This window comes from Aedes albopictus, chromosome 1, assembly GCF_035046485.1.
Source record: "Aedes albopictus strain Foshan chromosome 1, AalbF5, whole genome shotgun sequence".
Classification (NCBI taxonomy): domain Eukaryota; kingdom Metazoa; phylum Arthropoda; class Insecta; order Diptera; family Culicidae; genus Aedes; species Aedes albopictus.
The window spans coordinates 179,584,920-179,657,008 of NC_085136.1; the positions used below are offsets into that span (position 1 = coordinate 179,584,920).

A 72,089-nucleotide genomic window follows, 5' to 3' on the forward strand; every position below is an offset into this window, starting at 1 on the left:
ACATTTCCTCCGGGTGAAGCCATCATCATCTCGGCTAAACGTTTCACGCTCGGCCGTCCAAAGTCGGTCTGTTTGGATTGAAGAAAGGGCGCATCCACGCGCCCGAAACCCCACCAGGTAGGCCTGTTTTCCCGATTCCGGCCTCCCCGGCTGCATTTCCTCGAGTTTGGACTGCTCCCCGCCGCTGCCACCGCCACTGCTCACAGCTGCCACCGTCGTTGCCACGCCGCTCACCACCGTAGATTCCACCCCGCCACTGAAGCCACGCCACCACCGAAATTTATGGACGGGAGCAGGACAAATTGCAAGTTTTCAGGCTGGAAGAATAATATTAATTATAAGAATAAAAGAAATCAATAAACTTGTTTTACCTGTACCGATTATTAAAAAACTTATTTTTTTGCTAGAATAATGAAGTTCCGAATTGTTCCTGTTTATTTTCCGTTGGCAAGGGAAAAAGTGTTTATCAAAGGTTGCTATGGATGAAATAAGTCGTCGCGTTATCTGGGGCACAGATACTGTCAAATTATTTTATAGCATCCGCCATTATGGCGAGCGTGGAAAGCTGGATAGCAGTTAATCACTTCACTCTTGATTGTCCAGTCTTCGCTTTACTTAACTTTTTCCAACTTTTCTTGCGGTGTGTGTTTTTGTCTCCAAGCCAGCCACTCCACTCAATCACGCCCAGTCGCGATGCGTTCCAGCCAGCAGCGATGATGAACCAAACCATCCGGCTCGAAGGACCAAAACATTTTGCGACGTGTTGCAGTGGACTGTAAAACTGCTTTTCTTCTCCAGGCTGCCTTGATTGCAGCGCGCCCGCCGGTCTCACCGATTTCCCAAGTGGATTCGGTGTATGGAAACTGCCATGCGCAGGCGACTGCCGGACCAAGGGAATTTCCGGCTCAGAGACAAACGACACACACACACTGGTTTTTGCTCTAGTTCATTTTAATTTACTAATTACACTATGTACATAACTTTTCTTTCGGCCGTCGTCGGCCCACACTTTTCTTCTGCCGGGCTTGGCTCGCCGGCTTGACTTCTATGCTGTTGCTTCTGATCACTACGAGATGCGTAATAATACTGATGCTCGCGCCACCAAGTAGCGCTTCTTCTGCTCTCGTCCTCGACGGCCGTCGTCGACGACGACGATGGTTTTTTCCTCCTTCTCAGCGTGGCGATTGGCTCCCTTTTGGGGGGTTTCCTTCATGTAAAGATTGCGTGCTTCTACCTCGGTTTGCTTGCTCTTTCTTCACGTGAACGATACGTGCTCCTTCTTCAGTTCGCAGCCTTGCGGACTGTACAGTTCTCTTAGAACAAAATGAAAGCTACAACGTTCTAGTAGAATGCTAGTGTATTTTATTTTTATTTGACTTTGAGGAAGGCAAGTAACACAAAAATTGCACGTAAAGAAATCCTTACTTTTATAATTATATTTGTTGGCTTTCTCACATGAGATTATGAACTATGAATATTGCAATCTTTGGAATGCTTGAACATTTTATGGCAATTTCGTTTCTCAAGATCATGTTAGTAAAGCAAGTGAAAAAGTGTGAGTAGTTATGAATAAATCCTTTTTGCTTTTCGCACAAATCAATACCACTTGTATTCGATCCACAGCCCTGAGTAACGGAAGCAACATATTTTGACTTATTAGATAAAGTGCTACTCAATGAATTACTTATCCATTTGTTGATCAATTCAAAATGTTTTGGTGGTTAACAAAAGATACAATATTGCAAAATTTCATTTTAATGAATCATCTCTGGTTAAAACTTTATTTTTCGCGCCTTTCGGTTATTGCCTTTACGGATGGCCATGTGATGAAATTAGAATTGTTGATGTCACAGCTTGATTTATGGATTGTATTAACTGATATCAGTAGATATTTATTAAATAATTGGATGACAAAAATTAAATACGATGAAACACGACTGGAAAATAGTTCGGTAGTTCTCTTGTAATTGATATTGCGCGCAAACCCCAAAATTTTATTCCCACCTTTGGGTTTCCGCGCCGAAGACCCAGCGCCAGATTCGGCGACAAAGAAAACTGACAGCAGTCGCCGGACAGTTGGCAAACCTGATATTTGACGGTGGCCGCCCGGTAGTCATGGGAGTGGATTGTTGTCACGCTAATAGAATTTTTCGCTGAAAATGCATGTGTATTGAGTTATTGTCGACAGATTTTCTGCAGTGTTAGTGTGAAATTCAGCGATTTTCTGTATCGCGTAAGCCTTCGCTGGAAGAAAACGTCATGTTGTTCAGCGAAGCAAGGAAAATTTTCAGTGAAAAAAGCAATAATGGATTTTTCACTTCCGTGGAATAAGTAACCATCACAAAATTAATCCACCATTAAAAATGTTGGTATTGAAAGTGAATTACTATAAACTCATGGTAAACATCAGCCATAATTATATGAAATAGTGCTTCCCACAGTTCCTAAAAAATGGCATTTCCTAGGTATTCCCAACGGAATAGATTCTTCCGGGAGTCGCCAGACAGGCTCGAGAGAGAGAGAGAGAGTATGAGGAAGAGGAATTAAGAGGCATTCGCATGCGTCTACAACCGGGTCGGGTTGATAAGCCACTAGGCAATAACAACAACAACTACTACCGGAACACTAACAACACCAACAACAACAATTACAACCATAACAACAACAATTACAACCGCAACAACAACAATTACAACCACAACAACTACAACCAAAACGATAACAATTACAACCACAGAAAGATGAACGAAGAGGAAAATGGCCTTAGACTGGAAGTAGAGAAATACAAAAAGTTATGGAAAGATACAGAAGAAAAAATGCTTTTGATTGCAAACACTGCTTACCAACGGGAAGTAAAATTACTATTAAAACAAAATAGCGATGCTGTTAACAATAATAAGGCAGCAATGGAAGCAGAGAAATACAAGGAATTATGGGGCAATCAGAAGAATCAAAAGCCCGATTAGAAAAACTGTATCAACGTGATATAGAAGAACTTTATGAAGATAGGCGGGATGCTGGAAACAATATGGCTGCAAAAGAAAAGAAATTTGATAACAAGTTGAAAGCTTAAGAAGCTAAGCTGAGCGATGAGAAAATATTGAATGAAGCATTGAGCCAGGAAGTCACTATGCTGAAGATGCGAGAGGAAGAGCTTGCTTTATCGGTTGCTGAGAACAAAACAGCAATTGATTCCGAATTGGGAAGTAAAGGAGCAACTCGGAAGCAATAAGAAGAATATGGAAGAAGTTTTGATAAATAGGGATATCTTAAGGAATGAAGTCAACGATCTGAAAAACAAGCTGGCGACCACTGAGGAAAAAGTGAAGATTCTTAACAGTACGATATCCTTGACGGTAACTACTTGCAATAAACAAAAGAACGAGTTGGAGTCGAAATTTATGGAATTCGAGCAAAAGACTTTGGATTTGGAAAAGGAGAACCATAATATGAAAACAGTTATTATTAGTTTAGAGCAAGAGAAAAGTGACGTTTCTTCAAAGTTTGTGGGATTCGAACGAAAGATTTTGGATCTGGAAATGGAGAACCTTCGTATGAAGACGGTTATTATCAATTTAGAGCTAGAGAAGAATGACCAATCTTCAAAGTTTATGGATTTCGATCGAAAAATTGTGGATCTGGAAAAAGAAAACCATCGTATGAAAACGGTTATCGTCAAGCTGGAGCAACAGAAGAACGATCTTAATAAAAACTTGGCAGAATGTATTGATAAATCTGAAAAGCGACTCAATGAAAAGAATACGTTATCAAGGATTGTGCGATATTTGCCAGAAAACCGTTCGCCAGAATGACAAACGCCAGAAAACCATTTGCCATTATGTACTATTTGCCCGAATACTATTTGCCCGAAAGTACCATTTGCCAGAATGTACCAATCCCCAGAATTTAATATTAAATATTAAATTCTGGGGAATGGTATATTCTGGCAAATGGTACTTTTGGGCAAATAAAAATTTTCTCCATATTCTAAGAATTAATTGAAACTAAAAATGTGATTGTGAGAATGTGGTGGATATATTTCAGTCCATTAACATAAAAAAAGTCGTCAGTTACAATCTTTTACAAAAATTCAATATGATCACTGCTAGGATGATCTCTTGGTTTGTTTCGATAAAGGACGACTAGGGCTAGAACCACTTAAACCACTGGAAATGATTCACCGGTAGTTATTGAGCAAAGAGAAAATCGATGAAGATAAATCGAACATTGCAGATTCTAAGCGTGAGACTTCGATGTAACTAGGCTATAAGTGCATAGGTCCACAAACATCTAGTATGGTGAAAATACTGCTGACCGAAGTTCATCAGGCTGAATGGTCAATGGGTAGAATGATGAACAAGAATCGCAATTCAGTGATTATGGAACAGGAACCGGAACGGTTTCTTAAATTTGTACGGCTTTCCCATAATTAGCTGATACTTCTACAATATTATTATTGCTTTATTGTTTTACCCCAATCAACAATTAATGTCAAAATCTAGTCTTACTAACTAAGAAGAACAGCCTATGCTTAAAAGAAGACAAAATTCACTAGTTGAACATCAACGGTTTCGGTGCAAACAACTATTTTTCATCAACGAAGCTATTCTCTCTAGTTCAAATAGTGAATTTTTCCTTCTTCTAAACACAGGCTGTTCTTTCTAGTTTTATTGTCAGACTGGTTTTGGCAAACATTGTTGATTCTGTTTAAACCATAAAGCAATATTGGTATTGAGGAACCAATAGTTGAATTATTTTAAAAAAATTAACAGATCTTAAACCCGTTTATTGGTCCTATATTTAAAAGAAGGAATGATTCATGCAGTAGCTCCAACTTCCAACAATTATTTTAACAGCATAAAAAAAAATCGAAAAAAATATGGTAATTCGGCAAAATTACTTTTTGACTTAATGAACTTCGACCAAATGACATTCGACCCAACGGCCTTCAGCCGAATGTCCTTTAGCCATTGATATTAAGTTTGTATAACAGTAGCCGGAACGCCATTAGCCATAGTACCATAAGCCCACATATGCTAAGGACAGACTTGTTAGAATCCCAAAATGGCTGCCATAATATCTGACATCGGCACCTATTCACGATTTCGAGCGCACTGATCTATTCGTAAACAAAACCAGCGCACCTGAGCTTTTTATTTTAAGCTTATTACAAGTGAGCAAGAACAAAATAATAAAATGTACTGTTGTTTGAAGCTTGCTTCTTGAGATTTATGCATCTGAAGATCTGATTCACTGTTGAAACGAGATGTCAAGAAGTTTGTCCTTCAGCTCACATGTTTCAATCACCGTGATAAGGGAATAAATTGGTTAGAAATGGCTGTAGGATCGTAGCAATCCATTATATTGCTAACTAGATAGGTTCTTGAATAAACTGTCATTCTTATGTAAACCACTAAACAATGTAGTTGCGTGTCTACAAATGGCGACGAGGAGTAAAGAAAAAGGAAGTCTGAGACGCTGAGATAGTCAAAAGATCAAAAAGAACAATAACAAAGACTTCTGAGTTTATTGCCGTTGAGGAAATTCGATGTCCTGTAGCTGTAGAATTTCCGGAATTGACAAGAGCTGGGGACTTGCTGTCAATCAATATCCCAGAAGCAGCAACAAATTTCAAACCGACTGCGTGAAGCGATCCGAGGCAGACTGGAAATATAATTGCAAGCTAACTGTCCTTTTCTGGAATCAGCATATATAGAGGAGATCCTGAATACCAAAATTGAAATCACAATCGCAGCAGAGTCGACCTGCAAGTAAGTGAAGATTGTCTAGGCTGCTGGGAGCACCGTCGTAGCTCGGAATTACGTAACCAATAAAAATGAGTACTACATTGAGATAAGTATCGGATTTTTTTTTCTATGAGAATTAATGAAACAATTGCATTTAAATTGGAGTAGGAGAAGGACTTATCTAACAAATAGACAGTCGAGAATTGGATCAATCAAATAATAAAGATAGATCAATTAAATTATGTGATACATAAAGTGATCGAGCAAGGGCAGGCAGAATATGCTCGATACGCGGTATTTCTTCCCCGAAGCGGGTGAATAAGTTCATAAACTGTTCACATATTTATTATAAACTTGGCACTATAGACACTATTCTACGTTATGACAATGAATGACTGAATAATACATAGATATACATTTGCTGTAGTTGTGATGGAAGAGATATATCACTAAACTGGTAAATTGAGATACAAAATATGAAGAAAGATAACCGAAATAAAAAAAACTATGGCGATCCCTGAGATTTTGGCAGAACTAGAAACTATGATAATCAATAATGCCAGACCACCTGGAGGCGATCCTCAGGTGTAACAGATGACACCCGTTGGTGATCCTCGGGCACTAATCAAAAATCCTGGAGGCGATCCTCAGGTGTAATCTAGAGGCGATCCTTCTTCTTCTTCTTCTTCTTGGCGTAACGTCCTCACTGGGACAAAGCCTACTTCTCAGCTTCAATGAGCACTTCCACAGTTATTAACTGAGAGCTTCCTCTGCCAATGACCATTTTGCATGTGTATATCGTGTGGCAGGCACGAAGATACTCTATGCCCAAGGAAGTCAAGGATATTTTCTTTTTACGAAAAAATCCTGGACCGACCGGGAATCGAACCCGTCACCCTCAGCATGGTCATGCTGAATACCCGTGCGTTTACCGCATCGGCTATATGGGCGATCCTCTGGTTATCAAAAATCCTGGAGGCGATTTTCAAGTGTAACCTAGAGGCGATCCACTGGTTATCAAAAATCCTGGAGGCGATCCTCAGGTGTAACCTAGAGGCGATCCTCTGGTTATCGAAAATCCTGGAGGCGATCCTCAAGTGTAACCTAGAGGCGATCCTCTGGTTATCAAAAATCCTGGAGGCGATCCTCAGGTACATAGAAACACCAAGAGGCGATCCTCTGAAACTAGCGTAGCCTAGAAGCAATCCTTGCAGGGTGAAGTTAATCAAAATAGGGTATGCTGAAAAACTCAGAGGTATTGCTCAGGTCATAGTTGACATGAACCTTCTGGCGATTCTCAGGTTATCGAAGGCGATCCTTTGGAATAGGCAGTGACGGTGGAAAACCTGTGAATTTTTTTTTGAAGAGATAATAGTGTTAAGTGCGCCACAACGATAACCCAAGCAGAGGTATCTGAACCCCTCGATACGCCACTGCGCGATGCCCTAGCGAATAAAGGATGTCAATCGAACGCATCTGACAACAAAACTTCTACACAATTGGTTGTAATTCGACAGTGCCAAAATAAACAACGGTGAAATAGTTACGAGGAAAATTGAAGATCGAACACTAGAAGTAAGAACATATAAATATTTGTTTGTTATTAGTTATAAGTAACATGGATTGTATTTTCATAGGAATTTAATAATTATATTCACACTGGAGTAAATTATCAAATTTCGTTCGACTCTTCTATTCTACATTCCCGCAACAATTTATTAAATTCTTCTAACCATCATGGAGAAGTCGAATTATGTGCGAGGCTGTGCGAGTTCTACCCGTAGTGAAAGTAGAAGGCTGATGGAGCTAGAGATGGACAGACTACAGGAAGAATTCCAGATGGAAAAGCGGTTTCTTGAGAAGAAGTACGAACTCCTTAAGGAATATGCGAGTGAAACATCGTCAGTAGCCGAGAATGATGAAGAGAATGATGGAGACGATCTATCGAAGGTTGAGGATTGGTTGGCTGGAACCGATCGACAAGGCGGAGCTATAAATACTGGATTAGCAGAGGGAGCAAAGCAGCAAATACCGAACAACTCGGACAAGCTGGATGGGAACCAAATCCCTAATGTTCAACTCACCGAAAATCCAATATCTTCCCAGGAAAATCAAATCGGTCAACGATCCCAAGATGATCTACTGATACCATCGTCGCGTCACATCATAAACAAATGCTCTGACCCATCGTCGAATGCTAATGAACGAGTTAATTACGTCAACAACTCGCTACCGCGGTCTACCAATGCTGTCACACAGCGCTCACGCCTCAGTTAGAAAACTTTCCGAGGCAAACCATTCGCAAACAGTTAGGTCGTAATCTAAGAGTAACTCACGCAGACGCACAAAGCGGAGTGCAGAATTTGCACGTCGCTCAGAGACAAAGTTATTCTCATGCGCCAATTAGGTCAACATTCAGCCCCTCAATGAACCGAAGACCTCTCAACGATTTCACACCCGGTCAGCGTTCGTCACCGGCACGAATAACTCAAAAATCTTATCCAGTAATAAGCAACAATGAACCAGTCGGCATCCTGAGTCGAAGCCAACTAGCAGCACGACAGGCGGTATCCCAAGACCTACCCGAATTCGATGGAACCCTGGAGGACTGGCCACTTTTCTATGCGATGTTCAATTCATCTACCCAAATGTGTGGGTACACAAACGAGGAGGACATGCTACGGCTGCGTAAATGCCTAAAAGGGAGAGCGTTGAATGCTGTAAGATGTGAGCTTCTCCATCCGTCGAATGTAGCAGATATTTTGTCAACTTTGAAGATGTTGTACGGGAGGGCTGATGCGCTCATTCAGTCAATCGTGAAGAAGATCAGAACCTACCTCCTCCGAACACGGACAACCTCGAAACTATTGTTAACTTTGCGCTGACAGTGAAAAATATGGTTGCAACGATTCGGGCTTGTGAGATAAATGACTTTATGTTTAATGCTTCCCTGCGTTACGAATTAGTAGAGTGTTTACCGTCATCATTGAAGCTAGATTGGGCGAGACACACTCGTAACTTGCCCGACGCAAACCTTTCTGATTTCAGTTTGTGGCTGTATACTATAGCTGAGGATGCCAGTTCGGTAATGGTGACATCGAATCGCGAACCGTGCGGTTCTACGTGTAACAGGAACGACTCTTCAAATTACGATTCAGACGCGGATTCGAGCAGCGAGGTTTTGATTGAACTTGGCAGTAAATCGAATGTGGAAGGAGTAAAGAAATCTTTCAATGAACGTTGTGTGGTGTGTAAGGGAACTTGTTCAACGGTTGCCAAGTGTGTTCGATTTAAAGAATTCAACCTTGACTCAAGATGGGCGGTTGTGAAAGAGTGCAAACTGTGCCGCCAATGCTTGCGCAAGCACAATGGATGTTGTAAATTACAGAAAACGTGCAGTAAGGACGGATGTACATCTATGCACCATCCACTACTCCACAAATCAGAGTATAAGGGCGTCAAGGTCCATTCGATGAAACCGCCGCCTAATTCACCAGAACCGACCCAATCTGAACCAAGCTGCAACGTCCATCAAAGCCAGTCGGAGGTGTTGTTTCGCATTTTGCCCGTTACGTTCTACGGACCAAAGAAAACAGTTAATACCTTTGCATTTAATGATGACGGATCCGAGGTAACTCTGATGGAGCAAAGCCTCGCTGATGAGCTAGGTTTAGAAGGACCCACAAATCCATTATGTTTGAAATGGACAGGCGGAACGCAAAAGGTGGAAAGTCAATCGAAACTTGTCAATTTACAAATCTCTGGAGTTCAAAGTTCGAACAAATATGGTCTTCTTGACATCAACACCATACCTGCCCTTCATATTCGTTCACAAACAATGGTGCCATCCGAGCTGCAGGAACTCTTCCCACATTTGTCCGGTCTGCCACTTGCAGAATATCGAGATGTTAGTCCGCGGATCTTGATCGGCTTGGATTATGCAGATCTCGGATACGCAATTAAAAGTCGAGAAGGAATGCGAAATGAGCCGATCGCGATTGAAACTCGTTCAGGATGGATGGTCTATGGAAAATGTACTGGGCAAAGACAATCTGCAGTACATGTAAACTATCACGTTCGAAGGCCATCATATGATACAAGCACCATCAGTTCAAACGAACTACAGCCTCTGATGGATATTCAACGAGCTTCCGCCATCCAGAGGAATCCCGAAACGCTGAGTGAAAAACTAAAGCGAGAAACTGCTTGGATTCATCGACGTAGGCGTTGGGATGAATACACCTTCGGAAGAACCTTCGTGCATTCCGGGGGGACTGTTAAGTGCGCCACAACGATAACCCAAGCAGAGGTATCTGAACCCCTCGATACGCCACTGCGCGATGCCCTAGCGAATAAAGGATGTCAATCGAACGCATCTGACAACAAAACTTCTACACAATTGGTTGTAATTCGACAGTGCCAAAATAAACAACGGTGAAATAGTTACGAGGAAAATTGAAGATCGAACACTAGAAGTAAGAACATATAAATATTTGTTTGTTATTAGTTATAAGTAACATGGATTGTATTTTAATAGGAATTTAATAATTATATTCACACTGGAGTAAATTATCAAATTTCGTTCGACTCTTCTATTCTACATTCCCGCAACAAATAGTATACCACTGTGAGAATTATATGTCGATTCAATTAGGATGATTCCCTAATACTTGACAATCAAATTTACAGTTATGCATTTTACAGCCCAAAGAAGCATCGTGGGAAAAATGAAGCAATGAAAAAATGGAACGGAGAAATGAGTGAAAGCTAAGGAGAAATTGGAACTATCATGGCACACAGATGACAAAGGGAATCTTCAAAGCAACCGGATGGAAATAGGATGGAAAAGCACTAACAACAAAAGAACTATTCCTTATATTTCATTTTTATGTTTAAGAAAATTTACGTGCTACTATTTTCAGATAAACGATGATAATCTCAGCTATCGTGAGTACAATGGGACATCTTATTGAAGTGACTTATTTTGCCATTCATGGATTGACACACAAAGCCCTTGGATATATTAATAAGTTGGAGGCGACCAACTTTAGTAAATGTTAAGTGCATACACTAGAAACATGAACATACTAAAATGATCTAACATGTTTTGTAATTATAAAAGAAGGGAGGGATGTAGGATCGTAGCAATCCATTATATTGCTAACTAGATAGGTTCTTGAATAAACTGTCATTCTTATGTAAACCACTAAAAAAAGTAGTTGCGTGTCTACAATGGCGCAAATAAGCTAAGAAGCTCATCGAGAAAGAACTGCAGATGATTAAAAAAAGAAAAAAAAAAACTTTGCTGGAATTATTACCATTTATTTCCTCAAGAACAATTTTTTGTAGCATTTGATCAAGTGATATTGGGCCTAATGGTATATTCAAGCTTGTGATATTGGGGGTACTGGCTATCGGGCAGTGATAGTCAGGCTAATGGTATAGAGGTAATCACGTTCAAATGTATGCGTGCCTTTTTTGTAGATGTAGTTGTGAAACTGCGAGGAAAATATTTGCACTCTTGCCCCGGACGTTAGTTTTATCATTATTTACCCGTTTTACCCAATTCGATTGGGTAATATTTGCATATGCAATCTGAATAGCCTTTCAATCGGCGTGCACTTTTGTGTGAGGAAAAATTTGCGCTAGTGTTCGTGTGTTGAAATGTCACTTATCTCTATAGGTAAAACCGTCACTTAAGTTATTGTTTTTAGTGTATTTTACTCGTTGCTTCCAAAAGGTTTTTGTTTATGGTATTCGATTGGCTTAAATGTGATCAACCATTCCAAGTAATTTTGATGTTTGGCACAACAATTATTATTTAAAGTGATCATGTTATTGTTATTGTCAAAAATGAGCTTCAAAAAATACTTTCAATTGAAAGAAGGGAATCTTTGAAAAAATAAGTAAAGCCAAAAATTCCATATCAGTAAAAGCTGGAATGATGAGTATTGATCAAATTTCGTTAAAATAATATTTGATCAATTGGGTCCACATCATGATCAACTTGTCCACCAGACAAATTTTTGGAAATGTTCTTATTGAAAAAATAAGCTGTTGTGCGTAATAAAATAATTAAATAACATAAAAGATTAAATGTATTGTGAAGTTTGAAAGGTTTGAGTTCACATCATTTTTTTGTTTCAGAGTGATTTGCCCTTCTTCAAACTATAGGCTTTTCTTTCAAAGTTACTCTAAAACCATTTCTTGTTTGCTCTTACATCAATTCCAATAATTTATTTAACTTTCGCATATAAATTTGAACCAAATAAAGTTTTATATTTATACAATCGTTATCGTGGGCTAATCGATCCCAAACAAATAAAAAAACGCGTTTTATTTTTCAATAAGAATGTTTTTAATTATCATCAGACTGGAACACTTCTGGATTGAGAACTTTCTGGGAAATGGTACTTTCTGGGGAATGGTACATTCTGGCAAATGGTTTTCTGGGAAATAGTTCTTTCTGGCAAACGGTTTTCTGGGAAACGGTATTTTCTGGCAAATGTCTTTTTGGCCAATGGCATTCTGGCGAATGGATTTCTGGCAAATATCGCACAATCGTCCAAGTGATAATTTTTGCGCAATTAAAGAGAAAACGCAGAACAAATTGACTGAAACACTGAAACAGTTAAAGAAAGCCCATGCGGAGAAAGCTATGAGCGAAAACTGCAATACTAAAACTCGGTTGAAATTGCAACAGCTACAAGAAACTATCTTTGATAAAGAGAACTTTTTTCAAGAACCCCAAAGCCAAATCAAACAACAAGAATCTGCTCATACCAAAGAGGAAGCAACTATTTCGAGTCTCGCAAAACGGAATTACTTCGAACCACTCGACAATCTTTTAAACGAGATAGATTCACTACTCGATTCTGTCTTTTCGGAAAACTATGAATGCCTAACGGAATTCCTGTGGGATGACCACGGTTGAATGGTTGGTAATTTGAAGTCAAAATATCTTGTTTTTTTGTATATTTATGAAGAATGAAGCTCTTGGCACACTGCATTATGAAATTATTTATAATATTTAATATTTATGCTCTACAGATGACTATTGCATATATAATGATTTGAAAAACCCTTGATATTGAATAAATAAAATTCCACACCCAGCAAACAGTAAATAGGTTAATTAGTCGGGTTAATGTAACAAAAAAAATGATTTCTTTGAATTATTATCAGTGTATGTAGAGTAAGAAAACATTTTTAAAAAATTTAAAAAACATTTTAAAAATAGATATCATTACGCATTCAAAGTTAATATTGAATCGGTTTTTAGCTCTAATAAAGTTTTATTGGATTGGCTGGAAGACCAAATTGTTTAGAGAAAAAAAAAACAGTTATTTTTGAATATACACTTAATTTTATCTTTGATGGCAAATTCAATAAGAATCTACGGAACAAATTTGTCAGAGAGGATTTTGTTAGAGTATAGCGTAGTAAGCCATGACTTTTATTCAAATAAAATTTTCACTTTCTGTTCACAAGTCAAACGAACAAGTCGTTTCTTTTCTTATCTGAAGATACAATAGGTTATGGGCCTATCGTTTTTCAAGCCGAAGCTCTGAAGATTCAGGATGAATACCGGAAGTCCAGCGGGATCAAGCGGCAGTTCCGTGCAAGGAATTTCAAGCCTGCCAGGTATTGAGCGGTTATCCGGACGAGAGAACTGGGCTACGTGGAAGTTTGCCGTTCAAACGTACCTCGAGCTGGAAGATCTCTGGGGAGCCGTCAAGCCGGAGCAGAATCCGGACGGAAGCTACGAAGCTGTGGACCCTGCGAAGGACCGGAAAGCAAGAGCCAAGGTAATTCTTCTCCTTGAACCGGTGAACTATGTCCACGTCAAGGAGGCGAAAACGGCGCAGGAAGTGTGGGAGAACCTAGAGAAGGCGTTCGAAGATTCCGGCCTCACCCGGCGGATCGGTCTCCTTCACAAGCTGGTGAAAACCGATCTGATGAGCTGTTCGTCAATGTCCGAGTACGTAAATCGGATAATCTCCACGGCCCACCAACTCAACGGAATTGGATTCAACATTTCGGAGGAATGGATTGGTGCCCTGCTGCTCTGTGGTCTCCCGGAGGAATACAGGCCAATGATCATGGCCCTGGAAAATTCCGGAACTAGGATTACCGGAGACGCAATAAAAACGAAGCTGCTGCAAGAGGTGCAAATTCCATCGTCGGATGTGGCGTTGTTGTCGAAAGGTAAGCGTAGCCATGGCAACCAGTGGCACGGCAACCACAGCAGCAACGGCAACCAAAATCGAGGCAGTCAATCGAAGCAATCCAATCAACCGAAAGGACCGAAGTGCAAAAAGTGTCAAAACTACGGACACATTGCGAGGGACTGCAGAAGCTCGAAAAAAGGAGATGCTTTCTGCACCGTCCTGTCAACGTTCGAGGCCGCCAGTGATGCTGACTGGTACTTCGATTCAGGCGCGACCAATCATATGACCCGAAGCAAGGTTCTGCTGCAGGACCTGAAGCCATCCAGTGGCACCGTAGTGGCTGCGAACAAGGGGCCGCTATGAAGATTGAAGCTACTGGAACCGCTGCACTCAAGCCCGTTTGCCAGGAGGACGGAAGCGAAATTTCCGTGAGCGATGTCCACTATATTCCGCAGCTGTCCGTCAACCTCCTATCCGTCAACAAAATCGTAAGTAGAGGCTACTCGATGGTGTTTGACAACGCTGGCTGCAAGGTGATCAACTCGAGCGGCGGCATGGTGGCAACAGGGAGCCACGAAAACGGACTTTTTAAACTGGAGCAGCGCGAGCCATGTGGATCCGGCAAGGCATTGGCTGTTCCGCCGGAAGATTCCATGGAAGTTTGGCATCGGCGCATGGGGCATCTCAGCACGGCGAACCTGAAAAAGCTAGCGAGCGGTCTGGTGAGTGGCATAAATTTAAATACTAATAGTATAAGTGATTGCAGCGTGTGCGCCAAGGGGAAACAGTCACGAATGCCATTCGGCAAGAAGGGTTCCCGAGCCAAGGAACTACTGGAGGTCGTTCACTCGGATATTTGCGGCCCGATGGAGGTACCGTCGCTAGGGGATAGCAGGTACTATATCGTGTTCGTAGACGACAAATCCCGCCGCATGGTCGTCTATTTCCTACGAACAAAATCCGAGGACGAAGTCTTGAGGGCGTTTCAAGCTTTCCACGTGATGGCGGAGCGGCAGACCGGTTCGAAAATCAAGACCATTCGAACGGACAACGGGCTCGAGTATACCAACAGGAAATTCCAAAGCTACCTGGAGAAGTTTGGTATCCGTCATCAGCGAACGAACGACTACACCCCCCAACAGAACGGTATGGCAGAGAGGGCAAACCGGACGATCGTCGAGCGTGCAAGGTGCATGCTGTTTGAGGCCAACCTATCAAAACCGTTTTGGGCGGAAGCTGTTTCGACGGCGGTGTACCTCATCAATCGATCGCCGACCCGTGGTCATGGTATGACACCCGAAGAGTGCTGGAGCGGAAAGAAGCCAGATTTGTCGAACGTTCGGATCTTTGGGACCAATGTGATGGTGCACGTCCCAAAACAAAAGCGGCGTAAGTGGGATGCAAAGGCCCACGAATGCCGGTTGGTCGGATTCGACGAGGACACGAAAGGCTACCGTGTATACGACCCAGTGACGAAGATAGTTTCGAGAAGCCGAGACGTCACGTTCATCAACGAGGGCGACGTTGGTACCCCGGCGGCGGCAGTCAAGAGCAGCAAGCCCGCGAAGCCAACGGTTATCAAGCTAGACGTTGAAGAAGCGGTATCACTATCTCCGGACACCGAAGAAGCGCTCGGCGGCCATCCGAATCTCGAGGATGACGCAACTGGCCGAGTTGAAGTCGAGGAAAGCGATTGGGACGATGAAGATTTCGAAGAAGCAGCAAGCAACATAAGTAGTTCTTCCGCCGATACTGTGACTGACATCACTGTGCTCCCTCCACACCAAACTTCAAATCCACCTCCGTCACAGGTGTTGAGGCGCAGTGGTCGGGAGCACAAACTTCCAGGCAAGTACAAGGATTTTGCAATTTCGAGCAAAGGCTTGCCTCGTTCTAATTTTCCCCAGATTCCTGCAACCGATGGCATCAACCGTTCCGATGTGGCGAGTGAGGAAGCAAGCGGTCCACCCCTGGGACCTGAGACCTCAGGCCAGTTAGCCGGCATGGCATCTCAGCAGCAGAGTGACGAGCGACAAGCGATGCCCGACGACCCGGTAACGTACCAAGACGCGATACGTCGCGACGATGCGGACAAGTGGAAGGTGGCCATGCAGGAGGAGTACGACGCCCATGTATCCAACGAGACGTGGACCTTGACGGAACTTCCTAAGGGCAGGAAGGCGATCCGTTGCAAGTGGGTATATCGCACGAAGCTGGATGCCGACGGGAACCTTGACCGACATAAGGCGCGGCTGGTCATCAAGGGATTTTCGCAGCGAAAGGGGGTAGATTATGACGAAACATACTCCCCGGTGGTTCGTCACAGTTCGCTACGATATCTGTTCGCCATGGCGGCGAAGCACAACCTGGACATCCAGCAGATGGACGCGGTATCCGCTTTTCTCCAAGCAGACCTGGCGGAGGAAATCTACATGGAGCAGCCTCCGTTGTTCGTCGATCGTCAGAATCCATCCCTGGTGTGCCGTCTTAATAAGGCCCTGTACGGGCTGAAACAATCCAGTCGAGTCTGGAACAAAAAGTTGGACCAGATGTTGAAGGAGTTCGGGCTGACTCAAGCGAAGTACGATCCATGCGTGTACTATCGCATTGAAGGAGGCAGCATGATATTCGTGGCAGTCTACGTAGATGACGTCATGATATTCTCGAACGACAATGGATGGACAGCACAAACCAAAGCGTTCCTGAGTGGCCATTTCCGCATGAAGGATCTTGGCGCGGCGAAGAACTGCCTCGGAATCCGAATCACCCGGTCGGACGGAACCATAGCACTGGACCAGGAGGCATACGTGGAGGCGATGCTGACAAAGTTCAACATGGCGAACTGCAAGCCAGCGAGGGTGCCGATGACCGACAGGCTCACGAAGGATATGTCCCCAAAGACAACTCAGGAGACGGAGCAAATGGCCAACATTCCGTACCAGGAATCGGTTGGAAGCCTGATGTACCTCGCTCAATGTACCCGGCCGGACATCCTGTATGCGGTCAATCAGTTGAGCCGGTACAACTCGAATCCCGGAATGCAACACTGGAGTGCCGTGAAAACGCTTTTCCGATATCTGCGGGGAACAACAACAACAAGAGAGATAGTCAACATCAATTACATCGAATCAGACAACCAACTCGCCGATGGCCTCACGAAACCATTATTACGGACGAAACTGGAGAAGAATCGTGAAGCCATAGGAGTCCTAGCTTAAGGAGGAGTGTTAGAGTATAGCGTAGTAAGCCATGACTTTTATTCAAATAAAATTTTCACTTTCTGTTCACAAGTCAAACGAACAAGTCGTTTCTTTTCTTATCTGAAGATAACCCTCTGAAAATTTAAATGAAATTATGAGAAAATTTAAAACACAGAAAGGAGACAAAGCAAATGTCTACGAATTTTGACGAAAGAGGAAATCCAAAACCTCTATGAAATAATGAAATATTAAGAGAAATTAGGCTGACACAAATTTCGATTTTCTCTAATGTCAACCCCCCCCCCCCCCCCTCGGAAAATTTTGGTCGGAATTCGGCATTTTGAGGGGGGACACAAATAAATTATTCAAAAATTTAAAACATTTGAACTGAAATTAGAGTTGTCGAGAAAATTTCTTAACAAATCCGATGATTTACGATTTTGCCTAATTGTTTGGGTAATTTTTCATCAAATACATTTATTATTTATTATCCCCCCCCCTGGACGAGTCAACGAGCAAAGTGACAAAAGAAGGAAATGAGATTTGTTCCGGCCTTAGAGGAACCCATATCCTCTGTAAAAATAATATGGAATGATATTTACAATGTGGTTTTATACACAAGCTAATAAAGAGAAATGGAGTATACTTACAGGTGCAACCTACAACCTCAAAAGGGAGAGGGGTGGAGCAATTCCGGCAGCCAAGGACTCGCCACAACAAACGGAGAAGGACGAAAAAGTAAGGTACCTAGAGACTCGATGAGTTTATTTTATTTTTAACTTTTTTGCGGATATGCAAGAGAGATAAACAGATTATTGCCTTGCATCCCTGCAACATTATGATGTAGTATGTAAGTTTGTTGTTTCTTTTTTTCTCCAGCAGCGTCTCGAAATAGTTATTTATGTAACGAGTGGCAAAAAGTTGATTTTTTCAGCACGAGTCGTAGTACGAAGAGTGCTGAAAAAAGCGAGTTTTGCAACGAGTTCCATATAAAATTTTATGCAATGATTTTTTCATTATACAGCTCATTTGAGTTGCATAATGTTTATAATGCAACCCAAATGAGTTGCATTATGAACATTATGCAACTATTTTTCATTATGCAACTCATTTCAGTTGCATAATGAACCAGTTCGGAAAAATTGGCCATTATGATACCGAAATGAGTCCTATAAAATGGATATTATGATACTGAATTGCATAAAAAAAAATTTTAAAGCCTGTATCCGCAATAATCGGGACACAGAAGCATGTCAGTAGCTCTGTAATGAATCGATAGAATTGGCCAAATAATGAACTGAGGACTCTTTGGTGTATGTTTATTATTTGTGCCAAATTTCATAAAAATCGATGCATTACTTTTAACCATGGATGAAAAACAAACAGACGTGGTTTTAAGCATTTTGTACAATCATGATCAATTTTCATTCGCATACTAGATGGTTCTTTTACGCTACAGTTCAAAGTTATGCGATGATAATTTTGAAACTTCGTTAGCAGTTATGATACTTATAGAGACACTTTCTTGCAAAATTTCATAACCTTGGATCGATTGGTTTGAAAGCTACTGGTGTTGATAGGGGTGAGTGTTAGTGAAATTTTTTCGTGATTTTCATGTGCGATTTTTGCCTATTCATAACTTTTGAATTTCTTTGTCAATTTTCATGAAATTTTCACAGAAGGTAGTTGATTATGTGTGTACTATGCCTGCAAAATTTGATGATTGTTGGTATAGTACTTTCAATGGTACAATCGAAACACTAAAGGGTGCTTACTAATTGCTGTCGGAGGGGCTAAAATCATGTTCAGTCCCAATACAAGTTTCGACTATAAAATTGTTGATAGTGCATCGATTTTTTTTGAAATTTGCAAAGCAAAACTTGGGGCTGTACAAAATTCAATGGCGCACATTTTACTCTTTCGTTGCTACAACAAAAAGTACTGCACCGATTCAAATGAAATTTTGTAGGTGAAATGAACACATCTTAATATACTATTAGACAAAATTTGAGCGATTTCAATGTATCTATTGCAGAGTTACAGCTGTATTTCTGTGTCCCGTTTATTGCGGATACAGGCTTTATTTATATAGTGAAATCTAGATTTGATGGAATATAAAATGCAAATTGTTTTTGGTTGACAGAATTGATCTTCTGAAAATGATTCAATTGTGATCAATTGGTTTTTTTCCTTACTTTCAAGTTTGTCACATAATAAGGCTAATGAAGAATGTCAATTAATGGTGAAATATTTGATAATTATTATTGGGATGAGGTTTGCAGTGGAAAGAATGTCTTTGAGTTAAACTAGATAACGAAATTAATAAGATTTATTCTAACAACGATGCGTACACTGCGAGTTCACTTTTTGGAATAAGAAAATGGCGCACTCTGCGTAGCCAGCAGAGAAAACAACATTAGGCTGGTACAACCATTAGGCTGGCACAAAATAATAATAATATGAGATCGTTGTCCCTCTAACACTCCTCCTCAACGAACGAGTCCATCAGGGTGATAGACCCAGCATTCCGGCCAGCTTCCGATGCTTGACGCTACCCAGCGGTTTCGTCAGTATGTCTGCCGTCATTTCGTCCGTCGAACAGTACTCCAGGTTCAACACGTTGTCCTCGAACAGTTCCTTCACGTATTGCTGCTTGGTTTCGATGTGTTTGGAACGACGGGTTGACCTTTCCGCACCAACGAACTGTATGCAACTTTGGTTGTCCTCTCGGATGGTAACAGGACCACCTTGTTGCACGCCAAGATCCTTGAACAGAGCCAGTAGCCACACCAGCTCTTGACTTGCCTCGCACAGAGACACATACTCCGACTCCATGGATGAAAGTGTCACACAATTTTGTCTTCGGCTCACCCATGACACAGCTCCACCAGCATAGTGGAACACGAATCCTGTGGTTGACTTTCGGGTTTCGATGTCACCAGCCCAATCGGCATCGGAATAGCCAATCAGACCGTCACTTGTACCGAACTTCAACTTCCAGTCCTTCGTAGTCTTTAGGTAGTGAACTACCCTCTTCGCCGCGACCCAGTCCGTTTCTGTTGGAGCACTAACCTTCCGACCTAGTATTGAAACACAAGCCGCAATGTCCGGTCTCGCGCACACCGCTATGTAGAGGAGCGCGCCGACCAAGCTTCTGTAGGCTGTTATGTCCGGCAGTGCCGGGCTCTTGTCCTTCGTCTTCGTATAACCGGTGTCCATCGGCGATTTGGCACTTTTTGCATCACGGAGGCCAAATTTCTCCGCCACTCTTTCAATGTAGTTTGTCACTGACACACTGTATTGTCCATGCTCATAACCGATCTCTAGCCCCAGAAAATAGTTCACTTCACCAAGATTGGCCATCTCAAAATGTTTCTTCAGTTCTTTGTACACTATTTCAATCTGGGATTCATCTTCACTTCCCACCATAATGTCATCTACGTACACCAGCAAGTATGCCCACTTGCCACCCACTACTTTGGTATACAAGCAGGGATCTGCTGCACTCGGACGAAATCCCATTTCACGCAAAACACTATCCAGCCGCCGATTCCAGCACCTGGCCGACTGCTTCAGGCCATAAATACTTCGCTTCAATCGACACACCATGTGCTCCCTCCCTTTCACTTCGTATCCAGGTGGCTGCTTCATAAACAGCTCCTCATCTAGTTTGCCGTACAAGTAGGCGGTTTTGACGTCGAAGTGCTTCAATGTCATTTTTCTGCTACTCGCCAAAGCTAGAAGAGCTCGAAGCGTCGTGTACCTGGTAACCGGAGCGAAAACTTCATCAAAATCTTCGCCGTACTTCTGGGAGTACCCCTGGGCTACCAACCGCGCCTTGTATTTCGTCACCTCACCAGCTGCATTTTTCTTCGCTTTGAAGACCCACCGGCAACCGACTGCTTTCCGGCCGGGTGGCAGATCGACCAGCTCCCACGTCTCGTTGTCGGAATGTGATTTTAATTCGTCCTTCATTGCTGCTGCCCATTCTTTCTTCTTTCCACAGGTCAACGCTTCACGCAAGCTCCGGGGTTCGGACTCCTCCTGAGGAACACTCTCGGCTACGAAGATTTCCTCAATCAACCTGGACGGTGGCCTCCGAATCGATATCATATACTTACCCGTGACCGCCGTTACAGCCCCTACTGTCCTTAGACAGGGACTGGCGGCCTGCGTGACGCAGCAGCATACAGGCCCCCCGGGCCACAATCATCAGCACCCCAGGAACATCAACCGAAGGCAGCCTCTGGTGGACCCGTCTCCAAGGTACCAGTGGCCAAAAAGCTGGCGAAACACGACAGGATTGAAGCCTCCTCCCGCCTCCTAACGGTGAAGGACCTGTCCGTCCAGGGTGCCAGGAATTGGAACCTTTCTGTTTTCCTCGTACTGCACCTGAAAATCCAATCCAAGAAAAAGAAAACGGTTAACAGCTAGCAATAAAACAAAACACCGCACAAATGGCACGCAAATAGGCGTGCCGCCCCCTTAAAGAAGAACCCAACATGAACAAATCGTACACTTACCTTTGTGAGGATTGGCGACGCTTTCCCCCGCGTGGCGGACCCGGCCCAGGGTGCCAGGGTTGGAAGTTGCCAGTCCGAGGATCCTCCAGCAACGAACCCTAGTCCGAGGCCTCTCCTTCCGACGGTGATAATTTCCGCCCTTCTCCCCCGCGTGGCGGACCCGCATCCAGGGTGCCAGGGGTGGGAGGTCATCGATTTCCCCCGCATCGCCTCCCCCGCGTGGCGGACCCGTACCAGGGTGCCAGGGGTTGCAGCTGCGGGCCCCGAGGTTTCACTCCGTTGTGCCCAAGCAGGAACGGGGCGGATCGAGAATTTGTATCAAATACACCCAACCACCCACATCTTCGTCCTCCCGGGAGGCTCTATGGCTCTTAAACGTTGTCACTGGAGTTTTTCGTCTCCCCGGGGAGCACTGTGTACCTCGAAAACACCAACTCGCAGCGATCAGGGCTTCTTCGTCCCCCCGAGGGGCACTACGCAACATCGATCACTCCGTTAAGGCCTAAAGCCCGGCGGCCGGAAGCCTGTTTCGCCCCCGTGGGTCTCTACGGATAAAAACGTCACTAGTGCACTTAACCCTGATCGAACTGCAAGCTCTTCGTCCCCCCGAGGGGCCCTGTGCCTCAACGCAACGCCACAATCACTTTACCGATGATCTTCGTCCCCCCAGGGGGCTCTGGGTCGCCATCGATACCGAAAAACTCCCAGCCCGGGTGACTGGAAGTTCTGCTTCGTCCTCCGGAGGCTCAGGGGTGCTTTCGGACGAAAATAACGCGCACTGTCTTCGTTCCCCCGGGGGACACTACGGAGCTCGCTTGAGACTAATTTTCCCACCCCAACCCAACACAAATCGCACTCGCAGCACTTGAAACACGCGCACATTATTCTCTTTGTTCCCCCGGGGGACTCTGTGGAGCTACGCATGTGGAAATCTGTTTCCCATTCCCCATCGCCAACCGCCCATCACTAATGGCCTCCGCTTTGAGGCCAGGAAAAATCTCGATCCGCCCCGCAGCAGCCCAAGCACTTCCAACGCCCGGGGACCGTTTTCCCCATTCCCGGTTACCCTACTTGGGTGCCGAGAGGAGATTGGCCGGCCTCCGAACGTCCGACCATGTTGTCTAAAAATTTTTCACCGATGGTGACTAACCACCATCGGCGTTGTCGTCACCGTCCACTCGCCACGAAGAGAAGAAAAAACAGGCAGTCTCCCGCTGCCGGACACTGACAAGAAGAAGACAGCAAAGCGAATGTCAGTTTCTGTCCGCCTGTCAAAAGTGAAACGTCAAATGAAACTTTTCAACCCAGGTGGCAGCTTTCACCTGGGACACTGCCAACAGCTGAAAAGCCACCTGGTGGCGGGTTCCGGAAAAATAATACACACGGAAAGAAGATATTTTTTGCATAGTAACTCGGATTAGTTTTTAAAGTGTTTTTGTTAGTCTAAATTCGTTTTGTTAGTTGTCTGCTAATTGTTTGTAAATCGGTCGCACAAAATAATTGTTAGCTTTAAGACGAAACGGCGAGACCCCACGGTTGGGCTCGAAAGGGACCCCCTCCGGGTCATCCTTCCCCTAATATTAAGATTGGGAAGGCCCCCTCTGGGTCTCCTCTCCTCAACTTGACAAGTGTAGAATTAGCTTTTGTTAAAATACACAGAAATAAAAACCAAAAAAAAAAAAAAAGAATCGATATCGGACTCTGGATCCGGTGCCTCAGCTGCTTCTTCCAAATTCTCCGGCGGCAAGGCCAAAGGAACTTCGAAGACTCCTCCTGTCGCTACAGGCTCTCGACGGACAGCTTCCTTGACGGTGCACAGCTCAAGAAACTTTGCGTCTCTGCTGACCGTCACTCGATCCGTCTCCAGATTCAGGAATCGATACGCCTTCCGTCCTTCTTCGTACCCGATGAACACCAACCGCTCAGCTTCCACGTCAAGCTTACGCCGCTTCTCCTTTGGAACGTGGACATACGCTTCCGAACCAAATATCCTGAGATGCGCGTACGACGGCTTCTTTCCGCTCCACAACTCGTATGGGGTCCTGTCAGTCGCCGACGACGGCAAACGATTCTGCAAGTAGTTTGCAGTGCAGATCGCTTCGGCCCAGAACCGCTTATCGAGTCCCGCTTCAGACAGCATGCATCGCATCATCTCCACAAGGTACCTGTTCTTGCGCTCTACCACGCCGTTTTGCTGTGGCGTATACGGTGCCGTTCGCTGTTCCACGATGCCATTCGCCGCAAAGAACTTCAGCAACGAAGCACCCATAAACTCACCACCCCCATCGGTGCGAATGCATTTCGGGTATCCACCAAACTGATTTTTTTCACTAAAGCGCAATACTCACGAATTTTCTCCTCAGTATCGGACTTTCTCTGGAGTGGGTAGACGACGGAGTACCGGCTGTAGTCATCCACCAGAGCGATGTAGAAACGGTTACCTCTCGGTGTTGCTACCTCCATCGGACCGCCAAGGTCTACGTGAATCAGCTCTCCAACCGCTTTGGTCTTCGACGCCGACGCACAGTGGCGGGCCTCCATACAAAAGTCGGACAAAACCTCAAATGTTAACCGAAATTGCTAAAATTCACAGGTTATGATGATTTTAGTTCCCTAAATCTATTTCTGATATGGAACTTATCATAGATTTTGATTTTACTATATTAGGGTGGTTCAAAATTTTGAAATCTGCTGATAATGGGAAGCATGTAAAAATAATCGATAATAAGCTATCACGATGTGCTTTCTGAACGTAGGTTTTGATTACCCTTTTAATTTGAGGGTTCTTAAATCATGTATTGGTATTGAAATAAACTAAAATTGTGTATTTGTTGCTGTTAGGGTGGTCCAAAATCTTCAAAAATACATAAATCATTAGAAAACAAATCGTTTACCTACGTTTTCTTTCAATGGATCAATTCAGATACACACCTATGTTGGCTGACAAGACGGGGTCTTTTCTCAGGGAATGCCCATAGACCACGTGACATTTTACGGTGGGTGCACGGAGGTGTATTAATTCAATCGTTATGGAGTCAGATAGTCTAATATAGTGAACTGCGTAAAATTTGAACTGCTTTTTATCAATCTCGTTTCAACAACTTCATATATGCTCTTCCGAGTTTGGGTTTTAAGGTACATCGATCCCTGCTATCACTTGTGGAAGCAACCGAAACAACCCTATCTATAAACAATTGGCAATTCATATTCGCAATATTGAAGGGAGTTTTTGATAAACGATCATCAGAGATCGGTAATCATATTTATGAACAGAAGAGTTCCAGCAAATATTTTCAAAATCTGTATCACTCTCTGTGTCGTTCAGTAGAAATGTGTTGAACGAAACTGCATGAATAACATACAATTATTTTTTTTTTTAATTTCTTTGTATTTGTGAATTTTAACTTAATGCTAATTCTTCACAGCATACAATAAAACTTCAAGTTTAAAAAACCAATAAAAGGGGTTTTACTAAAGAGCATAAAATGTTCGTTTCATAAAATTGGTTTTAAAATATTCAAAGATTGCCTTGGCGATCGCGACGTTTACGCAGAAAAATATTTAACGTAGCGTTTATCGCCGTTTAGTGAATTCCTTTTATATTATATAGATGATTGTTGCTTTGAACTGTAGCGATGTGCGTGTAGAAAAGAAACACGTAGATGTCGACGAATTAGTGTCACTATATATTGAAACTTCGATGAAGGTTCGTGAAGAGATTGCTTCCAAGGTTGTTGAGCAATTCTAACGATTAAGATAAATCGAAGAAACAACCAGTTTAAGGGAATCAATGAGTAATGGTTTGTAGTTATTTTTACATGTTTTCACGGTTGTTTTTGCCTTTCTTTTATTTTGATGGTTAAAAGTGTTAGTTGTATCTGGTGAAGCAACATGTGAGTAGTGTCTAAGGAAATAAAGGCTTATTCATACTTAGTCATCACTCCCTTCCTCTCCAGCTTACTGTTTTAAACTGGAGCACCCACCTTCTTGTGGTTTTCTGTCAAAAAATAAAATAATATTAAAAAAATAAAAATAAAAAAAGGCCAAAGCCGTGGCCATTACATTATTTATTACATTTTCAGATACCAACCCCCCCCCCCCCCTCTTATGACCATCTGACTTGGTGAAAGTCTCTTACAAGAATGAAAATTACACTAAATTGTTAGTATTCTGAAGTCAATTTGAACTATGTGAAGATTAAATTTAAACTTCAAACAATATCACTTCTTCCACAACCATGCGGCTCCATTGTGACCTGATAGAAAAAAAAAATTTTTCGCGCTTAGCGCAAAAATGCGCAAACAGTGACCTATATAGCCAAAAGTCAGAATTGCACGTCAGATCCGGGATACGGCGTCGTTTTCTGATGTTTCCTAAACAAGTACTGGATCTTTTTAATACGAAGTTTTCCTTCAAAAGTTCATAAAAGTCAATATGTTTGCATATTGTAAAAACATAATAATTTTGTGATTGAATTCCAAACAATCCCTGAAATGTAATGGTTATTTATACCCAAAAACACAAAACATATTGTCACATTATTCAAGTCTTCCTAACTTTTACAATGACCTCATGAAGGAAGCTCATAAAATAAAGACAATAAATACTAATATTGTAGCACATAAAACTTCAACTTTGAAAAAATCTACAAGACTTAATTTTCGACCAAATCTCTTGAAAATTTGGGGTTTTCTTAGTTAAAGTATCTATAATGGAAAAAAAATATTAGAAAAATAAAATATTGAAGTCGATTTTTGAGGTTTTGTCCGGCTTCCGGCCACTGTGCGACGCCTTCGGAAAGGAATCACGGCTCATCTTCCCCTCACAGCAACAGCCACACATTGATTGTACTTCACAAGGGTTTATCTTCAACCCGTGCCCCAAGTTTTCACGCACTATTTTCTTCATAGCTTGTGGATCTCTGTGTCCCAATCTACGATGCCACAAGTGCTGACACAAATCACTGTGCTTCGGATCCACCAAGAAAGCATGTTCAGGAAGTTGTTTCAGGTGATACAAACCACCCTTCCGTTGTCCCACTAACACAGCTTCTTCTCCTTTTAGCACTTTGCACCCCGTTTTGTCAAACACCACTCGAAACCCCAAGTCGGTTATTCTGCTCACCGACAGCAAGTTTCCCGCTAACGAAGGCACGTGGAACACATTCTCCAGTTTCACATTCATCCGGCCGCCTTTTCCATCCACGGAAATCACCCGAACCGAACCAGATCCGACCGATTTGATCGATTTTCCGTCAGCCAGACAGATCGTCGTCGCTTTCGTCGTATCCACTTCCTCAAGAATGCTGGAGTGTGGGCCGTGGCACCCGAATCCAGATACCACACGTCAGCCTCTCCGGCCACGCCAGCAGCCAGGCACAGCTCACCCCCTGACTTCGCTTTCACTACGATGTTTGCTTGCTGGGACTTCTCCTTCTCCTGTTGATCTTGAACCATTTTCCGGCAGTCGCGTCGGATGTGCCCCTCCTTCTTGCAATAATGGCACACCCTTCCCTTCTTCACTTTTGGCTTCTCCGCCGGATTCTTCTTCTACGATCCGGTCACTAAAACTTTCTCGCTCGATGACGCATTCTCCACCCGACGTCTTCCCTCGTCGAGCAGCTTCCCCTTCACGAAATCGACGGTCAAATCCGCATCCGGTCGACTTTCGAGCGCCATGATCAATCCGCCGTAGGACTCCGGCAGGCTGGACAGCATCAGAGCCACGAACCAGTGGTCTTTCACATCCTCGCCCAAAGCAGACAGACGAATCCGCAACGCCGTCATCTGCTTGAGATGTTCCGCCATGTCCCCGTCGTCTGACATCCGCAACGTTATTAACGGACGCACGACGTGAATTATGCTCGAAAGAGAAGAACGCTCGTGATAATCTTTCAGAGCATCCCACATCTCCTTCGCCGTGGACTTTTGCATCACGTGGATCAGTTGGCCGTCTTCCACTGCCAATCCGATAATTGCCTGCGCCTTCTCGTCGTTTTCGACCCAGGCTGCATCCGCATTCGCCGGCTTCGGATTCGTCACCACATCCAACACTTTCTCCCGCGTCAACAAAAGCCGCACCTTAAACTTCCAGATCGCGTAGTTCTGGTCGTTTAACTTGTCCACCGGAACTTTCGAATCCGCCATCTTGCCTTTTCGACACGATCGAACGCGATTTTCCCGGACCGACAAATGTCCACACAATTCACACTCGCGACGACGAAACTCACGCACTTTCCACGTTAACTGGACCCAAAACCTATTGGGATGAGGTTTGCAGTGGAAAGAAAGTCTTTGAGTTAAACTAGATAACGAAATTAATAAGATTTATTCTAACAACGATGCGTACACAGCGAGTTCACTTTTTGGAATAAGAAAATGGCGCACTCTGCGTAGCCAGCAGAGAAAAACAACATTAGGCTGGTACAACCATTAGGCTGGCACAAAATAATAATAATAGGAGATCGTTGTCCCTCTAACAATTATTACACATATTAAACATATTAAGAAAAGAAAAGGCAAAAAAATATATTTTCAAAAAAAAAACAATATTCGAAAAGATATATTAACACTTATGTGGCCGGCAGGGTACCCGGGTACCTTTTTCAATTTCAAATCTCGATATTTTAATGGTTATTGAGACTAGGATGTTGGAACTCTGTTAGATCTTAGAACTCGTGAATATACATCTATTACTGGGGTTGACCAAATTTTAAAGTGAGGATGGGCAGGGGGAGGGGCTCCTGCATTTTTTTATTACGTGGAAGGCCGGCAGGGTACCCGGGTACCCACGAAATTGAAATGATCATATCTCCGTCAATTTTTCATCGATTTTGGAAATTTTTAGCTCATTCAATTCAGAAACTCATCATCTATCGGGAAAATATTTGGTTAGACCAATCTAATCACCGTGGTTTTCGGAAAATCCATATTTTTGGGAGCATGTCCTTATACCATATTGAAACCCACATTGTTAAGGCTAGGATACCTTAAAGTGTTTATGGTCAACCATGGCCTCACGGGAAGCGTGTTCCGAAATCACAGTTTAAAAGTCAACACGTTTTATGATTCCCTGCCGGTCAGAAACAATATGCCAAAGCAATTTTACGATGCTTGGTACCGAAATTGCTACTAACCTACCGAAAATCCCGTATATTCTATTGTATAAAAACACGGATCCGGAAATCCGGATTTTCCGGTACCTATGGTGATCGGACCGGTCTAACCAAATACGATCTCGATAGATAATGAGTTTCTGAGTTGAATGAGGCAAAAACTTTAAAAATCGGTGGAAAAATCGCTGAGATATGATCATTTCCATTGCGTGGGTACCCGGGTATCCTGCCGGCCTTCTACGGGTGTTTTTTTTGCTGGCCACACTACGGTTAAAAAACACAATATTCGAAAAAAAGTAAGATATGTTCAAAAAAAAAAAAACATTCGAAAAAAAAGTATTTCGAAAAAAAAATAAAATAATTCAATGCCATTTTTAAAAGTTAACAAAATATAGTTCGTATTTAATTCATACTTTTTACTTTTTAAAAATAAGGGAATATTTCTTTTACTATTTATTTGACTGATTAACTTAATTGATATAGGAGAGGAAATTTGAATTTTCCGTAGGGACAGAATAGGGTCAGAAGGATCATGGAGCGGTAGTCTGCGATGCTAGACATGCCGACAAGGACGAGCCGTTGGGAGTTGCCCGATCAAGACGAACAAGGTTCACACGTTTGAAGGTGATGCTGGGAGAAATGCTGGGCTGTTAAAAAAAAGACACGGACAACGTCTTCAGCTTTTGGCTGTACAGACGGTTTTAAACTTAACATTAGACAACGGAGCATGCACCAGTGGAAACGGGGAAGAAATCATTCTCACGAAAAGTTTCAACGCCCGAAGCGGGAATCGAACCCTCACCCCATAGCATGGTGCGATTTTATGCTTGGTGACCCTAACCGCACGGCTACAAAGCTCCACATTATTTGGGAGGTACTCCGAGTTTAAAGATTATGGCGGTTGGTTGAGAGATTTCGTTCAATGGACAATCCTACAAATAACCCGTTTTTGGTGCTTGAAATCTAGTTTCGGTCGATGAAACCTCTACTGCAACACAAACACGAAGCGGCATTTTGATAGACTCGAGCGTCAGGAGGAAGGTGAATCATATTAGAGTAGGGAAATAAATAAGGAATAGTTTAGTTCGTATTTGCAAGAGGAAAAAAAACTTAGTTATATTCAGAGTATCTGTACGCACAAATCTCATTACGAGATTGAGAAAAGTTGGCTGTGAGCACATGAAAAATTCTTGAGCTTGAGACTCGCAGTTTTTGTGCACATCACATTAGCACTGCGAGTCTCAATGAGCCATCTCAATGAGACCAGCTTCCAGCCCACCTGTCAGAAAGAGTTTTCGAGAGTGGTAGGTTATTATCGTTGTTTTGACCTTTACAAACTAGCTTTTGAATGATTTAATTTCGACAGCTTCAAAAGTACATTTCTTGCAACTCAACCTCCGTGCGTTAAGACAATAAATATGTCAACTGGAGTCTATGGCCATATACAATTTCAAACTTGGCGTCATTCACTGCATATCGTGAACATCCGTGATCACTGGGAAGCCAGTTGCGGTTGATCTAGGCCATCTATCTAAGGGATTGCTTCTCCCGGGTCTCCCAAATAAATCAGACTTCGAGATCTCCCTAAGAAACAAGCCACACTGTTTTTTCTTGGTGTCCGTAAATGAAAAACCGAAAAACGTTCTACGTTGTTCTTGATACTTTTACCTTTTACCGTATCCGAATACTGTATCTGAAACAATCTCATAGGCGGAGACGAATCAGCCTCGGGCTGAAAGTCTCGATGATAAAGATAAAAAAAATCTCATAGGGGTCGTCTATTGATAACGCAATGGTACATGTGCGACCGGGGATCTTTAAAAATCCTTCTTTTTTTCTTTGAACGTACCAAGTCTATAATAGCGTGGAACTCCTGACATTGCTCATTAAAAAGGCTACATGTTGCATACATCATTGACATTCTTGTTTCCGAATGCATCCATTTTCGATCGAAGACAAATCTTTTGAACTCTCGTTTACGCCAGCAAAATTAAAAGAGTGGCGAATTCGAACAAACCAAATACGTTCTAAACTAGTCATATCGGTTATCAAAAATTTTGATTCCTGGATTATCAGTGCATTTTTTGCGGCATTGCCGATCCCCGATAATTGGCTTCCAGTCAGTTGAATCCTCGGATAATGATCGAACTTCTAGTCGATACTTTCACATGTATTACAAGGCATAACCTGGTTCACATGCTCTGACCCGGGGTCTTTTAAACGTTTCCGTTGCAAGTTATTTTTCTAATACAAGAAATAACAATTAAATGCTTTAATGACATTTGTATACTGCTTTATTTCTATTGTTATATCATAGCAACCAAGCAACCGATAAATCTAAGCAATCTAATGTAACTTGATTATGACATTTAATAAACTTTCAATTCATTCTTTGTCCAACCTTCAAATAAGTAAGACTTATCCAAACCGATAAATCTAAGCAATCTAATGTAACTTGATTATGACATTTAATAAACCTTCAATTCATTCTTTGTCCAACCTTCAAATAAGTAAGACTTATCCCGAAGTCAGAAAGTAAGAAGCCGAAGACACCTTGTTGGCAGTGCGGACAAATGCACTTTCTGAAGGAATGCGCTTTCAACAACCACCTCTGCAGAGACTGCAACCGTGTCGGCCATAAGGAAGGATACTGTTTCTGCTCCAAGAAATCAGCAAATCCGGCTAAGACCACACAATCACAATCAACCATCAGCAAGAAGCAAAAGAAGGGGAAATCCAGTGTTGAAGCCAAAGGCGTGTTCGTTGTCAACCACATTGAACACCGGGAAAGCAAGCGGAAGTTCGTTACCGTGGCGATCAACGGAGTACCAGTCCCTCTTCAACTCGATTCGGCCAGCGACATCTCCATTGTTTCGGAAACTGTCTGGAAGCAACTCGGCAAGCCGGCGATCAATCCATCATCAAGCCAAGCCTCAAACGCATCGGGTGATCCACTATCCCTAGTAGGTGAGTTCGAATGTGAAGTATCCATCAAAGGAGAAACGAAGCGAGGCAGATGTTTCGTCACATCCGTACGTAATCTGAATCTGATGGGCATTGAATGGATTGACTTGTTCAACTTCTGGTCAATTCCGTTTGATTCCATTTGCAATCAGATCGTGATGCCTTCCAAACGTGAAATCGATCGAGAGATTCAGCAGCTGAAACTCAAGCACAAAGAAGTTTTCAACGAGACCCTTGGACTGTGCAACCGCACTAAGGTACAGCTGCATCTCAAGCCCGGAAGTAAGCCAGTTTTCTGCCCAAAACGACCCGTTCCGTTTCATTCTGTACCGTTGGTTGATGCTGAACTCAATCGTCTTCAAAGCCTAGGAATAATCACACCTGTGGATTTCTCGGAGTGGGCAGCCCCCATCGTAGCTGTGAAGAAACCGGATGGCAGAGTTCGCATTTGCGCGGATTACTCGACAGGCCTGAACAACGCTCTGGAAGCCAACAACTATCCCCTGCCGGTACCAGAAGAAATTTTTGCCCAGCTGGCATGATGTCAAGTCTTCAGTGTGATCGACCTGTCCGATGCGTATTTTCAATGCGAAGTAACCGAAGATTCGAAACAACTTCTGACGATCAACACGCATAGAGGATTGTTTCGCTTCAACCGCCTGGCCCCAGGAGTCAAGTCAGCGCCAGGGGCATTCCAGCGGATGATAGAAAGTCTCATCGCGGATCTTCCTGAAGTACGCCCTTTCATTGATGACATCATCATCTTCAGCAAGGACTGGAAATCTCATGCTGAATCGCTGAACAAGTTGCTGCAAAGACTGACGGATTGCGGATTTCATCTGAAAATTCAAAAATGCAAGTTTTTCCAAACTGAAGTCCGTTACCTAGGCCACATCACCGATCGCAATGGTATCCGCCCTGACCCGGAGAAAGTTGAAACAATCTCGAGCATTCCCCCACCAACGAACGTATCCGAGCTGAGGTCCTATCTTGGAGCCGTGAATTACTATGGCAAATTCGTACGGTTTTGTGGACACCGTCAAAAGAAGCGTGAAGAAGATTTGCTCAGGAGGAGAGTCCCTAGAAGATTCACTTCAGACGTTTCTAACCGTATACCGTTCCACTCCAACACCGGATCTTGGCGGACAGTCACCTGCTGAAAGAATGCTAGGAAGGTCAATGCGAACAGTAGCAGCTCTTTTGAAACCTCCAGAACGTCAGCAGCAGTCCAAGAAAGTCGAACGGAAGGGTGATGTTACCAACCGTCAGGATTCTCCAAGATGCTACAAACAAGGCGATACGGTGTATGCCCAAGTTCACCAAGGCAATTCGTGGAGCTGGATACCTGGTAGGATCATCGAGCGTGTCGGAAAAGTTAATTACAACGTTTTGCTGAATCGAAATAGTCGACTAATCCGATCGCACATCAATCAACTACGAAATCGAGTTGAAGTTGAAGAGCAACCGTTACATCAAGATTCACCACTCACGGTTTTCCTCGATGAATTTGGTCTTCGACAAATGCCGACTACAGATTCAAGAAATGAAGGTCAAATACCTGCTGGTGTAGATGTTCCAATGGTTCCAATCGATGAAGTTTCTTCCTTACCGATGCCCGAGTTGGTAGAACCCATACCCGAACAAGATGAGCTACAAAATGAATCCGAACCAGAATCGAAAGATGAAGAACCTCGTGCAAACCCAGAAACACCGGAACGCCCTAGACGATTGCTTAGGCTCCCATCCAAGCTTCAAGGATATTGGTTGTTTTAAAGGGGGAGATGTTACATCATAGCAACCAAGCAACCGATAAATCTAAGCAATCTAATGTAACTTGATTATGACATTTAATAAACTTTCAATTCATTCTTTGTCCAACCTTCAAATAAGTAAGACTTATCCACGGACATTTCATCTATCAACTGGAAGGACAAGCCATTGGTTAATTTCAACTGCAAAGATATCAATGAGACGAGTCTCACGAGACGTTTCATTGAGGCACGTACACTAATTTTTTTCATGCGCGTGCTATGATCTCAAATCTCAAAATTTTCTTGAAACGCATTTCAAATAAGCGCATGGCACACAGTCTCATTCATGTATACATGAGATTTCAGACACTCTGGTTATATTTTTGTTTTAGAAAAGGTAGAATTGAATAATGTAGAGTAGTCCTTGGGATAATCTTTAACCCGCAAATATATACGCTAGCCGAATGCCTACTGCAAGTTTTTCTTTGCTTCACAAATAAAAACTTTATTTAAGGGGGGGGGGGGGGGGGGTCTCCACGCAATTAGTGGATTACTCCACGCAATTAGTGGATTACATCAGATGTGGATTTCACGGTCATGTTTATAGACCGACGCCGGTTAACCAGAAACAAGCGATGCAAGCAGAGAGAATGCTGACTGCTTGTTGCTGGTTGACGTGGTGATGTAACGTTCTTGCTCCAATGCCGGAGAAATGTTTTCGTTTTAACTTTTTGTATGTGTCACCCGGCAGCGCTGACTGAATGCCCCAACAAGGTCGCAGTCAAATGGTTGGCCGAACTAACAAAGCCAGAGTGGACGACGCTTGGGGCAGCAAGGACGAAAGTCTGGGGGCCTGACGCACCTCCCCCGCTTGCGAGTCAGCCGCGTAGTCGCCGGCTAAGAATAGGACTACTAACCCCAATTCAAGGTGTCAAGCGACCCGTGCTGAGGAATGAGTGATCGAGAGGGTGAAAAAGATGCTCGATCTTTAACGGAGCCTGTGGGGTACCTGGGCACCCCCACAGTAAGCTGTCCCTTACCGCGTTAATGCAGGGCTCTGGCGTGGTGGACATTCTTTCCCGTGCGACTCGTGGGATTTAAACATGAAATCGAACAAAAATAATCAAAATTCAGGTGGAAGTAGTGGTGGGATCAACCCCTTCGCAAGAAGCGGGTTGATGAGGTCTCCGTCAAGGAGAAGTGAGGAGATAAACGCTGGGAGTTGCGTACGCAGCTCAAGCGTGGGTGCTCCAGGCCACTTCCCGGCAAGCCAGCCGATGGAGGTTATGGGCGAAGCGTGGTTGTTGAGGGCCGTCAACCGATCCAAAGGACGGTCCGCAATCTTTGACCTAATTGTTAACCGTATTGATTGTAATTATTTGTTACAAAATCTATGTTTTTATGCTCCTGTGCGTTCTCTCCGTAATCGTTCGTTTTGTGGATTCCTGCTCATCGCACGAACTATGCGTATTTTGATCCGTTTGGCACTAGTTGTAGATTATTTAACGAAGTTGCTGATGTGTTCGATTTTAATGTCTCCAAAAGTGTTTTTAGTATTTGGATAAGATTTATAAGTTAGGCAACAGTCTGTACAACCTAGTGTTGAAGATGATGGTAAATAAATAAATTAAGGTGGCTGAGCAGCAGCTTGGCAAAATCATCGACTTTGCGTCCACTAAGTCGAACATAAGCAAGGACCTGAAAACGGCCTTGCTGACTGCTGCAGCAGCGGAGCCTGCAATTGAGAAAGTGCCGAAGTTTACCCAAACGGAGGCCTTCTCCTTCGCAGGAAGTCAGAATAAGGCAGAAGCGACTGCTCGCGACAAACGGGGCAAGCAATCGCAGAAGCGGGCGAGGCAACCGCCAGCCAAAGAGCTGTCTGGCGGTGCCCGCAAGGCCAGGCGAATCATTACCCCGAAAGTCGATAATAATGCCGGAAGGCCGGACCCCAGCCAGGGTTCCTGGATAGCTGGGAAGGGTGGGCCTGAAAAGGCTGGCCCGTCCCGGAACGAAGGGAACAAGGGCTTGCGACCGCTAGTTGGCCCTCAACAGCCACAGAGTAGGGCGATCCAAGGGGAGGAGCCCCCTTGGACGAAGGTAGAGCGGAAGAGGAAGAAGAAGGTGAATCCGCAGGTAGTAGCGCAGTACGCCAAGCCAAGGCGTACGAGGCCAGGTGCCAAGCGCGAGAAAGGCGACGCGATCGTCATCAAGACGGAACAGTCCAAGTACTCGGACGTCTTGAAGATGATGCGAAGCGACGCCAAGCTTGAGGATCTTGTCAGTATTAGAAGTACTCGTACGGGCGAGATGATCCAGGAGCTGAAGCGCCAGAAGGAGCACAAGGCCGCCGCCTATAAGAGGCTGGCAGAAGAGGTCCTTGGTGAGGGTGTGCAGGTGAGGGCTCTGACACATGAGGCGACTCTGAAGGTCAAGGACATTGATGAGATCACCGAAGTAGAAGAGCTCGTCACGGCACTGCGGCAACAGTGCGATGTGCAGGTTCCCGCCGCAGCCGTTAAGCTACGGAAAGGGCCAGCAGGGACACAGAAAGCTTTGGTTCAGCTACCTGTGGCGGACGTCAAAAAGTCCGTTAAAGTAGGGAGCATAAAGGTGGGTTGGTGTGTATGTCACCTGATATTCCACGAGCCACCAGAGGTTTGCTTCAGGTGTCTGGAACCAGGACACAAGTCGTGGGACTGCAGAGGCCCCGACAGGCGCAAACTGTGCAGGCGATGCGGCGCTGAAGGTCATAAGGCCCAAAGCTGCACGAGTCCGTCCATCTGCATGAACTGTACCGGGAAATCAACAGACATCCGATGGGTGGCCCAAGGTGCCCGGCCTTCAAGAAAGCCGCAGTGAACAACAAATCACAGTGCTGGTAACGCAGCTGAACCTGAACCACTGTGATGCGGCTCAGCAACTGTTTTGTCAGGCGGTTTCTGAGTGGGAGACGGATATCGCCATCATATCGGACCCATACCGAGTACCCGCCGGCAATGGCAACTGGGTCGCGGATGGGACCAGAAAAATGGAGGCGATATGGACGACGGGTAAATAACCCGTCCAGGAGTTGGTGTCTACTACCTATAAGGGCTTCGTGGTCGCCAAAGTAAACGGGGTCTTCTTCTGTAGCTGTTATGCGCCTCCGCGGTGGCCGATCGAGCGGTTCACGCAAATGCTGGGCCGCTTAACGACCGTGCTAACAGGGCGAAGGCCGGTGGTAATAGCGGGTGACTTTAATGCCTGGGCCGTGGAATGGGGAAGCCGTTTCATGAACCAGCGGGGTCAGATCCTGTTAGAAACATTGGCCATCTTAGATGTCGACTTGGCTAATGTCGGTACCAAGAGTACCTTTAGTCGAAACGGAGCGGAGTCAATTATTGACGTGACCTTTTGTAGTCCTGGCCTAACAAGTAGTTCGAAATGGAGAGTAGATGATGGCTACACTCACAGCGACCACCTGGCGGTTCGCTACAGTATCGACTACAACAATAGCAGACAGCGGATAGAAGAAGAGGCGGCTAGGCCAAGGCCAAGCCCTCGCAGGTGGAAGACATCATACTTCGACGAAGGGGTATTTAGGGAGGCGCTCCGCCGTGAGCGAAACTTAATCGGTTTAGACGGCGACGAGCTGGTAGCGGTACTCTCACGTGCGTGTGATGCGACCATGCCTAGGCGAGTCCACCCTAGTAATGGGAGGCCACCGGCTTACTGGTGGACCGACGCGATTGCGGACCTGCGCCGCGCCTGCCTACGGGCTAGGCGGCGGATGCAGCGAGCACAATCAGAGGAAGAGCGAAACGAACGGCGGGTGGTGTTTGCCGCTGCAAAAGCCGCACTTAAGACCGAGATAATAGCAAGCAAAAAGGCCTGCTTTGAGGGTCTCTGTCAGAGTACCAATACGAACCCGTGGGGTGACGCCTACAGGATCGTTATGGCCAAGACGAGAGGTGTGATGGCTCCTACAGAGCAATCTCCAGAGATGTTGGAGGGGATCATTGGAGGACTTTTTCCGCGTCATGATCCTAGTCCTTGGCTTCTTTTCGTAGGACAGCCGGGGACTGGGGCTGGCGATGAGGAGAGGGTCATCCATGTGGAACTTTTGGGGATAGCTAAGTCCCGTAGCGTAGGTAAGGCCCCAGGACCAGACGGAGTTCCGAACCTGGCCTTAAAAGTAGCTATTGCAGAGGCTCCCGAGATGTTCAGATCTGCTATGCAGAAATGCCTGGTCGAGGAAGTTTTCCCAGAAGCTTGGAAGAGGCAGAGCCTGGTACTATTGCCAAAGGCGGGGAAACTACCCGCCGGCATATAGACCAATATGCTTGATAGACACGGCGGGGAAGGTGCTCGAAAAGATCATCCTCAATAGAATGTTGAGGTTCACCGAGGGCGAAAATGGTCTTTCGAGCAATCAGTACGGCTTCCGGAAGGGGAGGTCCACCGTAGACGCTATCTTGTTGGTTACAAAAACCGCCGAGAAAGCACTCGAGCCTAAGAGGAGGGGAATTCGCTTTTGCGCGGTAGTGACTCTGGATGTAAGGAATGCATTTAATAGCACCAGATGGTCTGCTATTGCCGATGCGCTCTTGCGTCTGCGGATACCAGAGTATCTGTACAAGATTCTCGGAAGTTACTTTCAGAATCATGTACTACGACACGGAGGTGGGTCAGAAGTGCTTTCACATAACCTCAGGAGTCCCGCAAGGTTCCATCCTGGGTCCGGTGTTATGGAATGTCATGTACGACGAGGTGTTGAGGTTAGAGTACCCAGTGGGAGTGGTGATTGTCGGATTTGCCGACGACATTACGCTCGAAGTCTACGGTGAAACGATCCAGGAGGTGAAGTTGACTACCGACTACTCAATCAAGGTTGTGGAGGCGTGGATGCGATCCAGGAAATTGGAGCTGGCTCACCACAAGACAGAGGTGACGGTTGTTAACAACCGGAAGTTGGAGCAGCAGACGGAGATCAGTGTAGGAGAGTGCACTATCCTGTCAAAGCGCTCCGTCAAACACTTGGGCGTGATGATCGCCGATAAGCTTACCTTCGGTAGCCACATCGATTATGCCTGTAAAAGAGCCTCCACAGCTATTGCGGCACTGTCCCGGATGATGTCCAATAGCTCTGCGGTGCACACCAGAAAGCGCAAGCTTCTGGCTAGTGTTGCTACGTCCATGCTTAGGTATGGCGGCCCGGCGTGGGGTACCGCGCTAAGTACTGAATGCTACCGACGGAAGCTGGAAAGTACTTACAGGCTTATGTGCCTGAGGGTTTCGAGCGCGTACCGTACCGTGTCACACGATGCTCTCTGCGTCATTACTGGTATGGTGCCTATCAGCATTCTTATCAGTGAGGACATGGAGTGCTTCGAAATGCGCGGCACAAGAGGCATACGCAGGACTGCCAGGATGGCCTCTATGGTCAAATGGCAGCGCGCGTGGGACAGTTCCACCAAAGGAAGGTGGACCCATAGGTTGATACCGAGGGTAGATAGTTTCGGGCATGCGGGTTCCCCCGAATGCCCAGTGTGCAATGGTTTAGAGGAAAGCGCGGAGCACGTTTTGTTCGTGTGCCCGAGTTTCCGCACAATGCGTGACCGCATGCTTGCCACATGCGAGGAGGACACAAACCCGGACAACTTGGTCCAGAGGATGTGTAGGGATGAGTTTGACTGGAACGCCGTTTCAACGGCTATTACCCATATTGTCTGGGAGCTACAGAGGAGGTGGCGCGTGGACTCGGAGAGTGACTAGTCCAGATGCAGTACAAGAGTTAATCCAGGGGTTCGGAGTCGGCTTCGTAGGTCATACCGGTGCCCTGCGGTCGAGATCGACCCTTACAGCGATTAAGTGGCCGCGGAAAGGGGTCCCCGGCAAGGGTCGGGGCAGGTGGAGACCCTGCTGTCAGCAACCTTCTGGTGCAGCCATTCCCTGTCGGTTTTTGGAACGAGTCGGATGTGAATGTCCGTTTCTCTTCGCGTGGTAGCATTCGTTATTAGTACACGTCGTCGACGACGACGACGACGATGCCGGTAACGACGAAGCGAGAAGGTCGACGACAAAGGTCAGCAGCGCACAACAGCAGCAGCCTAAGCCATCGCACCAACAAACAAGGTATACAAAGGTATACAAAGGCTGTGCACGCACAGACCAGTTGAGTATCTTGTATTGTTTTTGCCGCTCTATTGTTCCCCAGTCCACCGTCTAGCTCGCAGTAATAGTTTTAATTCGATTTGATTTTTTTAAATTTTTCTCATACTTGTATTTAAGTAGATACAAACTTTGAATTGATTTTTTTAAGTTGCTATCCTTTTTCTTCAAGTTTTTTCTTTCTTTTTCTTGCCCTTTTTTCCCGATATCACTTTACTTCATATTAGAACAGGTGTTGAGAGTATTTTTTTTTTGGTTATTTTCTTCGACGTAGGACTATTGGTTGAATTCAGGTAGGACCACGTCTTCGAATTACTTTTTTTTTTATAGGTGCTATCCTTCTCTTTCTTTGTTTTTTTTTATTTTCTTCTTTTTTCCTTTAATATTTTTTTATAGATATTTAAGTTGGTAAACGATTTTTTTTGATTGATGTTTTTTTCTCGTTCCCCCGGTTTAACTTTGTATTGAACATCTGGTTGGTTATATTTGTTCTTATATTGGTTTTTTATTGCCATTATCTGGCATAATGTATAATAAAATAGGCCTGCATGGAAACGAATGACACTGGTGGGGGTTCACCGGATCTCGTAATTTCATCCGATGATGAGACAGGCTCTGGTCTGTCCACTATTTCAATAGAACAAATTCAGAATTCTGACGCCATGGAGACTGGCGATCATGAAAACGATCCAGGGGTTCCCCATGTACGTTGTGTTGTTTCTTTCGGAATTGTTCCAATTAGTTCTTTGGTGAAAGAAACACGGTCCCAGCCCATGGTAAAAACTCCCTTGGCTACAAATTTTTCTCAGCCTGGTATTTCCTCTCAGCCACCTGTATTCTCCTCTGTCCCTGGATCTTCTTCTAACCCGGTGAGCCCCCGCACGAAAGTTTATCCACCCGGATCTAAGGGTCCCTGTCTGGTTTTCTTTCGGCCCAAACCGAATGGAAAAAAATTAAACAAATTACAAATCGCAAATGATCTGGCAAAATCGTTTCGTGGGGTTCTGGAGATAGACTCACCCAGCCGTGACAAGCTGCATGTCACGGTAAGTGACCGCGAACAAGCGAACAAGATTGCAAACTTTGAACTCTTTTCGCGGGAATTTAAAGTATACCTGTTGTTAGCTGACCCTATTGGACAGCGCGCGCCTTTTATAAACCCTCCGACGTCAACCACCTGATGGAGCCTGTGATGACAATGGAATGGAGTGACAGATACGACTGTCACTGACCGTGAGTAGCAAGATTAGAACAAATAATCCATGCAGAATCAGATTGTCATGAATTGAAAGTGAATTCTACTTTAATTGAAATATTTTTCCAAATTTATTATTCTAATTGTGTGAACTATAATTAACTAGCAGGTAATCTAAACATAATTGGTATAATGCCTAAATCTAATGAAATCTCACTTTAGAGCTTTAGTTCACAATATAGCGTAGTGACGGACTTTGCATAATCTGAATTGAAACAATTTGCATTGGTTGCCGTCCCTGAATACATGACGAAAGATAAACACGACTTAATTACCGGACATACATGACTTAGAGGGACATTAAACGTAAGTGCTACTAGACTTAAGACTAAAAGCTCACACTATTTGCATTGATCAACTTGGACTGCAAAACTCATATACTATGTTCCATATACTCCATACTGTCCCATATAGGAAATTTGTAATCTCTCAATATAAGAGCTCAAACACAGTCTGCTCTGGAGGTTATTCATCTGAAAGAAATCCCCCCGGTCCGGTACTCAAGCAACAGCTTACAAATTTCGTTTATAACGAAGTTAGATATCGTTTATCGTGAAAAATGTCTAGCCATAGCCATCTCAGACCGGTTGTAAGACCCGGTGCGACGAGAACGCGGTCGGTTACAAAAATAGGTGGTAGTGGTGGTCAAAGTGAACATCAAGTGGAAGATGGTGCTTACGGTGGTATTGTGCCAGTGGTGGTCACAAGGGTTACGTCGCCAGAACAACAGGCGAACCAAACCCTGCCTGGTAGAGCATGCAAGGTGTGTGGTGGTCCAGACACTGATGAAATGGTCCAGTGCGACGTCTGCAGCAAGTGGCATCACTTCACATGCGTGGGAGTCACCAAGGAGATTGGAAACCAGAGTTGGAGCTGTGCTGTCTGCGTTACAGTAACCAGGGCTTTGCAAATTCTATCAACCTCCGACAAGACTCCAAAGCAAGTGGAAGCAGCAAGCGGAAGCAAGTCGTTAAATCCAGTCATCCCATCGGACAAACAGCATACACTGCAACCTCCGGATGGGCCATCAGGCAAAGGTGTAATAAAGAAGCCGTCACAGCCGAAATCCATACCGGAACGTTCGGCCAAAGGAACGTACTCACTAGTTTCTCACGGTTCTTCTAGAAGTTCGATACTGAAACTCGAGCTTCAAAAGTTGGAGGAGGAGCGAGCGCTGGAGCAGTTGGAAGCGGAAAAGCTGCGTAGCTACCTGAACAAGAAGTATGACATCTTGAAGCAGATGACAAACCAGTCGGACATGACATCAGCGGAGGAAGGACTGGGCCGTGTGAATGCCTGGGTCGAGGACGTAAACGAGTGCGGTCGAAGCGAGTCGTTTGTTGAACCACCCCCCGACAATTTCTCTCCTCGTGAATGTTCAACACCGAACCGTTCAATCGCGGTCAGGGGCTCCCAGGTTACAAGTAGACAATCTGTTGTGTTGGCCAACCCTGTCAACATCAGAAACCGTAGACGCTCCATACCCATGCCCAACCCCGAAGATGGTTCCCTTTTTCGGTCGTCCAGATTCCATGCGATTGCACCAGACTACGACGGAGCTTCTTCTGTAAGCCAGAATCCTTCATCACGCCGTCAAAATGTTCGAAATGGGCCTACCCGTGCGCAGTTGGCTGCGCGTCAGGCCATCTCTAAAGATATGCCTTCCTTCTCAGGAAATCCAGAGGATTGGCCGATTTTTCTGTCGTCATTCAACAGTACCACATCAATGTGCGGATTCACGAATGACGAAAACATCATACGATTGCAAAGCAGTCTGAAAGGCCGGGCATATGAAGCAGTGAAAAGTCAACTAATGCACCCAGCAAACGTGCCTGGAGTAATAGGCACCCTGAAGATGATGTTCGGGCAGCCAGAAGCCATTGTACAATCGCTTGTGACCAAAATCAATGCTTTGCCAGCCCCGAGGGAAGACAAGTTGGAGACACTAGTGGATTTTGCAGTGAGCGTGAAGAACTTTTGTGCAACAGTGGATGCATGTGGCCTAGAGGATCACTTGTACAACGTGTCACTCTTGCAGCAACTGGTGGCCAAGCTCCCGCCAACTTTGAAGCTGGATTGGGCATGCTACCGTATGTCTGTACCTCGAGTCAACCTGGCGACTCTCGGAAATTTCCTCTACTCCCTTGCAGAGGCCGCTAGTACAGTTGTGATTCCTTCGACGATCATAGATCAGAAGCAAACTCGGAGCGACTCTCGTGCACCGAAAAAGGGAAATGCCTTCTTAAACGCTCATCTGGAGTCTCCACCGGAAGTTCTCTCATCGGTACCCGTTACGACAAGCAACATGTACACCTCGGCGTCCAAGGATCGTGTCAGCGATGGGTGTCCGATCTGCAAAGGCAGCTGTAAAACAGTCTATAAGTGCAAACAGTTCCTAGAACTCTCACGTGACGCACGCTGGGCTGCTGTGCGTGAGTTCGGATTGTGCCGCAGATGCCTTCGCCGCCATAACGGAAACTGCAACACAAAAGAGTGTGGCCAAAACGGGTGCACATTCAAACATCACACATTACTACACAACGATCAGCAGCGAGCTCAACAAACCACCACAGTGGAAGTTTCGGCCACTGCGCCATCCCAGCTGGAGACTAGCCAAGGTCACGGATGCAATACTCACGGTACAAAAACTTCTGCTGTTCTTTTTCGATATCTGCCCGTAGTACTAAGAAGCCGTGGTAGAACAGTCCGAACATATGCGTTTTTCGACGAAGGCTCTGAGCTCAGTTTGCTCGATGATGGGTTGGCAAAGTCTCTGGATCTTGATGGCGAAACCAGTCCGCTATGTCTGAGATGGACTGGTGGAAAGGAGCGCAACGAAGACAACTCCCGTGTCGTAAGCCTAGAAATAGGAGGGATCCGGAACCAAACCAAAATGTTTAGTTTGAACAACGTAAGGACAGTTCAAGAGCTTCTTTTGCCTCACCAGACCAACGATATGAAAGAATTGTCACGGTTATATCCACATCTTCGTGGTCTTCCAATAGATTCATATCACTCCGCTCAACCACGCATCCTCATAGGGCTGAAGCACGCGTTTGTAGGCTTGGTACTTCAAAGCAGAGAAGGAGAATTACATCATCCAATCGCATCGAAAACGCGTCTAGGATGGACCGTGTACGGAGGGTGCATGGAGCATGTGTCTAATGTTGTCCAATGCGCGTTTCATGAACATCAGCGAAGCGACAGCATGGACGAAGCCCTACATCAAGCAATGAAGGAATATTTTTCTTTAGATAGCCTCGGGGTAACAAAGCCAACGAACTTACTTCGGTCCGCTGACGATCAACGGGCAGAGACTCTTCTAGGTTCTCTCACGAAACTCAAGGATGGTCGATATGAAACCGGACTACTCTGGCGCCACGATGATGTTCGCCTTCCAGATAATCATGCAATGGCCCTTCGCCGTCATCGTTCTCTCGAAATGCGCTTAAGAAAGGATCCACAGTTGGCGGATACACTGAACCAGAAAATTGTCGACTACATGAAAAAGGGTTACATTCGTCAGCTCACCAGAGAGGAGCTGCACAAACCGGTATCGCGGGTATGGTACCTTCCAATATTTCCGGTCACAAATCCCAATAAACCCGGAAAGATAAGGATTGTGTGGGATGCTGCAGCAGAAACTTTCGGGACATCACTAAACTCTGCGCTTCTGAAGGGCCCGGATCAGCTGTGTTCGTTGCTGTCCATCCTTCTTCAGTTCCGTGAACATAGAGTGGGCATAACAGGTGACATCCGCGAGATGTTTCACCAGGTGGACATCCGAGAGGACGATCAAAACTGCCAGCGATTTTTCTGGACGGACGCAGCCGGTGAAGTGCGGACCTACGTGATGTGCGTCATGACTTTTGGAGCTTGCTGTTCGCCGAGCTGCGCTCAATATGTTAAAAACATCAACGCTGAACGACACTCTCAGGAGTTCCCAAAGGCGGCGGAAACTATAACAAAGAGGCATTATGTGGACGATATGCTTGAGAGCGTAGAGACTGAGCAGGAGGCCATTCAGCTCGCAAACGAAGTTAAGCTGGTGCACAGGAACGGCGGGTTCGAAATACTGGGTCAGCAACTCCAGTCGAGTCTTACACGCACTGCAAGGAGAGAACGTTCCAGAGAAAAACTTGGACTTGTCCTCAGAGCTTGCAACGGAAAAAGTTTTGGGAATGTGATGGTGCACATCAACAGATGCCTTCACATTTAAAATCAGCTGGAACAGGTATGATAAAGAATTGTTGAATGGTCAACGTTGCCCGACAAAGAGAGAGATTCTTCGGGTGCTCATGACAATCTTCGACCCGTTAAGTTTGATAGCCCACTACCTCATGTTCTTGAAGATATTATTGCAAGAAGTATGGCGTTCCGGAGTAGAGTGGGACGAGCAACTCCAAGACGCATCCTTTGAGAAATGGAAACAATGGCTCCAGATCCTTCCTCAAGTAGAGCAAACAAGTATTCCTCGTTGCTTCCGAATCCACACCTCCTTAGATACCGACTTTAATACGCAATTACATGTGTTTGTCGATGCGAGCGAAAATGGTTTTGCTGCAGTTGCATATCTCCGCTTTCATAAGAACGATGTCGTGGAATGTACACTAGTTGCTGCTAAGACACGAGTGGCCCCACTGAAGTTCACCTCTATCCCGAAGCTTGAGCTTCAAGCAGCTGTCATCGGTGCTAGACTGGCCAAATCAATTTCCGAGTCCTTGTCCGTCGCAATCACCCGTCGTATTTTCTGGTCTGATTCCCGGGACGTAATTTGCTGGATTAACTCGGATCACAGGCGGTACAGTCAATATGTGGCATTTAGAGTGAGTGAAATTCTCGAAATCACCGATATCAAGGATTGGCGCTGGGTACCCACCAAGCAAAATGCAGCGGACGACGCCACCAAGTGGGTTGGTTGGCCAGACTTGAGTCCCGATAGCAGATGGTTCAAGGGACCAGACTTTCTGTGGCGTGCTGAGTCGGAATGGCCGCTTATCCCCTACAATGCTTCCTCAACGGCTACGGAACTTCGTCCAAATCTGCTAGCACATTTCACAGTTCCAGAGCCAATAGTGGACGTGGTCGAATTTTCCAGTTGGAAGCGACTTCTCCATGTGATAGCTTTCATATTCCGGTTTCCTGCAAACTACCGACGCAGACTGCAGAAATTACCATCCTCTACTGGCCCACTAGCCACCGAAGAACTGATCCAAGCCGAAGCATATTTGCAGCGACTTGCGCAAATTGACTCTTTTCGTGAAGAAATTGCTATTCTACAAAGAGCGCAGGATCTTCCAAATAAGCCACTTACGCCTCTGCCAAAAAAAAGCGCTCTGTATCAGCTTTCTCCTTTCCTGGATACCCGAGGAATTCTCAGGATGCAGGGCAGAACACGGATGTGCCAGTATTTAACCGAAGACTCGAAATATCCAGTTGTATTGCCGCGTGGCCATCACATAACCACACTAATAGTTGCACACTACCATGAAAAGTACCACCACTGCAATCATGAAACCGTCATTAATGAGCTACGCCAAAGGTACAACATTCCGCGGATTCGTGTATGCTATGGTAAAATCAGAAGGCGATGCCAGCGATGCAAGAACGCAAGTGCCATTCCGCGTCCGCCTATCATGGCTGATCTACCACCGGCCCGACTGGCAGCTTTTGCACGTTCCTTCACACATGTGGGGATCGATTACTTCGGTCCCATCAAGGTATCCGTCGGACGCAGAATCGAAAAGCGCTGGGGAATGCTCGCGACTTGTTTAACGGTCCGAGCGGTGCATATTGAGGTAGTGCATACTCTAAGTACGGCCTCATGTGTAATGGCCTTACGAAATTTTATCGCTCGCCGTGGAACTCCAAGAGTGATTTATAGCGACCGTGGCACAAACTTCGTTGGAACGAGTCGAGAGCTCTGCGATGTAGAGGCAGAAATCAACGAGCAGGAGATCATTAAGGAGTTCGTCAGCACTGAAACGCAATGGGTGTTTAATCCGCCAGCTGCTCCACATATGGGGGGGAGTTGGGAGAGGTTGATTCGCACCGTGAAAAACAATTTGATGTCTATTAGCCCGTCGCGTACGCTACGAGATGAAGAACTCCGAAACTTCTTGATTGAAGTCGAGAACATAGTTAATTCTCGCCCGCTGACTCACGTCCCGATTGACGATGAATCCGAACCGGCTCTCACTCCGAATCATTTCGTATTGGGTTCTTCCAACGGTACGAAACCTCTCACTTTCATCGACGACAGCGGAATCACCTTGAAGCAAGCTTATACTACATCGCAGGTTCTAGCAAACCAATACTGGAAGCGTTGGGTAGCAGAATATCTTCCAGATATCACTAGACGAACCAAATGGTTCACCTACACGAAGCCGATATCCGTTGGTGACATTGTAGTCATCGTTGATCCCCAGTTACCACGGAACTGTTGGCCTAAGGGCAAAGTCATCGGGGTCAAAACTGCAAAAGACAACCAAGTCCGATCCGCAACAGTACGAACTGCTTCGGGTGTATATGAGAGAGCAACAGCCAAGTTAGCAGTTCTGGATGTTAGGCGCTACGATGAGTAAGCCAACTACGACGTAGGCGTACCCGGGGGGAGTGTTAGCTGACCCTATTGGACAGCGCGCGCCTTTTATAAACCCTCCGACGTCAACCACCTGATGGAGCCTGTGATGACAATGGAATGGAGTGACAGATACGACTGTCACTGACCGTGAGTAGCAAGATTAGAACACATAATCCATGCACAATCAGATTGTCATGAATTGAAAGTGAATTCTACTTTAATTGAAATATTTTTCCAAATTTATTATTCTAATTGTGTGAACTATAATTAACTAGCAGGTAATCTAAACATAATTGGTATAATGCCTAAATCTAATGAAATCTCACTTTAGAGCTTTAGTTCACAATATAGCGTAGTGACGGACTTTGCATAACCTGAATTGAAACAATTTGCATTGGTTGCCGTCCCTGAATACATGACGAAAGATAAACACGACTTAATTACAGGACATACAGAGTTAACGACCGTTTCTTCAACTACAGCATCATTAACGTCCACTACACACACGAAGGGAGACCCGATGACGAGAAAGAAGCGTTCTACGCGCAGTTAGAGCAAACATACGATGGTTGCTCGCCGCGTGACGTGAAAATCGTTGTCGGCGACATGAACGCGCAGGTAGGAAGGGAGGAAATGTACAGACCGGTAATCGGGCGAAACAGCCTGCACGCCGTATCGAATGAAAACGGCCAGCGATGCGTAAACTTTGCAGCCTCCCGTGGTATGGTAGTCCGAAGCACCTTCTTCCCCCGCAAAGATATCCACAAAGCCACCTGGAGATCACCCGAGCAACAAACAGAAAACCAAATCGACCACGTTCTAATCGACGGTAAATTCTTCTCAGATATAACCAACGTCCGCACATACCGCAGTGCGAATATAGATTCGGATCACTACTTAGTCGCTGTATGCATGTGCTCAAAACTTTCGACAGTTATCACCACACGTCGAAGTCGAACGCCACGGCTCAACATCGAGCAATTTAGTAACGTAGAAGTGGCTCAAGACTACGCGCAGCAGTTAGCAGTGGCCCTACCAACGGAAGAGCAGCTTGGCGCAGCTACACTTGAAGATGGCTGGAGGGACATCCGATCCGCCATAGGTAGTACCTCGGCTACAGCACTAGGCTTCGCGACTCCGAATCACAGAAACGACTGGTACGACGGCGAATGTGAACAGTTGAAAAACGAGAAGAATGCAGCATGGGCGAGAATGCTGCAACACCGTACGAGAGCGAATGAGGCACGTTACAAACAGGCGCGGAACAGGCAGAACTCAGTCTTCCGGATGAAGAAGCGCCAGCAGGAAGAACGAGATCGCGAAGCGATGGAAGAGCTGTACCGCGCTAAGGAAACACGAAAGTTCTACGAGAAGCTGAACCGCTCGCGCAGAGGCTTTGTGCCACAAGCCGACATGTGCCGAGATAATCACGGGAATATTCTCACGAGCGAGCGTGAGGTGGTCGAGAGGTGGCGGCAGCATTACGATGAGCACCTCAATGGCTACGTTGCAAGTACCGAAGGTGGCGTGGTAACAGATCTAGGAGTATGTGCACAGGACGAAAGACTTCCGGCCCCTGACCTTCAAGAGATTGAGGAGGAGGTTGGCCGGTTGAAAAACAACAGGGCCGCTGGAGCAGATCAACTACCAAGCGAGCTTCTAAAATACGGTGGAGAAGCACTGGTGAGAGCACTACACTGGGTCATTACCAAGATTTGGGAGGAGGAAGTATTACCGGAGGAATGGATGGAAGGTATCGTGTGTCCCGTCTACAAAAAGGGCGACAAGTTGGATTGCGGGAACTACCGCGCGATCACACTACTGAGCGCTGCCTACAAGATACTCTCTCAAATTTTATGCCGCCGTCTATCAATTGCAAGAGAGTTCGTGGGGCAATATCAGGCTGGCCATAACGCGCTACAACGGACCAGATGTTCGCCATCCGCCAGGTGTTGCAGAAATGCCGCGAATACAACGTGCCCACACATCACTTGTTCATCGATTTCAAATCGGCGTATGATACAATCGATCGAGAACAGCTATGGCAGATTATGCACGAATACGGATTCCCGGATAAACTGATACGGTTGATCAAGGCGACGATGGATCGAGTGATGTGCGTAGTTCGAGTATCAGGGACACTCTCGAGTCCCTTCGAATCTCGCAGAGGGTTACGGCAAGGTGATGGTCTTTCGTGCTTGCTGTTCAACATTGCTTTGGAGGGTGTAATAAGAAGAGCGGGGATAAACACGAGTGGGACGATTTTCACGAAGTCCGTTCAGCTGCTTGGTTTCGCCGTTGATATTATTGCTCGTAAATTTGAGACGATGGCGGAAACGTACATCCGACTAAAGAGTGAAGCCAAGCGAATCGGATTAGTCATTAATGTGTCGAAGACAAAGTACATGATGCCAAAGGGCTCCAGGGAGGAATCACCGCGCCCGCCACCACGAATTCATATCGACGGTGATGAAATCGAGGCGGTTGAAGAATTCGTGTACTTGGGCTCACTGGTGACTCTACGATCGAACAAAGTTCGCCGTAACACGAAGTTAACCATCTACAAAACGCTGATTAGACCGGTCGTCCTCTATGGGCACGAAACATGGACCCTACGTGCAGAGGACCAACGCGCCCTTGGAGTTTTCGAACGGAAGGTGTTGCGTACCATCTACGGCGGAGTGCAGATGGAAGACGGCACTTGGAGAAGGCGAATGAACCACGAGCTGCATCAGCTGCTGGGAGAACCAACCATCGTCCATACCGCGAAAATCGGGAGGCTACGGTGGGCGGGTCACGTCATCAGGATGTCGGATAGCAACCCGACTAAAATGGGTCTCGAGAGTCATCCGACCGGTACAAGAAGACGTGGAGCGCAGCGAGCTAGGTGGGTCGACCAAGTGGAGGACGATCTGGGGACCTTACGCAGAGTGCGGAACTGGAGACAAACAGCCATGGAGGAGGCGGCTACTATGTACAGCAGAGGCCACCCCGGCCTTAGCCTGACTGGTAATGGTAATGTAGTCAACAGGAACGTCGGCAGAATCCAGTCGACCTTTCTGGAAAATTGACTCTTTCTGGGATAGTGGATATCATCTTCGAAACTTTGAATATCTCACCCGCTATAAGAAGTTTAATAAACATAGCACTTCCTTTTGTGAAACCTCTTCTGAAGCAACTGGCTTCAAACTGGCCGATTCTTGAATCTTTCATATCTTTCGATGGCTAATTTGTCCAGTGAGGTCGGAGATATGATAGAAGTCCTACAGTGGAATTTTAGAAGCTTAATTAAAAACATGGATGCTTTCAAGTTTTTAGTTCACAGAACACGTTGTGACATATTTGCGCTGACATATTATTCTTTGTGATCGAGGGGATGGATATGGAGGGGAGATCATGATGATCAAAAAGCTCCATTCATTTTATAAAATTGATTTCCCACCACGGTGTGTCCAAAACCGTTATTAACAATATAAAATACCCATCTAAGCGGTACCCACCATTCAGGTATCATCTCTGAAATTTTCAAAATGTTTCATGGAGGGAATTGATAGTTTGAGCGATTTGAAATTTTAGGGCGATTTTCAATTAAATTCTCTTTGAACCATCAATATTCAGTCGCGGTTGTATCACGATCGCGGCCATCAGCCTGTCCCTCATAAATTTAAAATCCAATATTCGAAACTTATGGTATTCGAGTATTTTTACTGAAAATTTGAGAATATTTTATCCACGAAATCAAAAGTTATCGTGAATTGAATTTATAAATCAAATCCATAGGTTTTTATAGTATTTATAGCAATTAAACAGTTACTATTTACTATAAATAACCAAAACCAATTCAAATACCCGATATCTCTCCCATGTTTCTGAAAAATTGCTGGGAACGCTCTCAGTAGCTTGCTCTTCGAACACAAAAGGAGAGTTCACCGTATGTATCATCAGCTGGAACTGCAAAATATGAATCTTTGAGAAATTCGGCAAATTAAGGGTCTCCCATATCGTTCCAAACCTAGCCTACAACGTGGTATAGTCTGGATCCAATTTGTCTATAAAACACGCTCTGTACACACTTATTTCTGAATTGCCTGTTCGGTACTTTTCTGACGAGATTATAACAGCAGTACGATCTCGGTAGTTTCGGTAATCGATTTTACTAAGGCTCAGTAAAACAACTGTCAAAACCGTATATAAAGGTAAACAATGCATTTTTGCTGAACGACTTCGGCGCTCAGCAGTTTTAATCTCGTCAAAAAATTACCGAACTCGGTAATCAAAATTAAGTGTGTAGATGTCTTTGTAGACTTTTAATGCCTGAAATATAATTATTAGGGGAACTCACTAAATAGGTTAAATTGCTGCGTAAGCCATGATTTTCTGCTTATTTGAAATGTTTCATGATATTGCGGATGAAATAATCAAAGATTGCCTTGGTGATCGCGACGTTTAATCAGTTTAATCAGTTTACGCTGTTAGGTGAATCCCCCTATTATTAAAACACCACAGTAAGTTTAAAAGATCGTTTAGCTTAGGACCTCCTTGAAGACCCATCGAAGTGTTCATTAAATTGTGACATGCTTTTCCTGTGAAGCCATACAATCGTTGCTGATGTCTCACAACAGCCATCATGGACCACAGTTGTACCTTTTCAGGACTTGCTTTTGTGACGGCTTCGTACAATGCGTTCCAAGAGTTTTGTGCAAAGCAGGTTGGGGAGTGGCAGTCAATATCAACTGCTGATCCATACCTTTAACTAAGGGTGTCATTTACACAACAAACATAGAATTTCGCTTACAAACTTAGATGTTTTCGCGTGTAAGAATGATGGCAACGCTACTTCACCATGCCGTGAGGCCGTGAGGCAAATAACAATCTACCAACAATTTGCTTTAATTGCTGACTCGATTCTACATATTACAAAAAATGCTGATTTCCCATCTCACTTTCTGGTAAGAATTGTTACAGATCCGCTAGACGTCCTTTGACCATTCATATACCACGTTGATTGTAAAGCGTGTATCAATTTCCTAAAAGTTTCATATTCAGCGGTTCCACGTTAAGCAGTTCTGAGAATACACTGAGAAATCTCTTGGTGTGTTCGAAGAGCAAGCTATTGACAGCGTTCCCAGCAATTTTTCATAAACACCGTAGGTTCCAGACACCTCAATCCTATTTCAACCAGCTGTTGAATGCAGTGATTGACTACAATAGCAGGCATTTGAATTGGTTTTTGTTTGTAGTAAATAGTAACTGTCTAATTGCTATAAATACCAACCTATGGATTTGGATTATAAATTCAATGCACGATAACTTTCGATTTCATAGATAAAATGTTCTCAAATTTTCAGTAAGAATACTCGAATACCATAAGTTTCGAATATTGGATTCCAAATTTATGAGGGACAGGTTGATGGCCACGATCGTGATACAACCGCGATTGAATATTAATACATAGTTCAAAGAGAATTCCATTGAAAATCGCCCTAAAATTTCAAATCGTTCAAACTATCAATTCCCTCCATGAAACATTTTCAAAATTTCAGAGATGATACCTGGATACTATATCTTTCGAATGGTGGGTACCGCTTAGATGAGTATTTTATTTTGTTAATAACGGTTTTAGACACACCGTGCCCCCGATGAACGACACTGAAATAGTAGCAAGTCACGTTACTATAAAAGGTAAAAGTTTCAGTGTAGCCAGTGTGTACATATCGCCCAGCGCTAGAGTATCTCGAAGAGATCTTGCGGAAATATGCTGTGCTATGCCTGCGCCTTGGTTGATCCTAGCAGATTTTAATGCACACGGAACAGCCTGGGGGTCTCCAAAGGACGACAATCGCGCAACCCTGATATGTGACCTCTGCGACTATTTCAACTTGACAATTTTGAACTCCGGGGAAGCAACGCGAATTAAACCTCCAGATCCTCCAAGCATGTTAGACCTCTCAATATGTTCGAATTCACTATCATTGGATTGCACGTGGAATGTAATTCAGGATCCCCATGGTAGTGATCATCTGCCAATCAAAATTTCAGTTACCAATGATTCGTGTCAGGCTCGCCAGATTGACGTCGCGCATGACCTCACGTAGCATATCGACTGGGGTAAATATGCTGAATTGGTCTCAGAGGGCGAGCAGTCGGTTGACGTTCTTCCACCGCAGGAAGAATACCAATTCTTGTCCGGGTTAATCGTCGAAAGTGCTCTTCAAGCGCAGCGTAGGCCGGTTCCGGGAACTTCGATACGGCGAAGACCCCCCACACTGTGGTGGGATGAAGAATGTACCGGAGCCTATCGCGATAGATCCGCTGCGTTTAAAATATATCGGAAGCGCGGTACACGGGAGAACTACGAGCGGTATTCCTCTCTTGACGAGATTTTCAAGAACCCCGTAAAGGCGAAAAAACGTGGTTATTGGAGGAATTTCGTCAACGGCTTATCACGGGAGACGTCAATGCGGACTCTCTGGACAGTGGGAAGGAGAATGCGCGACGCGGTATCAGTAAATGAGGATCGAGAAAGCTCGCCTCGTTGGATTTTCGATTTCGCAAAGAAAGTCTGTCCGGATTCGGTCCAAGTACAAGCGAATATTCGTCGTTATCTACCCGAAAGGAATGCGATGGATTCACCCTTTTCGGTGCTAGAATTCTCTCTTGCGCTTCTATCATGTAACAACTCTGCCCCAGGAATGGATAGAATAAAGTTCAACTTGCTCAAAAGCCTCCCAGACGTCGCGAAGAGGCGCTTGTTGAATTTGTTCAATATATTCTTGGAAAGCAACACTGTTCCGGATGACTGGAGACGAGTGGGTTATCGCCATTCAAAAGCCCGGGAAGCCAGCGTCGGATCATAACTCGTACCGTCCTATTGCGATGTTGTCGTGCTTACGGAAGCTGCTAGAGAAGATGATTCTCCATCGGCTCGACACATGGGTTGAATCGAAAGGCCTTCTTTCAGATACTCAATTCGGTTTCCGCAGAGGCAAGGGAACGAGCGATTGTCTGGCGCTGCTTTCTACAGAAATTCAACTGGCCTACGCTCAGAAAGAGCAAATGGGTTCAGTATTTTTGGATATTAAGGGGGCTTTTGATGCAGATTGCGTTGATGTCCTTTCAGACAAACTCCACAAACTGGGCTTTTTCCGATTTTAAACAACTACTTGTACAACTTGTTGTCTGAGAAGCACATGTTTTTCTCTCATGGAACCTCGGCAACTTTACGAATTAGTTACATGGGTCTCCCCCAGGGCTCATGCTTAAGCTCTCTTCTTTACAATTTTTACGTCAGAGATATCGACGAATGTCTCGTGGAAAATTGCACGTTAAGCCAACTTGCGGATGACGCCGTGGTTTCTATCACCGGACCAGAGGCGGAAGCTCTGCAAGGACCATTGCAAGATACTCTGGACAATTTGTCTGCTTGGGCTGTAAAGCTGGGTATCGAATTATCTCCGGAGAAAACTGAGTTAGTTGTCTTTTCTAGGAAGCGAGATCCAGCCGATCTAGAGCTTCAATTTTTGGGTAAGGAACTCTCTCAAGCTCTTTCACATATGTATCTAGGGGTCTGGTTCGACTCTAAAGGCACCTGGGGAAAGCACATTAGTTATCTGTATCAGAAGTGCCAAAAACGAATCAACTTCATGCGTAGACTCACCGGAACATGGTGGGGAGCCCACCCGGAAGATTTGATAAAGCTTTATCGTACAACGATACTGTCGGTTCTCGAATACGGTAGCTTTTGCTTTCAGTCCGCCGCGAAAACACACATCCTGAAGCTAGAGCGTATCCAGCATCGTTGTCTTCGGATCGCGTTAGGCTGCATTAACTCGACGCACACAATGAGTTTGGAGGTACTAGCAGCAGTACTCCCTTTATCAGATCGTTTCGTGGAACTGTCGTTAAGGTTCCTCATCCGCTGTGAGGTGCTGAATCCATTGGTAATTGAAAACTTTGAGAAGCTGATCGAACGAATTTATCAAACAAAATTTATGACAGTGTACTACTCGTACATGACTCTGGAGGTTCACCCTTCATTGAACGTTCCCAACCGCGATTGCTTTCCAGACTTCTCCAATTCCACTATAGGTTTTGATCTGACCATGATGCAAGAAATCCGTGGAATCCCAGATCCGCTCCAATCGGAGCACATTCCAAAAATTTTTGCAAGCAAGTTTGGTCATATCAGTTTTGACAGAAGGTTTTTCACTGACGGGTCAAAAACAAATGATTCCACTGGATTTGGTGTATTTAATGAGCTTCAAAGCGCCGCCTATAAAAACGATCAATTCTGACTATACATGTCAATGGTTGCTCCTCCGTGATTGATCTGAACTGGTACATGGCAGATCTAGGAGTCACCGTTCGGTCGGTGATGCGATCCATGGATAGGGGTTATTTATAGATTGTGTGGTGAATAAGGTGAATAAGGTCAAGCGGCACAGTACGCTTTGGTTGCATAACTTGTAGGCGTTATATACACTGTGCTGTGAGTGGAAATTGGAAGGGAGGGAAACGACTTTTTTACAATTCGTTTCTGGTTCTAGCGATGGCTATGAACATATAAATATACATGAGTTGTATATGTAGAGAAGAGAGAGAGCGAGAGAAAGTGGATAGAAAGATACAAAGTAGGATGAAAAGGACGGGCCAGGGATTGAACACATGACCTTCTGCATACGAATCAGAAGCGGTAGCCACTAGACCACCAAGCCCGTTATTTAATGAGCTTCAAAGCGCCGCCTATAAACTTCAAAGTCCTTGCTCAGTATATGTCGCAGAATTAGCGGCTATACACTACGCATTAGAGCAAATCGCCTCTCTTCCCTCTGATCAATATTTCATTTTCACGGATAGCCTCAGTTCAATTGAGGCTATTCGTTCAATGAGGCCGGTAAAGCACTCCACGTATTTCCTAAGCGAAATACGATCATTTTTGAGTGCTCTATTGAATCAAGCATATATCATCACCTTGGTTTGGTTCCCTTCGCATTGCTCGATCCCGGGCAATGAGTAAGCGGACTCACTCGCCAAGGTGGGCGCTATAGAAGGCGATATTTATGAGCGTCATATCGTCTTTAATGATTTTTTTTCGATTGCTCGTCAGCATGCCTTGGTCAGTTGGCAACAAAAATGGGATGCAGGAGAGTTGGGCAGGTGGTTACATTCAATTCTCCCACAGGTATCGAAGACGGCGTGGTTCAAGGGGTTGGATATGGGTCGAGATTTTATCAAGATAATGTGTCGACTTATGTCCAATCACTACTCTCTGGGCTCGCATTTCTATCGAATAGGGCTCACAGATAGCAATCGTTGTAGCTGTGGTGCAGGCTATCAAGATATCAACCATGTTGTGTGGGAATGTCCCGAATACGGTATTGCCAGACCCGATTTATGTGCATCCCTCAGGGCCTGAGGGAAACCAGAAAAGGAAGACATTAGAGATGTGTTGGGTAAACTTGATCTTGAGTATATGAAGCTTGTGTACGACTTCTTGAAGCAAGCTGAAGTCTTCGTTTGATATCCCCGTCTTGTTGTTCCACTTGTTCACCTCGTAACTTTGTTTGATATACCCAGTCTTGTTGCTCCACTTGTCCACCTCGTGTCCCTTCGAAAATCGTCTGTTTGTATTGTTACAGGTTGTTTGTCCACTCTACGTTTGACCAGCAGCAATACGCCACACTTAGCTGTCACGTGTCAACGAAAAGCCCCATCACCCTATCCTTTCCTCAAATATTTTTGTTCCCCTTAACCTCGACCAAACCGCGAGTCTTTCGGTTCCCCAAAACTAACATAGTTTATTAGACAAAAACATGAAATTGTAAATAGTTTTAACTGAATTCGGCTCCGTTATGCCTGTTGGCACATGAGCCTTAAATGAATGATTAAGTAAAAAAAAAAAAAAACTTTGCACCAAGGATTGTAATGAACATATGGGAGTTTTAAATTTTCAACGGGTTTGAACTCTGAACTGCCCTACTGTACAGCCTCTGGCTGAAGTAAAAAAAAAATATGTTTTCATGCTTTTATTCAACAAGTTAAAAATGTAGTTTGTGAAGTGTTAAGCAATAATTTTGTGTTACGTTAGAATATACCCTTCAGATTCTTCAGCAATTCCACAGGAATCTACTAGAACAAAATGTTAATTTCTCTATTTTTTCTAAATCAATGAATCATTTTAATGGAAATTATTAAGTCATGCAGAAAGGAGTTGCAGATAAATAACATAATCATTCCAATAATGTGATTTATCGGAAGCTTTTATGATATCAACACATTTTTCATGATAAGAGATTTCAGACTTAAAATACGCAAAATGAAAATATTTGTTGAAAGAATCTCATACATGTTTCCTAAAATAGTTGCCCACAAATATAGACTGTTTCAGAAATTATAAATACACTTTGTTTATTAAATAAAATAAACTGTTCTATTGATTTTTACCAACTTCTTTCAGAATATAGCATATTGTACTCCATATTTTTGTATTTCCTATGAATTGTCTTGATATTTTGAAGAACAGTCGAGTTCTCTAACAATTAACTTCATTCTACAAATTTGCATTTGCACAAAGGTGTTTATTGAAGATTTCAATATTATTTATCACTAAATACTAAAAGTTATCTAACTTTTCATAACATTCGCTTTCTCAACAAGTTTTATAAGGATTTTCTTGATCAAAATCTGGGGAAAATCGATGCAGGCATTCCCACAACTTTTTTCTTAGATCAAGTTTCTTATTTTTTAAGGTTTTCTACGAAACATAAGAACTAATATTCAGTTTCTTAGCATTTCTGAAAGCATTTAATTTAAACTAATTTATTTTTTCAGCCATTCGATACTTCGAATGGCAAGGCTTGTCATACCAAAAACGAATGCAGTCGAGCGTTGACATTGATGGTGCGACTGATAGCTTAGTAGATAGAGGTTTTCAAAGATGAGCTAAATTAAAAAACTTAAAATGTGATTAACTCACTTAGCAGTGATTTCCGACCCCATGTTTCTTGGGCACTTTTTCAAAACTCATGAAGACCTATTCACCCTAAAAATATCTGCACTCCGGAAACAAACACCCTGTATGCTTTAGAATTAACTGTCCTTTATCCTTATCTGCTGATCGCTTATGTGTCGTAAGTCCATTTCATTGGTATATCGTCTCATTTTAACGAGTAATGGTTTTAAGTTGAAATAAATTAGGTTTCTGCCCTCACCATTGCTAGTAGCAACTATGATCAGAAAAGGAAAGATATGAGATTCTGTATTGGTGAAGTACGAAACCGTTTTATGTTGTACAAAATAAAATGCGAATTAAACAAAAATGTCAATTTACCTGTTTTTTTTCACCATCTTCAACCTAGCTAGTTGTACAGACTGATACTTAATCTAATTCCTTATCCTATTTTTAAACGTTGTCTTTGTAATATTAAAATCAAAATTTTCGCTGACTTCGTTAAAAAGCCTACAGCAGAAATGCAACGGGTTGAAATGTCCATAAAGCGTTCGATGCGTTGGTAAGTAGAAGAGAGCATGATTCCGAAGACGGCGAGTTGGGGCATGAATATTCAATTGAAAAAGCAGCTCTCCACAGTCGATGTTTCCTGCCAGCAGATCAAAGCAGAACAGTCTCTGCAGCATTATCCTTCTCGATGCTAGTGTCTCCAACTGCATCAGCATACACCGGTTTTCGTATGGGGGTAACCTCACCGCGTCATTCCACGGCAGGCGCCGTAAGGCATATCGCACGAATGATCGTTGGACGCGCTCAACTCGACTACATTGAACTTGGCTATACGGAGCCCAAACTTGAACAGCGTATTCTAATACACTACGAACCACTGCACAGTAGACTGCCTTCATGGCATAGACATCATGGAAGGATTTTGTAATTCGTCGCAAAAAGCCAAGTAGAGAGAAAGCCTTTGCCGTTGTAGTAGAAATGTGCTCGTCAAATTTGAGTTTACTGTCGACGATGATTCCCAGATCTTTCATGGTGGTTACACAATCTAGTTCATGAGAATCGATCAAGTAACATTGGTGCATCAGTGTTCGAGATCGCGTGAACGACATTGATTTCCATTTACCGGCATTAACTTCCATCCCATTAGCACGACACCACTTCGTTATGTTGTCCAAATCACGTTGCAAAATACAGCAATCCATACGAGTAAGTATCGCTCTGTAGATTTTCAAGTCATCGGCGTAAAACAATTTTTGCGACTGAATCAGCGGGCTCAAGTCAGCGATAAACAGCACAAATAGCAGCGGTCCGAGGTGGCTACCTTGGGGAACACCAGACGATATATCAAAACGATCCGATTCACATCCGTGAACCTTTACAAATGCCAAGCGATCAGTCAAATACGAATGCAGCCATATAGTTATCCACTCCGGAAGTCCCATTTTACGAAGCTTTGCAACTGTTAACAAATGCGGCACCTTGTCAAAAGCTTTTGCAAAGTCAACGTAAATAGCGTCGACCTGACGATTCTTCTGCATCTTCATCTTAACACTTGTCACGAAGGACATCAGGTTGGTTGTCGTAGATCTGCCTTTAACAAATCCATGCTGAACCTCGGGAATAGCAGGACGAACAGTTCTGTATAACGCCTCATGCACGAAACACTCAAGAACCTTTGAAAAAGTGCTGAGTATGGAAATTCCGCGATAGTTCTGCGTTTTAATGGGATTTGTTGTGTTACGGAAGCATTGTTGCATCTAATTTTTTTAATTCACACTATTCTCACTTCTGAAACATGCTTGTATCCCTATTGCGGTAAATTTTGTCCAAAATTTACGTCTTTGGTGTTTATCTTTAATATAACGGTCATTTTCAAGAAAATCAGCCCAAGTTGAGCTTACTTGAAAATTTCTTACCATACCATCACAAAAATTGTATTATTTTAGCCTTAATATATCCATGTGGCACAATACTTGGAACAAACACTCAAAATTTACAATCTGAGAACTAATGTGTATATGAAACAATTTATAATTTCAGCCTTAAACATATTGTATGTCCCGTATTTTATGCTCATATGTCCCGTTTTCATCTGGAGGACATTCCTGTAGAATTCTCTGGATGAATTCTGGCAGAAATTCCCGGAGGATTTTGTGGTGGAGTTTATAGCGTGCTTCCTCGACAAATATCTAAAAGAATTCGTGGAGGATTTTTTGAGGAACTTCTGAAGAAATTCGTGGATGAATCCCTGAAGAAATTCCTTGAGAATTTCCTGGAGACTTTCCTGGAGGAATCCATGGAGGAATTCCTGGAAGAATTCCGTGAGAAACACCTTTTTCTGTGGAGCAATACCTAGAGAAATTCCTGGAGGAAATATTGGAGGAATTCTGACAGACTTTCCTAAATGATTTTTCCTAGGAGAAATTTGAGGAGGAATCTCTAGAGGAATTCTTGGAGTATTTATTGGAGGAATTTTTGGAGGAATTATTTGAGGAATTTATATATGAGGCTTCCCGGAAAAATTTCTGGAGGAATGTCTGAAGGAACTCCTCGAAGAATTTCTGAAGGATTTTTTAGAGGAATTCCAGGAGGAAATATTGAATGCCTTGAGGAATTCCTGAAAAAAATCTGGAAAAATATCTGGAGGAATTCCTGGAAAAGTTTCGGGAGAAATTCCTGAAGAATTTTCTTTATGAATCCATGGAGGAGTTTCTGGAAGAAATCCCTAGAGGCATCTTGGAGGAATTTCTGGAGGAATGTCTGAATGAACTCCTCGAGGAATTTTTGAAGCAATACCTGAAGGATTTGTTTGAAGAATTTCTGATGAAATTCATTACTGAATCCCTGGAGGAAGTCCTGGAGAAATTCCTGGAAAAAAATTCCGGAGAAATTCGTGGAGGAATCCGTGGAGAATTCCCTGGAATTCTGGCTGATATTCCTAGAGGATTTTCTGGAGAAATCCCTGAAGAAACTCTTGGAGAAATTTCTGAAAAAAATCCTGGAGGAATTTCTGGGGGAATTTTTGAAGATTTTCTGAAGAAATTTATGGATGTATCCCTGGACGAATTTCTGAAGAAATTTCTTTAGAATTTCCTGGGGGAATCCATAGAGAATTCCGTGAGAAACTCCTTTAGGATTTAATGGAGGAATCCGTGGAGCAATTCCTTGAGGAATCCCTGGAGGGAATATTGGGGGAATTCTGGCAGACGTTCTTAGAGGATTTTTCCTAGAAGAAATTTCAGGAGGGATCTCTGGAGGAATTCTTGAGGTATTAACTGGAAGAATAATTTAATGAATTTCTGATGAAATATATAAGGCTTCCTGGAGAAATTTCTGGAGGAATCTCTGGTGGATTTTTTTGAGGAATTTCTGAAAAAAATCATTAATAAATCCCTGAAGGAATTCCTGGAAAAGTTTCGGGAGAAATTCCTGAAGAATTTTCTTTATGAATCCATGGAGGAGTTTCTGGAAGAAATCCCTAGAGGCATCTTGGAGGAATTTCTGGAGGAATGTCTGAATGAACTCCTCGAGGATTTTTTGAAGCAATACCAGAAGGATTTGTTTGAAGAATTTCTGAAGAAATTCATTACTGAATCCCTGGAGGAAGTACTGGAGAAATTCCTGGAGAAAAATTCCGGAGAAATTCGTGGAGGAATCCGTGGAGAATTCCCTGGAATTCTGGCTGATATTCCTAGAGGATTTTCTGGAGAAATCCCTGAAGAAACTCTTGGAGAAATTTCTGAAAAAAATCCTGGAGGAATTTCTGGGGGAATTTTTGAAGATTTTCTGAAGAAATTTATGGATGAATTCCTGGACGAATTTCTGAAGAAATTTCTTTAGAATTTCCTGGAGGAATCCATAGAGAATTCCGTGAGAAACTACTTTAGGATTTTATGGAGGAATCCGTGGAGCAATTCCTTGAGGAATCCCTGGTGGGAATATTGGGGGAATTCTGGCAGACATTCCTAGAGGTTTTTTCCTAGAATAAATTTCAGGAGGGATATCTGGAAGAATTCTTGAGGTATTAACTGGAGGAATTATTTAATGAATTTCTGATGAAATATATAACGTTTCCTGGAGAAATTTCTGGAAGAATCTCTGGTGGATTTTTTTGAGGAATTTCTGAAGAAATTCATTAATAAATCCCTGGAGGAATTACTGAAGAAATTCATGAAAAAAATCCTGGAGATATTTCTGGAGGATTCCACGGAATTCCTCGAGGAATTTCTGGAGGAGTTCCTGGAGAGTTCCAGGAGAAATTGTTTTGGGATTTTCTGGAGGAATCCGTGGAAGAATTCATGGAAGAAATCCCTGGAGGCATTTTGAGGGAATCTCTGGAGAAATTTCTGAAGAACGAATTTCTGGAGAAATTGGGGATTTTATGAAGAAATTCATTAATTAATCCCTGGAGGAATTCCTGAAGAAAATATCTCGGAGATATTCCTGGAGGAATCCGTGAAGAATTCCTCCCGGAATTCCTGGAAGAGCTCCGGGAGACATTTCTTTGGGATTTCCTGGCGAAATTCTAGCAGAAATTCCTAGGGGATTATTTGGAGGAATCCCTGGAATAAACTCCTGGAAGAATTTTTGGAGGATTTTTTGAGGGATTTCTAGCGTACTTCCTCAAGAAAATTCCGAAAAAAATTGTGGAGGAATTTGTGTGGGAATTTGTGGAGGAATTTCAGAAGGATTTTTTGAAGAAATTCATGAATGAATTCCTGGAAGAATTTCTGGAGAAATTCTTTAAGAATTTCCTGGATAATTTTCTGGAGACATCCCTGAGACATTCCTTTGGGATTTTGTAGAGGAATTCTTGAAGTTATTTATTGCGTTCTTCCTCGAGAAATTTCTGAAAGAATTTCTGGAGGAATGTTAGAAGGATTTTCTAAAGAAATTCATGGATGTATTGCTTGAGGAATTCCTTGGAATACCTTGAGAATTTTCTGGATAATTTGGTGGAGACAATTAACTTCATTCTACAAATTTGCATTTGCACAAAGAAGATTTCAATATTATTTATCACTAAATACTAAACGTTATCTAACTTTTCATCACATTCGCTTTCTCAACAAGTTTTATAAGGATTGTCTTGATCAAAATCTGGGGAAAATCGATGCAGGCATTCCCACCACTTTTTTCTTAGATCAAGTTTCTTATTTTTAAGGTTTTCTACGGAACATAAGAACTACCACACCTAGCTTTTCTGAATGCATTTAATTTAAACTAATTTAATTTTTCAGCCATTCGATACTTTGAATGGCAAGGCTTGTCATACCAAAAACGAATGCAGTAAGCAGTTATTAAGATATTCGTTTGCATAACGTTTGTTGCTACTGGTGTTGTTGAGAAATTTGAAACAATTTTTTTTGCATTGAGAACCCATAACGTGATTCTTAATCAAATATTCCAGTAAAAATTACTCTTACCAATCGAGAAATATCTTTTCTTATCGATGCAGTTATTTTTATTGTGTTTGAAAATTGAATATATTTTTTGTGGGATTTTTTCCTTTTCTACTATGCTACATTTTATGATCACTTTGTGCAACTTCAAATTTTCATCATCTAGTTTACAGAGCCCTATTTTTTTAACTTTTACAAGAAACATCAACAAATCAAGCTGTAATTGAAATGGTAGTCAACCGTTAGAGTATTTATGATTTCTGAAGCAGGCTATATAAAGAAAAATCAAAATAGAACAAACTACGACTATCATAAAATAATTACATTCAAAAATAGGGTAAATCGCCAATTGTTGCACACCTTATAAGAATAACATGAAGTGTGCAACAATAGGCGAATTTTTAGCCGTGCAACAATTGGAAAATTACCCTATACATATAGAATTTTTAGCATTTTCAGTCATTCTTCAATTGCAAAAAAAAAAAATAATTAAACAATAAAGTATTATAACTTCGAGACCATATTCTTCTGATTGTTTTTGTGCGACTTAAATTTCGAAAGTATTTTAGATTTGTATGCTCTTAAGGTTTTACACCGTGTTCAATTTATATCACATCTGTAATTAGAATTTTCAAAGTAAATTTATTTATTGAAAGGCCAACTAACACTGACCAAATACAGTATATGCTTTGGAATTAACTGTCCTTTATCCTTATCTGCTGATCGCTTATGTGTCGTAAGTCCATTTCAGCTGGCACGCACGCCATTTCATTGGTATATCGTCTCATTTTAACGAGTAATGGTTTTAAGTTGAAATAAATTAGGTTTCTGCCCTCACCATTGCTAGTAGCAACTATGATCAAAAAAGGAAAGATATGAGATTCTGTATTGGTGAAGTACGAAACCGTTTTATGTTGTACAAAATAAAATGCGAATTAAACAAAAATGTCAATTTACCTGTTTTAATAGGATTTGTTGTGTTAAGGAAGCATTGTTGCATCTTATTTTTTTAATTCACACTATTCTCACTTCTAAAACATGCTTGTATCCCTATTGCGGTAAATTTTGTCCAAAATTTACGTCTTTGGTGTTTATCTTTAATATAACGATCATTTTCAAGAAAATCAGCCCAAGTTGAGCTTACTTGAAAATTTCTTACCATACCATCACAAAAATTGTATTATTTTAGCCTTAATATATCCATGTGGCACAATACTTGGAACAAACACTCAAAATTTACAATCTGAGAACTAATGTGTATATGAAACAATTTATAATTTCAGCCTTAAACATATTGTATGTCCCGTATTTTATGCTCATATGTCCCGTTTTCATCTGGAGGAATAACTCGAAGAGTTCCGGGAGACATTCCTGTAGAATTCTCTGGATGAATTCTGGCAGAAATTGCCGGAGGATTTTGTGGAGGAATTTATAGCGTGCTTCCTCGACAAATATCTAAAAGAATTCGTGGAGGATTTTTTGAGAAATTTCTGAAGAAATTCGTGGATGAATCCCTGAAGAAATTCCTTAAGAATTTCCTGGAGACTTTCCTGGAGGAATCCATGGAGGAATTCCTGGAAGAATTCCGTGAGAAATATCTTTTTCTGTGGAGCAATACCTAGAGAAATTCCTGGAGGAAATATTGGAGGAATTCTGACAAACTTTCCCAAAAGATTTTTCCTAGGAGAAATTTGAGGAGGAATCTCTAGAGGAATTCTTGGAGTATTTACTGGAGGAATTTTTGGAGGAATTATTTGAGGAATTTATATATGAGGCTTCCTGGAAAAAAATCTGGAGGAATGTCTGAAGGAACTCCTCGAAGAATTTCTAAAGGAATTTTTAGAGGAATTCCAGGAGGAAATATTGAATACTTGGAGGAATTCCTGAAAAAAATCTGGAAAAATACCTGGAGGAATTCCTGGAAAAGTTTCGGGAGAAATTCCTGAAGAATTTTCTTTATGAATCCATGGAGGAGTTTCTGGAAGAAATCCCTAGAGGCATCTTGGAGGAATTTCTGGAGGAATGTCTGAATGAACTCCTCGAGGATTTTTTGAATCCTGAAGGATTTGTTTGAAGAATTTCTGAAGAAATTCATTACTGAATCCCTGGAGGAAGTACTGGAGGAATTCTGGGAATTCTGGGGGAATTCCTGGATGAATTCCTGGAGTATTTACTAGAGGAATTTCTAAAGAAATATATGAGGCTTCCTAGAGAAATTACTGAAGGAATGTTTGAAGGAACTCCCCGAGAAATTTTGAAAGGAACTCCTGGAAGAACATCTGAAGGAATTTCTGGAGGATTTTTTGAGGATTTTTTGAAGAAATTTATTAATAAATCCGTGGAAGAATTCCTGCAGAAATTCCTGGAAAAAAATCCTGGAGGATTTCCTAAAGGAATTTCTCGCTGAATTCCTTGACGAATTCCTGGAGGAATTCCAGGAACAATTCCTGGGATAAATTCCTGGAGGCATCTTGAAGGAGTTTCTGGAGGACTTCCTGGAAAAAAAAATCTTGGAGGAATTCCTGGATGAATTCATGCACGAATCTGTTCTTCGGATACTCAAGATGGGAAAGCAAGTGGACTGTATTAATTAAACGAAATTTATTCACTAGAAAAACGAAACACGTCTGAACACGGCGCGTTTTTATTACTTTTTGGATTTTCCTTCTTCCTACTCTTCTATCTCATTGTTTTACATTTTTCTTTTACACTGAAATATACTTATCCCAAATCAAATAATCAAACATTTGTTTCTATTCAAGTGTAACAGAATCCTTGGAGGAATGCCTGTAGATTGCAACAAGGATTCCGATCGAAATTTTTTATCTAGGAATCCTGACTCAATCTATGGAGTCTTCTGAAATTCTAGCATCAGTAATTGTCCAAGATAGAAATTCATTCGCCACCACATTTTTTTTTTCTAATTGACAATTTTCTCGATATTTTCAATTGTATTTGATACGTTTAAAATGTTTTATAAGAGGCAAGATAATGACCCCATATTAAAGTTTCGCATTGCATTGAAATCATCACCATCCGAGAGCTTCTCCAGAATCCCAATATGAAGTACTTGGCGATGTTAGCACCACAGCAAGTTGAAGTCCCTTCTTGTGAATTCATATTGCGTGTAACACCATGATTCTATTTTGCACCATGATCATATTGCACCATCATTGTAGTATGCTGCAATCCCCCCCCTTAGGCAAGAACCCTGCGCACGCTAGTGATTCCGACTTTGGGAGGGAAAAAAACAGTCCATGTGCGATCCCGTTGTTCGGAGATATTCGGTGGCAAGAGACCACTTGCTCGCGTCGTTGTGCTCGTGTTCGTCGTCATTCCGAGGTCGGGAGGGAAAAAACAGCTCGTGTGCGATCCAGTCGTACAATGCCAGTATCCGAGTGTTTGTTTTTAAGTTCGTCGGGTATTCGCGCATATGTATTTTCTTCGGTTTATCCTTCGATGGAGGATTGGAGAATCAGCGAGTTGTGCGAACGAGTGAACAGTTAATATAATTTGGTCGACATTTTAAACAATTTGGATGCTGAGACCAAAGGCAAACACAGCAAACCAGCGGAACAGGATTACCCGGCGTGTTCGTTCCTTATTGTTAACTTTTATATTTATATGTATGTCATCATGGGGATTTCGGAGGGGTAGCCTAAGGAAGTTAAATGAACTGGTTTCCGGGCAAATGTTCGTGTTGTGGCCAGACTTTGTCACGAGATAAGGCGCTGTCCATAAACTACGTAGACTTTTTTCGGCCATCTCAGACCCCCTCCCCCCTCGTAGACTTTTGTGCAAACAAAATTTTCGAAATTTATATGGCCCCCCCGTAAGAGTCTACGTAGTTTATGGACAGACCCTAACCATAATGTTGTTTTCCAAAGGTCTCCAGAGAATTTAGCTTACCCTGCTACAACTAACCATCAGGTGGATCATTCCGTTCCGGTATGACTGTTACCACATCAGCAGGAAATATGGCAACCCGGCCGGCGAATTCAAATGTGCGAGATATGCGAATGGACTACCCGCTTGGCGCACACCCACAGTTGATCAGCAGGAGTAAATCCATTTTATTTTGTATGGTGAAAAGCATCTAAACTTGAATGACTTGAAATAGGAAGCTTTTAGTGAAAAAATATTTGGTAGGCTTAACAGTAGTCACCATTGTGCACAACCACTACCAAATGTTTTTTTCGAATAATGTATTCCGCTTCGATAAATTTGCCTTTAGATGTTATTCGCCATACAATATTTTTGCGATTTACTTTAAGCGATTTTTCGCGCCACATTGGTCGATGCGGAGAGTAGGAAAACAGCCGATGTAGTTAATTCATTGTCAGAAGTGAAGCAGATGATGATAAGCTTGTCAAAGTGTCGAATACCATTACTTGTGTAATAATTTTGGCCATCCAGCATAAAATTTATGGGATGAACCTGTAATGAAAATGAACTAGCTACCACTACACGCGCAATTTAGAAGAACGAGTGTTTCTTTTACCGGAAAAGTATTGATATCTGTTATTTCGAAGAAAAACTGCAAAATTAATATTTTATCGAAATCAAAATAGCAAACCCATTATAGTGAACAGAACATAGTAAATAGTGAAATAAATAATATAAAACATATTGAGAGATCTTTCGTGCATCTACAAGAAAAAAAATAAAAGCATTATGTTTATTCCAAAGTAATATAGAACAATTTATGTTTTTGATGAGAAAAAAATAGAACAATAGTACGAATAATAATAAAATTCATATCCTAGATATGCAGAAAAAAAAACAAGAATAATTATTGCGGATTGATTACGAAAACTGAAGAAAAAAGTCGGGCATACAATTACAAAATGGTCGATATTCATATAATCATCATTTTGTAATCTACCGCATTGCCAATATTCGATGAAATTACAGTTTCTATATACCTCCAATGAGTGCTGCATAGCAATAATTGTCAATGATCTTTTGAATTCTCTAGTCAGTCACACCGGTCAAACGGCAAAGAAAAACCACAGCCGCACCCTAGTCGTAGAAATGAACTCGATTCTTCCGAACGCAGCGTAGGACATGCATGTGTTGATGCGCTGTTGCGGGTGCGGGCGTTGCACCCAAGATTATTTGATTTTTTTATATGAAAGTATAAACTTTTGTATATGCCAAAAGATTCCTTATAAAATTTCTGATCTGATGGTGCAATTTAGAATACTGAAAAAATAAGTTCATATCATACTTTTTGCTTTTCCAATTAGAGCGCAAACGTCCCCCGCTGCAACAGCAGCATGCGGATGTGAGGTGAGAATCGAAAAACCAGCCAGCCAACAACAAAAGCGTAATGTGTTCATCTTATCAAACGGTACATTCATTTTCTGTTGCGGCGGACCGGGCGGGCGGGTATGGTACTTGCTAACACAACACGTGATGGTTAGTTGAAATGGGAGATTCTTTCAACAGTTTTTTTTAATATGTCGGCAATAATAATATACGTTCTTTTATTGAAAAAACTTCTTATTTATAAGAAAAATAATCAGGCAACGATTTTCTAGAAATGACAAACCTTTTTGAATAATATTCCATTATTATGAAGATATTGGATTTCTTATCATCTTTGGGATTGCTAAGAAATACCAGCACCGCACAAAGATTACTTTGTATGCTTATAAACTACAAAACAATATCCATTATTGTTTAAAATAGCAAGATCATAAATGTCGGCAGTGATCCATGAGCGAAACTGAAAACTCTGACAAATCCAAATATTATCAATAAGAATCCCGAATCTTGAGTAAAGCTAAACATTCTTGCAAATTATCAAGATGATCAATAAGAATCCCGAATTTTGAGAGATTACTCAAATATTCTTCATATTTATAAACGAAGAAAGTTTTCTTGGGTGAAGCTGAAAATTCTCAAGATGGTCAGTACCCAAGAATCCCGAATCTAGAAAAATCATAAGCGAAAAAAAAATTCTCTGAGTGAAGCTGAAAATTTTTGGAATTCTTCTGAGAATTCCTTCAGGATTTCTTCTGAGAATCCTGCAGGAGTTCCCTCTGGAAAATCCTCCAAGAGCTTTGCTGGCTGATTGCCTGGAAATTGCTTCAGAAGTTTCCTCCGAACCCCCTGAGGAACTCCTGGAGGAAATTCTGGAGGAACTCCCCAAGGAATTCCTGAAAAATCCCTGATAATGTCCTGGAGGAATTCCCTGAGAAATTCCTGGAGGAATTCTCTGAGAAATAGCTGGAGGAATTCCCATATCTATTCCTAGAAGAATTTCTGTGAGAATTCCTGGAGGAATTCTTAGAAGAATTCATAGAGAAATTTCTGAAGGAATTCCCTGAGCAGTTTCTAGAAAAATTCCAGGAGGATTTCCCTGATAAAATTCTGGAGGAATTCGTGGAGCAGTATCTGGAAGATTTCCTGGAGGAATTCCTAGAGAAATTTCTGGATGAATTTCTAAAGTAATTCCTGGATGTTCCTGGAAGACTTCTCAGATGAATGCCTGGATAAATTCCAACAGAAACTCCTGGAGGAACTACCAGAGTAATTCCCAGGGCAATTTCTGGTGAAATTTTCCGTGCAGATTTTGGCGAAATTTAGAGCAATTCCCAGAGGAATTCTTGGAGGAAGTCCCAGAGGAAGGATACCGAGGTTTCCTTAACTAGAGATTAACTAGAGAATTTCTGAGGGGAATTGCTGTAGAAGTTTGTGGAAGAATTTCCAGAGGACTTCTTGGAGGAATTTCCAGAGGAATTTTTGGAGGAATTGCCAGAGGAATTCCTGAAGGAATTTCCAGAAGAATTCCTGCAGGAATTTCCAGAGGAATTCCTGAAGGAATTTCCAGAGGAATTCCTGAAGGAATTTACAGAGGATTTCCTGGAGGAATTTCCAGAGGAATTCCTGAAAGAATTTTCAGAGGAATTCCTGAAGGAATTTCCAGAGGAATTCGTGGAGGAATTTCCAGAGGAATTCCTGGAGGAATTTCCAGAGAAATTCCTGGAGGAATTTCCAGGGGACTTCCTGGAGGAATTTTCAGAGGAATTCCTGGAAGAATTTCCAGAGCAATTCTTGGAGGGATTTCCAGAGGAATTCCTGGAGGAATTTCCAGAGGAATTTCCATACGAATTCCTGAGGTAATTTCCAGAGGAATTTTCTAAAGGAATTGTCAAAGGGATACCTCACGGACCTTCTAGAGAAATTCATGAAGATTTTTTAGAGAAATTCCTAGGGTAATTTTCAACTCAATTTCTGAAGGAATTTTCAGAGAAATTCCTGGAAGAATTCCCGAAGGAATTCTTGGAGGAACATTCAGAGGAACTCCTGCTAAAATTTCAGGAGGAACTCCCAGATAAACTTCTAGAGGAATTTCTGAAGCAATTTTTAGACAAGTTCCCAAAGGAATTGTCAGCAATTCCTGGAGGAATTTCCAAAGAAACTCATGGAGGAAATTCCAAAGGATTCATTTTTTCATTTATTTAGTTAACATCAAATTCATGATAATACTGAATCAACAATTTGCCGTTATAATACTCGATTTGCAGCTGCAGCTCTCCAACGTCGGTCACGCCCAACACTCGCCAGATCACGCTCCACCTGGTCCGCCCATCGTGCTTTCTGCGCTCCACGCCTTCTTGTACCAACCGGATGGTTAGCAAACACCAACTTTGCAGGGTTGTTGTCCGGCATTCTTGCAACCTCCCCTGCCCATCGTATCCTTCCGGCTTTAGCCACTTTCTGGATGCTGGGTTCGCCGTAAAGTGCAGCGAGCTCGTGGTTCATCCTTCTCCGCCACACACCGTTCTCCTGCACGCCGCCGAAGATCGTCCTTAGCACCCGTCACTCGAAAACTCCGAGTGCTTGCAGGTCCTCCTCGAGCATCGTCCATGTCTCGTGTCCGTAGAGAACCACCGGTCTTATTAACGTCTTGTACATGGTACATTTGGTGCGGGGGTGAATCTTTTTTGACCGCAGTTTCTTCTGGAGCCCATAGTAATGTCCATCTAGCTGGCAGGACACTTTTCATAAAATCAAAAATAAAGACCGTTAAGTGAGTGTACCAAGTGCGTACCATAGCGTACCTAACGGGATTTTGAACGTACCTGACGAATTCTTAGAAAACAGGTGTCCTGCTGGATAGATGGTGGTTTTTTCGAAAATCTCCATGAATCTTTCCGACGCTAAGGTTTTCTGCATGTACCAACAGCGTACCTTCCGAATCTGACCTCCTTTTTTAACGTACCTCAAAATTTCCCATACTTTCTTACATAAAACTTTTCAA

General features: G+C 43.3%; 1 protein-coding gene across 1 annotated transcript; it reads left to right on the forward strand.

Annotated features, from left to right (window-relative positions):
- The first annotated feature begins 32,727 nt into the window (after positions 1–32,727).
- Positions 32,728–33,492, forward strand: LOC134290033 (uncharacterized protein K02A2.6-like). Its single transcript, XM_062856980.1, has one exon. The coding sequence runs from the start codon at positions 32,728–32,730 to the stop codon at positions 33,490–33,492; it is 765 nt and encodes a 254-aa protein (XP_062712964.1).
- The last annotated feature ends 38,597 nt before the right edge of the window (positions 33,493–72,089 follow it).

Coding starts and splice junctions, on each gene's coding strand:
- LOC134290033 (XM_062856980.1), top strand. CDS start 32,728: ATGGCAAATTCGTACGGTTTTGTGGACACCGTCAAAAGAAGCGTGAAG.